The sequence below is a fragment of the Rhea pennata genome, chromosome 3, assembly GCF_028389875.1.
Source record: "Rhea pennata isolate bPtePen1 chromosome 3, bPtePen1.pri, whole genome shotgun sequence".
Taxonomy (NCBI): domain Eukaryota; kingdom Metazoa; phylum Chordata; class Aves; order Rheiformes; family Rheidae; genus Rhea; species Rhea pennata.
This window is the reverse complement of record NC_084665.1, coordinates 70,147,852-70,217,591: the sequence shown is the minus strand read 5'-3', so window position 1 is coordinate 70,217,591 and position 69,740 is coordinate 70,147,852. Positions and strand designations below refer to the sequence as shown.

Below are 69,740 nucleotides of genomic sequence, written 5' to 3'. Positions count from 1 at the left end.
GAAAAATCAAAAGGTGAGATCTGGTGAAAGTGTGACCAGTTCCTTCTCAGTTGGCTTTGGGCTGTGTTAGTGTTAAATTGCAGCATTCAGATGCTCGTTCTTTCCTTATTTATGCCTGAATTGATGATCCAAATATTTTAAATACTATTGTTCTTAAAACTTGTCAATTTTGTTTAGTTCTTAATGCCCTGGAGTTAGAATGAAAGTGCTTCTACAGCCATAACTTAGCAATCCTAATAGTAGTCCTACGTGTTTTGCACACACATGCACACCCACATACACACCCCTAGCTTATAAACAAACTCTTAGAATTAGTTTTGAAACTTAAAAAGGTAAACAGAAAAGGATTAATGAGGCTTTTCCTTTAAATCAACTAAGCCTTCTGTTTTTAAATCTTCAGGTGCCTACTTGCCCTCTATTCTGAACAAAGGCAGTTGCATGTGCTGTTACATTTTAAGATTTTATATTGCTGAGTTGTCCTTGGTTAGAGATGAGGGTTTAGTCTTCCAGCTGTATTCATTTTACATTATAACGTTTTCCTCTAAGTCATTAGGAATTGCTTAGGAATTTCTAGTAGGACTTCTACTCCTTCTTTATTCTTATATGCTACATTGTTGACTTGACCCGATAAGCAATCAAAGAACCCAAATTACTGGTTGAGCTATTGAGCACAGTTCAAAAATTGGCATTTTTTGTGCTTTCAGTGAACAAGTGAGAACTTTCATTCTACTTTTAGTTTACTAAGCTAGCTCATAGAACCAAATTTTGACTTGTTAAAATGAGTTGCATTTTTAGTCCCAGCAGTCTCTGAAATCTTAATTATGACAGACTACCTTGACTATGAAAAGAGTAGCCTTAGAAAGTTTATTCAGGAAGAAGAAGCCTTTTGTAAAAGTGTAGCATGGAAATAGAGATCTCTGTGGCTGTGCCTTTTTGCACAGCGGTATGTCATTATGGGAGCATTTGAAAATTCAGATTCTTTTTTCTCAGCCATGCATAGCACAAGTTAATCAATACATGGATTTTTCTTTCAGCTCTTCTGCTGTGAGATACAGATTGAGTTGTATTCTGGGATATTCTGAAATCTTAATAGCTTTTCTTCCATCCTTTTTTTCTAATAAGTTTTTGGTTATTAAAAAAAAAATAGGTTTTGTGTAAAATTCTGCTTAAAAAAAACAACCTCAGAAGTGTCAGGCTCCCAGACAGCAGTTTATTCAGAACATTGTTAGCGTGGGTCTCACAGATATATATGTGCTGTACAGCAGAAAGATAGTTATCAAGTGGTAATCATGTTTCTGCATCTGGCATGTTGATTTAAAAACAAATCTGTACAGGAGTTCTTAATCTCAGAGAAAGAAATTCAGATAAACTGAAATATAGGTGGACACAATTATGTACTACTTCAGAAAAAAATGTACACTGTAGTGCTTTTAGAAGAATGAGTTGGTAACAGATTGGATTAAGAGATGAGCATTAGTCTTCCAAGAGGAAATCATAGTGATCGATCAGAACAGCAAATAGAAATACATTTGAGTAAATAGCACTTAAATGTGTTGTTGCAAAGATAAATATAGATACTGAAATACAATCTTTTTTTTGAATCCTAGTATGTATTTATAAGATGTCTAAAGCAAGGGAGGCTTTTTCAGTAACACTTTTCCTTGAGATAACAAACTTAACTAGAAGTATAGTGCAACACTGGCACAAGTGGTCCTGGGATGCTGTGGAAACTCCATCCTTAGAGGCTTCAGAAAACTCCACTATAAAAACCTGTAGCGGATCTGATCTCATGTTTGTTGTGGTACCATGTACAGGAGGCGATTGGACTAGATGACCTTCAGAGGTCCCTTCCAGCCCACATTTCTGTGTTAAATTTGTGTGAGCTATTCTTAACTCTCGGTACAATGAAGACTAGCTTAACTGGGAGGTAATTTTGCCTCCCTCCAATGTTCCTTGGAGAAATTTAAAAAAATAATTCTAAAAGACACCTTTTTAGGCCCCAGCCCCCAAAGCCCTTCTTTTCTCTCATTTGGTATCTGCTGTTTGTTTTAGATTGTTAATAAATATAAACATGAAAGGAGAATTCTCACTGAATACACTGTGGAAGATTGCCATAGCTAAAATGTAGTTGAGTAGGCATTTCCATGTTCAGGCTAGAATATTTCAACCATTGAAATGCTACAAACTGCCAAAGGAGTACTGTTCTTCACTTTTTGTTCTGTTCTTATTATAGTCGATTACAAAAATAACCTTTAATGACAGAAATAAAACATGGCCAGAAAAGGTAGAAGGAATGCAGAAAAGGTAGGAGGAAAAACCAATCAAATAGCAGTTGTGTTAAAGTATTTTAATTTCTGTATTCTAATGCCCCTTTTGCTGGACTGGAAGAATTCCTTTTGAGGTGCATTCAGCTCTATCAGGGAATTCACCTGGAAAAAGAAATCTAGGATATCTTTTAAAAAAGCCACCTCAGTTTCCAAATCCAAGTCGTTCTACAGTTCTGGGGTGGTTCTGTGTCCAGTTTGAGGGATAGTATACTGTGCTGGACAGGGAGGAAGAAACAGAAGGTAGCCAAGCACATTCTGCACTATGGAAACCTGGTCTGAGACATAGTTTTAGCAGTACTGTAAACTGTGAAAAGAGATTTTGTTCAATGTTTGCAGGTAGATCCCCTCTTGATCATTTCAGCTGTAGAAGAGTAATAGATGCTTTAAATTCCTTGAGGAGGCTTCAGAGTAGCTGCCTGGCTGAAGCTATCATAGGACCTTTATGCTATGTGAATTTCATTAATCAGCACTACTTCTGAAAAAAATTCCAAAATCTGTTTTCTAACTTGGCATGGCAATGTCTTAAAAATGAAACAGAGATCGTTGACTAGCAAAAGAAAGTCTCCAGATACTCAATTTGATCTTTCAATTCTAGAAACACAATGCTAACCTGCCACTTTTTAAAAAAGTTGACCTTCATAAATGAAACCTTACCTTAATTTAAGGTAAGCATCTTATGTGAGTGGTGATGTCAGAGGTGAGGTATGGTACCAGTTTAGGTTGACACAGTAAACTGATTTAAATCTATTTTGATCCTCTGTAGGATGGCTGGCTGTGGTGAAGTAGATCATTCAATCAACATGCTTCCTACAAACAGGAAGACAAATGAGTCATGTGCTAATGCAACACCTTCCCTGACAGTTCCTGAATGTGCTATCTGTCTGCAAACATGTGTCCATCCAGTAAGTCTGCCTTGTAAGCACGTTTTCTGCTATCTGTGTGTGAAGGGAGCTTCTTGGCTTGGGAAACGATGTGCGCTCTGCCGGCAGGAGATTCCAGAGGATTTTCTTGACAAGCCAACCTTGCTGTCACCTGAAGAACTCAAAGCAGCAAGCAGAGGCAATGGAGAATATGCCTGGTACTATGAAGGTAGAAACGGTTGGTGGCAGTATGATGAACGTACCAGCAGAGAGCTGGAAGATGCCTTTTCCAAAGGTAAAAAGAGCACTGAAATGCTAATTGCTGGGTTTTTATATGTAGCAGATCTTGAAAATATGGTTCAGTATAGGAGAAACGAGCATGGACGTCGCAGGAAAATAAAACGGGACATAATAGATATACCAAAGAAGGGCGTGGCTGGGCTTAGGTTGGACTGTGACGCTAACACTGTCAACCTAGCAAGAGAGAGCTCTGCTGATGGTGCAGACAGTACACCGACTCCAGGGGCTGCAGCTGGACAGCCTCTAGCGTCTGTTTCTGCTAGGCCTCTACCTTCACTAGATGGTCAGCTGATGAGTCCTTCAACGCCATCACCTGATGCAAGCACTTCTTTAGAGAACTCCTTTGCCCAGTTACATATAAATGGAGACAGTATGGCTGAAAGGAGTCATAGGGGAGAAGGAGAGGAAGACCATGAATCATCATCTTCTGGTAGGGTGCCAGCCCCTGACACCTCTGTTGAGGAAACAGAATCGGATGCTAGTAGTGACAGCGAGGATGTGCCTGCTCACCTTCAGCATCGCCCGTCCTCTGCCCAGCAGAGACACTTGAATGCGAACGCAACCCAGTCAGGAGTGGATAGACCTGTAGCAGGGGGAGGGGTGATAAACACGAGTGTAAGATCTAGAAGGCCAGATGGACAGTGCACAGTTACTGAAGTTTAAATCTAGAGCCATGTGATTAAAAAACTCAGTCCTGTATCTGTAAATTTTCTGTCCACATTGGCATTGCACTCGAACCTAGCAGTGTATTTGGTGGGAGGGTGGGGTGAAGGGAAGAAACAGATTTGGCCTGTTTAAGTCTCTTTAACATGTCTCAGCTGGAAGATTCTAACTGTAAGAAACTGGGTTGTCTTGTTAATGGTTTGGAAGCTGCTTAGCAATACCCAGTTTTCTTGACAATGTCTTGTGTTTATTTTGTAGAATTTTCTCTTTGGAGGTATTTGATCCCTTTTTGGCCAATGTATACCTACTGTACAACTTGAATTGTCTTCATTATCTGACTGTTGCATTAAGTGTCTTACTACTTTCTGCATGGATTGATGTATGAAAAAACACTAAAGGAATGTGGGAGCAAACAAGATGTTGGGTGTGAGCAGGATGCTTAATTTAATGTGAGGAAAAATAGATGTGAGTTTGGAGTTAAAATGTTTTTACTAGACAAAGAGCTATCATTTACCTTCCTTCAATGGAAATGTAAAAATGCTGTTAACTTTTGTTGCAAATTTCCTAACTATAATACTCTTCATGGCATTTTCACTGGCTTTGCCATCTAGTCCTCGTAGTTTTGTTTTTGAGGTCTTTCTTGATCTGTCTTGTTTTTGTTACGGAATTTATAATTTAATAAAACTACATTTTATCAGTAATAATCCTGGATATGAGTTGAACTTCATGGGGGAACTTTAATCAAAACTGCCATAAACCAGCTTCCTGTGTTTGCTGAAAGGGAGGGTTATTTTTGCATGGTATCTTGAAATTCTGACATCCCTGTATCACAAACAATACCATAGGAATGTGTGTCTCTGTTGAAATGACATTAGTTGTGGGTTAATGCTTACCCTTTCTCAGCTCAAGAGCTGATCAGCTCACTTTGCACTTAGGGTGGGCAAAAATATCGCACAGAGCCTTAATTTTAACAGCAGAAACATGTTGAAATAAGAGGGTTAAATAATCAAATTTGACCTTATAATGAAAAACACATATATTAAGGACTGCACTACTGTTTATCTGTTCTTCAAAACCAGTGACAGCACAGAAAGGACTTTGTGCATATATTGGAGATGCAACTCCTGCAAAGTGACTTCTGTATATTACAGAATTTTAGAAACCAGTCCTTGAAAAGTACTGCTTGTTTTTTGCCTGTGACCAATTGTTCTACATTTTTCAGATCAAGAAATGGCATGAGTTGATTCCAGGCTTCATTTTTAAAATAAAGCTAATTCAACTGTGAATCTTAATGCACATGTCCCTGAATGAAGATCTGAAGCATTTACATATCTACTATTATCAATAGAAGGTGATAATAGTAGATATGTAAATGCTTTGGATCTTCAAACAAAAGGTGCCATAGATACACAACCATTTGAAGAGAATTAAATGGAGTAATAAATTTTTTTTTTAATTGTGGACTTACACTTCTAAATTTTAAGTCACAGACTTGTTCTTACCAAGATGAAAACTGACATGCCTGTTCTGGGCAGAGCTGTGCATGTTATTGCATTTCTGGTTTTTTCACCCACAGATGAGATAGAAGGAAAATTAGTGGATACAGAGTGGAAAAGAGTGGACAGAAGGAAAACAGCAGCAGAGAAGCTTTTTTTCTTTCTCAGCAAGGAATGGACTTTTGTGATCACATATTTATTATCACATTCCAATTCTGTAATAAGTCAGTAACGTGGATTTTAAAAGGAAAGAGAGAATTGGGAATGTTTTTTCTTCCAGCTATTAGCTTGCTTATTTCTTTCTCTGTTTTGAGTTAGCATGCAGTAGCTCTAATCAGAATCACTATGCTGTAAAAACATTCAGTAAGAACACTTCCTCTATTTACGTACATTTCTCTTAATGCTAAGGCATGTATTGTTAGAAACAAGGTGCCAAATACAAGACTGTGACTTGCCGTACAGATCTTTTCAGGACTTTCAGGCCAAATAATCTACAAGTAATTTCATTGATGATTATCCTTGGGGGGTTCTTGACCAAACTAGAGGGGCAGGCCTCTTTTCAGGTGAGCACCCATGATGCTGCCTTTGGCTCCCGCTAGCTGAATGCAGCTGTGAATTACTAAAATCAGTTAAGGCTTGTAAGAGCTTAATAGCCAGTCATCAGAGTGGCAGATGCATTCTACAGATGAGGTTAGGAAGAAAAATTAACCATTAATTCCTATGTTATATTTAAACCATTACCTTCCGTAGGAAACTTTTTTCCGGTCAAAAATTTTAACCAAGCTACAGCCACTCTGGAGCTGAATGTAAAGGGAAAAGGATGCTAAAATAGTATAAATTTGTACCACATCTCTTCAGTTTCAAAAGAAAGCCACAAACGTAGACATCCCATCTCATGGTAAATGATCATATTACAAACCCAGTGTTAGTAAGAATATCCAGTTGCCCATTTTGTAAGTAAGTATGCTTATGTTAAAGGATAGGCAACAGCAAGTATGATAAAGTATCCATATTGCTAAAAGTGATCCCTAGGGTGACAGTATCCAACATTTAAGTGTTTGGCTGAGCGGCTACAACCTGATTAAGCATGCAGGCTGTCCCAATACACAAAAGGAAGGGAACAAGGTAGGCATTTTGGAATATAATATTAAGCCTAGTTTGCTAAGGAGAGAGCTGTCAAACTATTCCTTAGGGCATGTGGAGACCAGCACTCAATTAGGAGTGCTTACCAATTTTGAACACAAGTTTCTAATTTCTTTTGTGCATTTGGTTCCCATTTGTCTGTTTTTTAGGTCATTTCCAAAAGAGGGAAAACGATACGACTCTTGTACTCATTTTTTAATAACGCTAAAATACCTGTCAGCTACAGGTTAGAGTTGTTTGTTGGTTTAAAATGATAAGCAACTGTTCCATTAAATGAAGAATTTAGGTTTGAAACAGAAAAAAAGAATTCCATTTTATGTGACTCAGTCTGAAGCCCTCATGTGTTAGCAATCATGATAACTTAGTTGGGCTGGTTTTCATACAAAAGGCTATACTTGTTTTTAAAACAGAAAAAAGAACATGCTATGCCTATGTGAACGGAACACCGCATTAAACTGCTCACAAAATCTTAGAACAACTATATTCCTCAGAATATAGTATAAGCTATGTTTCTGTGTATCTGTGGTTCCAACAGACTAGAGGGCGAAATGAATTTCTGTAGTTTTCTGAAAATGTCCTACACATTCCTAGCACTAAGTATTTGTGCTTTTCTTAGACTCAGACATTGGCCTTCGATGCAAGAGAGGATGGCTGGGTAAATACATTTGCTGAAATGAGAAGCAAGCTCATTGTCTATAAACCAAAATGGAAAGAGGTCCTCAATAGATTTATATACTGCATTTCACTTACTGTCAGCACAGGTCTAGCTCAAAAAGTTTAAGTACAACAGACTTTTTTCTCTTACAATTTAATTTCTTTCAAATTTGCATCACCCAGTGCACAGGATATCATAAATAGGTCATTTACTCTGATACCTGAAAAAAAATGATTTAAGGGTCTCACTCAGGTTCTAGGCAATCTTCACACCCATTTAAGAAATGCAATCACAATATCTGATGGCAAATTTATTCCTGTTAGTTAAGGTAACGCTTAACTAGTTGCAATTTAAAAACACAATTTTGGTGGCTAATGACAATGTGATGCGTTTATTGCTTCAAAAAGCTGAGTAGGGTTTGGACAAGCTGAGTAGGGTTTGAGTAAGTTTGGACTGCAGCAAAGAAGTTTCAACAACGTTGGCAGTCCAGAGTCCCTTGTGAATCTTTATGGTCTTCATGAAAAGTGAAACAGTTTCAATATAAACAGTCCAGTAAGCCCTACTATGTTAGATTAAAGGATCCTTACTTGGGAAATCTTGTGCTTGAAACTCTCTAGAGTACAGGAAAGAATCATCCAGCAGCAGAGGGAACTGAATGAGGTTTCCCAACAACTGAGCTATTGGATAAAAAAGGGCAAGGGGATACAAAACAGATCAGTACTCTCTCATCCTCCCATTTCTCTTCTTTAAATTGAAAATAAAAATTGACCTTTATTTTGGGGAGATATAAATCTGAAGTTTCCCTCTAGCAGCAAGTTCAAATGTGAAGGCAGAAACAAAACAGAACAGCACAATCTCCTTATCCTCAGTAAGGTGCCAGCTCAAAACACATCCCTCTTCAGTATTCTTTTGATTGGTTCTGGCTATACATACTCCCATTGTGAAAACCATATAGTGAAATACTCCCAGCAGAGCACAGCATCTGCTTTGAAACAAAAGAATCTAACAGACAATGCAGAACCTAAATCCCTTATTAATCTGGCACAAGATCCTCGAACATATGTATAGTTACCACGCTGTTTAAAGCTGAGGAATCCTGCCATACTGTAGAAACTATAATACAGATTTCCATCTAAGGAATCACCTCCCTTTTCTAAGGGATCTTGTACCCTGTAGCCTTCCCTACAGTTAGTTATGTCTGGTCAGAGCGTGAGAAAGCCTGTCAGCGCCAAATAGCGTAGTTCCCTAGTGAACACACTCCCTGGGGTACATGAGTCCTGGGCTCAGATCTCAAGCCCGTCTGATTTAGACACAATTGTTCTAAATCAACAGCACAGGAAACTCAGCCATGAATATGTCTATATATATATATATTTTTTGAATTACACACCACAGCCTTCTAAGATTTCAGCAAGATCCTGAGAAAAGAAATCAGGTCAGCACCTTTGCATCTGCCTAGCAGCACAGATCCAGATTATAGGAATACGCATATGTATATGGGGTTAGATTGCATCTGGTTCCTAGATCAACAAGTAGACATCTAAATACATTTAAGAATCTGGATCCAAATCAGTGAATGAAGGGTATAAAAGCCTCAATGCATTAGAGCTGCTTTTATAAAAATCAGCATTAAAATCAAAATCCTTAGTTACTTTATCAGCAATTACAGCAAGAATTGACTGAAGATGGAAAAAGTCAAAAGTAGCATCAGTTATTGTTCCATCAAAGCTGCTTTAAGACACTGGCCACATGTTGGAGAACTCTCATTTTGCAGCTTTAGATGCACCTGTTTTGCAAATAAAACTCTGCTCTCAAGCAATTCATTTCCACACCAATTACAAAAACAAAATTAACTCCAAAGAAAATAATCTTTGGCCTCATTCCAAAAGAATTATAGTTCCATTCTCAGCACAGTATTTACCTTTACATACTAATTTCACTAATCTCCATTCAATGAGTGATTAGAACACTAAAGAATCTGCTGAGGATTTCTTTGTGGTCGCACACCAAATACATCTGCCATATGCGAAACATGGGAATGTTATTACCAGTTTAAATGAACAAGTTCTTAAATGAATCAATTTAACATCTGTTTTAGTGAAAGCTTTGTGATCAAGAAAATTTCTTATACATTGACAATCACTTATGTTTTGGTCTTCGAACCAGTGCTTGCAAATTAGCAGGCCCACCCCATACAGTTCCAAAAACCTCCTTTTCTGTCCTTAAGGCAGCTTCTAGTGGTAGTTCTTTTGCTGCTCTAACCACCTTTTTCACAGCCTGAATCACACTGGCTGGACCCTCTGTGTATAGACTCAACCAGGCTTGGGCTTCTTCTAATGATTCAGTTTCATCTGAAGACACCAAAGTCTTCTCTGAAAGTCCAAGGTGCAATGCTCTTTCAGGGTCCACCTTGACGGCACCACTCAGTAGTTGGAGGGCAGCTCCACTGCCAACAATCTGCACTAGCCTGGTAGCTCCTCCCCAGCCTGGGACTAGACCCATTTGCTTATGGACAAATCGAATTTCACTTCCAGGAGTCATCAGCCTGTCAATGGAAAACAAACATTCAGAGGTCATTCTGTGCATCAACTTCAGTGCTCAGCTCTCCAACATTCGCTTTTCTGTTTACTCCTTCTCTGTCTCAAAAGGATACTAAAACTTGACAGCGTGCTGATTACAGCCAGAGCTTTCTAAACAATAGGTACCTGGAACAGCTTAGTTTTTACATTATCCAGTGACTTAAGCTGCAGCTCTCGGCCCTTCTCAAAATGAAGTAAATAGTAAAAGTACATTCAGTTCCCGTACTGATACCAGTAATCAGAAGCCAGCTCTAAAAACTGTTTGAAAAGAGGATGAAATTGCTAAGATGGAGGGCATATTACAGTTGTTCACTGTGCCAACACTGCCTTGCTAATTCATGCCTAAAACAACAAGGTTTTGGCTAAAAAAAACAAGCAAACTAAACTAAAGCACAAAATTGATATCTTGAGGATGGATCATGCGCTTAGTAGTGATCTGCAATGGGGAAGATTTGTCAGCACCCATCTGGTTGATTATAGCCTAGTTTCATAGTTGTTCCCTGTTTTAGAGAGTGCATCTGAGCTTGATTTCCTAACTATTCACTACAGTAAAGGAAGTCAGGATGGATGTTCTATTTATGCCTTCCAATGTATAATAGAATTGCTTTCTATTTATGCCTTACAATGTGTAATAGAATTGCTCCACTCCAGAAGGTAGAATCACATACTTATTTCCAAAGATTTCACATCTTTGCTTCATTTCTATAGTCTGTCACCTTCCTTATGTTAGAATTCACCCTTGGGTTGATTAAGCTGTCTCCCTGGAGGAGCTCTGCAGCAGCGGATTGTGCTCTCTCTGCATAGTGTTCACAGTGACACATACTAGCTTAGTAGAAAAAGCCTCTAACAAATACACTGAAAAGATGTATAGAAGCAGACAAGTTCTTGCTCTTTCTTAGTATGTTCTTTTGCAGAATGCTTTCTTGTTGCTACTTCTAAGACAAAAGATGTAAAATATCCTTGCAAAGTAGGAGATTAACTTCCACCCAATCACTAATTGGCTTTCTGAAGATAAATCATGTAATACTAAAATCTACATACAAGCCTGTTTCCTAACAATGCAGTTTTCCATAATGAAAATACTGATGTAAGTATCTGTAAAAGGGGAAACAAAGAAAAAAAAACTTTCAAAATGCAACTATTCCTAGGCATTCAGTTTCCAGATCTGCTTAGTATCAGTTTGTTTGATTGTTTTTTCCTTAAGCAAAGCACTATCAGCATTCACAACATTACAAAGCACCAATGCTGAAGAGCTTAAACTTTATCCCAGACCCAACACAATGTACAAAGGCAACAGCTGACAAGCCAGATTGCATGACAGCCATTTTGTAGAGATCAGTGGAGGAAGGTTGTGTGACAAAAGGAAAATAGAGTATTGCAGGGGAGGGAAGGCTTTTAGCTAACACAAGCAAATGCTCCTCAAACCCAGCAACTCCCAAGAAATTCAAGTCTGTTCTCTTCAAAAGGAAGATTTTGCAAGTATTCCAAAATTCCTTTGTTGGCTTAGCTTACTTTGCAATTTGCTGCACCTTAGATGAAAAAAAGGATAGGCTCATGATACAAATTTGGTTTTTCTTGAAGAAATTCCTATGATAACTCCCCTCCTATCCCTACAGCATCATCCATTTACATAATCATATGGTTCTTTAAACTTCCTTGGATTCTGCTGAAAGTCAGTTATGGCTCTAATCCTCCACAAACTGATGTTGTTCACTTTGGATTATCTCAACTACTACATTACAGGCACCCAATGTCCTACTGGGAAAGCAATAATGAAAACATTATTAAGGGTTTAATTCTAGCTATGCTGAGTAATGTGAAACATTAGAAGTGTTAAAGTGTTAATGTGAAACATTAGAAGTGTTAAAGTGCAGCAAACTAAGGCTTTTTTGATGATAGGCAATCTGCAGGCAGTTGCTTAATACAGCCACAATAGGTCAGTACGACTTGTTGTGCTTTTTGAATCTTAGCTTATCCCAGGCATTTAGATTCAGGCCTTAAAGACAGACCTTTCAGAGAATGTGTGTGGGCAGTATATGGACTCAGCTAGGAAGCTCTGTCAGCACACTCTGAAGTTCACACATGGAGTCAGATTTTACATTAGAAGCACAGCAAAACAATCAGAGTCAACAAGACAAAGCTTGAAAGAATTTAGTATGTGATGTTATCCTGCTCAGTCTTCACCTCCTGAAAAAAATGGAACCAAAAATCATTACAAGAAAATAAATAGCTGAACAGTTAAATCCATAGAGAGACAGTGAGGCTACAATTTTCAGCATCTCACCTCTTCCTACAAAGCACCTTTGAACCAGCTCCTCAGAAACCAGTATGATAAGCAAGTAGTAGTCAACAGAGGTGTAAAAGTAGTCTTTGACTGTCTTAAGACTTAACAAAGGTCTCTGTGTTTTTTCAGACTTTTCAGTTATGAATTCTGTCCTGAAGTTAAACTACCAAACTTTTGTGTTAGTTACAGCACTCAGTTCCTATGTCCAAGCTAGTGCATATACCACAGCTAAGCCCGCCTGGGGCCAGTCTCTCAGAACTTCACTAGCTGCAGCCCTGTACAAATATTTCCCTTCTATTTTCTGAAAAAAATTGAGTCTATTTTCTCAGACATGGTAGATCTAATTTGAATTTATGTAAGAAAAGTATATCAAGCATTACTCAACACAAAGATGCAGACTTCAAGAAGTCAAAAAAATGTAAGTACCATTCTATTCTTAAGCTGTTTGTTTATATCTTATACATCTAGTACTAGCCTTGCCAGAGACAGAAGACCAGATGAATACTAAATGAACCTCTGGTTTGACTCCATATGCCTGTTCCTGCCTTCCAGGTCAAGAAACTAAAATCTAGGTCTCCTATATCTCAGGGAAAGGTCATACCACTAGGCTCCTAGGCACAAGAAAAATTACTTATTGAACAGAACTCACAAGTTAAGGATCTTAAGACCTTACAGAGAAACATCCTTGAGAGACATGAAGTGTACCTAAATCCTTGCATCTTAAATTAGAAGCAAAAGTTAAGGTACATGTAAGCACAGAAGTGCAAACTTTCAGAACACTTTAATTCTTTGTTTAATTCTATGTTACACTTTATTCTATGTTATGCTACGTTTCAGAACACTTAATTCTATGGCAAGTAGAGCCAGTATGGGCTGCATACAATTTTGGGTTAGTCATCTAAAGCAAACAAGAGTCACAGCAAATGTTCCTGCTGTACTTTTAAAAATATTCTCAGATTCACTAAATGTTACAAGACCTTCACCTTTGATCAGAAGGTTCCTTCAAATACTCTGTGTCATTTTATCATGCCTACAAACTACTGACTGTCACATCTTATCACCAACAATGCTTGTGACAAGAAAACCTTGTTTGCCATTAACAATACATCCTAACAAATCCCATACTTAAATAGATACACACGCTTCTTCAAAGACTGCACTTTTTGTGAGTTAACAGCTATGACTTCCTGCGCTAAAGTACTCGCTTCATCTTTCAGATACCTGAAGCAGATACAATGAAGGCCAAAAAGGTAATGCTAACAAAAATGTATTTTCTTATTTTTTTCATATCTGTTTTTTATAGTGTTTGCGTTACTGAACTGTTCCAACATGTATAATCAACTCTTTAGGGAGAATTAAGACCATACTAACATCCGTGCCAGATCTTACTTCATCATTCCTAGACTTCTGAGGTATGAATTATATTCAGCATTCTGACAAGGCACTAATGAAGTTTATTAGAGACTTCTTCCATTTTATATATTTTTAAAGCTCCTACTGCTATGCTTCCGGAACCCATGACAGAAGAAGGATGCCTAAAACATTAAATGTGTCATCAGCAATCTGGATTTTGTTCCCATCCCTGTTTGACTTCCAGTGTCACGTAAGGACAGAGCTCCTTAGCTCCAACCTTGTCCTATTAGCAGGCATGATTCTGACGCATCTTGGAGTGAGGAGGCTAGCACCATGCAGTGCTGTACAACCTGGTTCTCATTTACGGTTATATTGAGTGAGGGCAGCCAAAATTGCAGTAGGTTATCTTAATCTCTCTCACAAATACCTTGGCCTCCTGTGGCTTCTTACCACTTGCTCTCAACCTACCAACCAACACAAATAAGCAAAGCTTATACCTTTGGGGTTGCAGTAAGTTCCCTCACCAAATCTAATATCTTGACCTGCATCCAAAGTTTTGATAACATCCATCTACCAGGTAACTGAACGAATACAAAACAAAAAACTCTCCAAAAGCAGACTCAAAGGTCATACAGTACAACTGAAACACATCCACAATTTTACCATGCTGTAGATCAAGAGTTTATATAAATAGAAATAATAACAAAATTTAAAATAGAACTATACATTTATGCAAATATAGATGGCAAGACATCCAGACATGTGAAAAGCAATGGTCATGGTCATTTTGGCCTACTGTCATTACTTAGTGAAATCAGCAGGAACATGGTATTGACATCAAAGGCTTTCAACAAACCATCCAAACCACATACACAACTATTTTAAGCACAAGAAAAGACAGACATTAAAGAGAAAAGAAAATCACAAAGAAAATGGTAACAGAAAGAAGGTTATTGGGGCCAAACATTTTTTTTAAGGAACAAACAATAGAAAAAACAAAGTTGATATATAATCTGGTCATAGACTTTCCACAGCTTGTATGTTTTTCTAACACACTCATCAATATGGCATCAGCTTAATTAACTCTTGTTAAATTAAGCAACAGCCATGCTATGCCTCAGTATACAGTATTTTAAAATAAACTCTCCCAGGAAGTGCAAATTCTAAAATTCATCAGAGATCAAATATTATTTTATCTGTGCATGATATTTATCATGCAAATGGAACTCATCTTGCCAGGTGGGCATGAAAATTTGATGACCTTGTCTGCAAGTGACAAAAGCTCAGATGTAACTAGTTTAGGATTTTGTAACTTCATTTGGTGAGTATAACTCAAACAGCGAACAATAGCAGCAGCTCTCAAATCCATGATGGATGATAACCGAGCACGCGTGTCTGTTATCCCCCTTTTTCCCTAGTCTCTTACTGCACCTGATCAACATTCAAAATGAAATCCCTATCCCATCATTTCACCTGCACATTGCACTTCATAGCCTCACTTCACCTTCCTGAAACCTTCCTCAGCATCTCAAGTGGCTTAGGAGATGTGAGGACTGGTGGGGGTTTCCTGCTGCAAGTGACTGTGACTGAGGCAGGAGATACAAAGAATTACACAGGTAATATCTGATCTTCTCCCCTCTGATCTTGCTGATGCACACAAAACCCACAGAACACTACAGCTATACAAAGTGCTACCAAATACATGCAATAGATGCGATATTTTTAGCCAGCTAAGGTGTTATTTGTACCAATAAGTTAAAGTAGGAGAGTTGTGGCTCTAGAACTTAAAGCATCATAGTAAAGAACTGAACTACCAGTTTTTTTATCTGTAAAGCAAAAGAACTGATCTCTGATTAAACAACAGTCCCTCCTTATTTCAGGTTGATCTAGTGCATCACATAAATCAAGATTTTCTACATGACGCACTGTATGTCTGGCCTTGCAAAGAAAATAGCTTCAAAGTGGATAGCTGAAAAAAAAAATCACTGTTCAGGTAAGGAAAGAGGTTGAAGCTAGATAAAATAATATTTCCTTAAAAGAGAGAAACTACCTTGTACCTTTATAGAGGCAGAGGGACTGCCATAGGTCACTGGAGGTCAGCATAAACTATAGAGTCTGAGGAGCCGGGATCCCCTGTACTGTTTATCACAGCACATCACACCAAGGTCTACCTGCACTATTGAGCACATATATGTCTGTAGGAGTATCTTCAGTCACTCAGTTATCCTTCACAGGATAAGGCTCTACATACAGCCAACAAAGGGCCAAGCAAACCCATGATGAGCAGTTGTAATGCCTGCCAGAGCAGGGATTCAAGAGCCCAGCTCTCCCACCTCCCTTCACTCCTTCCAAGTTGTGGTGGTCTCTCCAACACCTTGTGTCCCTTTGCTGTAAATATGGCCAGCCAATTCAGAAGCATTCAGTTCCTTGCCTTAGGCTGCAGTGCTCAGCAGGCTTGCTGCAGGCAGGCTGCAGCACTGCAAGCTGGACTCTGGAGAGCAATTAATTGGGAATATAGAGGCAGGTACCATGAAGCTTGGGCAAGGACTTTTCACACAAGTCAGTCAAGCTCTGCTATCACTGCACACTATCTTGAATGGTTTATGTAGCATATACTGCAGTGTGGAAAGCTGCAGACTAGCTGTCTTCCTCCCATTTTCCTTAGCATAGCAGATGAAAGTCTAACAGGTATCTAGTTTGGAATCCACCTGTGGTAACTGTGTTCCAAATGCTAAGAGTCTGACAGATGCACCAGATATCATGCATCTTTCCACTTAATATTTCTAAAACCAATGCTCCTCACTAAGCATGCACAGATGTTAACGCATGTAAGACACTTACACTTACTTAGCATTAAGACACTACAAATCCAAATTCCTGAGGCCTCATACATGAATACTCCTTGGCAATTTGCTGAAAAAAAATTCATCCCTACCTTCTCCAGAATCTTTCAACAACAGAAGTTAATTCTGAGTATAGCCTTGAAAACAAGACCTGAATATGAACCATTGTCTTGACATCATCACAAAGCCTCAAAAGGCCTGAAAAACAAAACAAAAAAAGAGTGCAGACTAGATAAGGCTGCAGTTCATGTTAACAGGGACCTAACTCAGAAACGTAAAGATCAATACTTAATTATATTAGAACACTGTGTTCTAATAATGTAAATTTGTCTTGTATGGGTATTTAATCTCTCAAAATATTTTTAGGGCAATAAATCTTATTAGAAAGGCTAGGAATTCTTTCATGATTATTTAAATTGCAGAGCATATGCAGATTTTATTTTTAATTAAAAACTAGTCCTTGCCTTGCTCACTGTTTCAACACACACCCTTTCCATGGTTATTACAGAATTTCACCTTAATAACAAATGCATTAATCAGTCATTTGCAATCAATGAATTTTGAAGCAGCAAGATATTGTGGTAAGAGTATTCTTCAGAAGAAATATGCAGTACTAAAATAATTTAGCTAGTCAGCAAAGCAGTTGATGAGCAGTTCCCAAACCTTACTTCAATTTTCATGACAGATCCTGTTAGGATTAGACCCTCAAGAATAAGGCAGTCTCCTCCAAAAAGCATACTGGGACTAATTAATCCATCTATCTCTACACAGTGCAGTGTTTCTTCAGTCTCTATCGCTATACCATCAATTAAATACCTAGGCACAATGTAAGGGGATTATCTAGACAAAACAGCTAAGATTTTTCTGAAATTCAGCTATCTTATTATACCTTCCTTTCACCAAGAAAAAACCCTTCTTCTCTGAAAATACTAATAAGTGGATTCATTCTGAGAAAAGTTGATTGTAATTTCACCTGCGTTTCAGTCTTAGTTGATTAATTAGATAGGCTTTAAAGGGATCAGAAAGCCCTGCTTATATACTTAATCAACAACTCCTTGCTAATTAGATTTAGCAGATTTTCAAACTATAACAGCTCAGTGCATGTCTCCCAGTCTTAACTTCTCTGTACTTTCCCACAAAAGCTCACCAGCATGAATACACCCCCCTATCTTCTGTCTGATGGAGTGCTGTTTCTTTTTCTGCCAAATAGAGAGAAGGAATAAGACAATAATGCATTACAGTAACTGCTGCTTCACCCCTGCAGCAAAATGAAGTGAGGCTTCCAAAGTGAAACTGGAAAAAATAAGGATTTCTTTTAATATGCTTTTGATGACAGTTCAAACAAAATCAAAGCAACAGTCTCAAGTTCCCCAAAATCTTAATTCTTTAGCAACAAAAATTCAATTAATGGATATCTAAATGGTAACCACTAAAGAATAATTAGGTGTGAAAATAAAGAGAAACCCATTTAAGAGAGTTTTGGGAACCTATGTCCCTTGTGCAGATCCTAGATACAACTGCAGTAAGCTGCTCTGTAACCCCAAATTTCAATAGCTTATGAGAAGACTGCACATATTCATGATCTCTCCTGTTCACAGCATACAAATCATGAAGGTGAAGAGCTTTAATCTGTAATCTTTACTTCAGAAATGCAATAGAAAGAAGTAGGTCCAGCTACTATTTTAAGAAACTCATTAGAAAGTCAGTCCTCTCAAATCCTTCCAGTGATTAAAAAAAAAATACTTCTTTACTTGAGATTTAAATAAATTAAAATTATATCAAAAAAAATCAAAATAAAAAAATCCTACCAAGTCCCTCAAGTACCGTGTGTTCTAGATACTTTCTAAAACTCAGTGTCAAAGGACCAAGTTTAATGCCAGCATAAGAAATCTCACTAACATGAGAGCTCACTTTTCTCACAGCTCTTTTCAAACTGCCTTACAAATTACATGGAATATTATTTACAGTTACAGAATTATTTTGTAATACTCTTAGTGCATCCATTCTCTCCCTTCCCCCTCTCCCCTAAACCTCCAACTAAAGCTCAGAATCAAAATTTACATGAAGTAGCCTAGGAGAAAATATCTCAAATCTCAGTAAACAAGCTTTGCCTTTAGCTTTCTTTGCTGTCCTCCAGTCAGTTTTTCTAATGCATTTTATGGAACTCCAAGAATCAGGGTCAAAACCAGCACCAAGAGATAGACACCTAACTACAGGTTTATTTTCTTGAACCAGAGATTAACATCGTTAACACGGGTGGGAGATCCCTCTCCACTTCCCATAGAGGAATAGAAGGACTAAACAAAAAGAGATGCATGCTTCAAGGAATGCCTTTAAATGACTATTTATAACATGACTCTTATGCTTTCTCGCATAACCCAGAGTCAAATGAAAGGCAGAGGAAGGAATGACAAGATCACGTTTTCATCTAAATGCACAAGACACTTGGTACATACTAAAATTTTGAGAGTGAAGTCATGGATCAAAAAAATGGGGAGCTGTAGTAATAATAATAATAAAAAAAGCTGCAGGTAACAAATTCAAGTAGAGCTGGAATAAAAAGCAGAAAATGTTAAATAGACATGAGCCATCTCAGAAGCAACTTAGTCTCTAAGCATAAACAGGGGTAGAAGTTGTGGATAATTCTACCATCTATTGCCCAAATTTTAAGATATCCTATGGAAAGTGAGCCTCCAAAAGGAACAGAATACTCAAAGGGGTTGTAAGATTACTCATTTCAAGCTGAACATTGATTGCATAACAGTGTTATGTGATAAGATGAAAAGAGTAGGTAGAAAAGAGCACACAGCAGAAATAAAAAAAAAAAACATAACTCCAGGGAAGAAGCACAAAAATAGTATTGTCAGTGGAAAAAGATCCACTGGACAAACAAGGGTTAAATTATGGTAGGCAGATAGAGAAATCTGCACGCCCAGAAAAACAGCTTATTATCAGAAGCAACGCCCGCACCGAGAAAAATTAAGATAATACTCAGCAGCAGCAAAAAGGGGTAGGTTAACACAACAGGGAACGCTTTGTGCAATCTGGCGAGAACCAGACTAATATTGGCCCAGAACATCATTGCATAAGAATGACCTGAGAACTAAAAAAAGATTTGTTTCTCAAGCACTTCCCTGACCAAAGGACAGTGGCTAAAAGGGGGCCAGAAAGACTGCTGACTTGAGAGAGAGATTCTAAAAGAAAAAAAAAAAGAAAACACCAGTAAAGAAACTGTTGCCAATACCCTGCAAGGGGAGAAAGGCAGCATCAAGCAGGAAAAGATAGGTAAGGCCCCCCAGAAAGTCTCCTACAGCTGATGTTTATCATAATACTGCCTGCATGCCAGAAAGATGGCTCTTCTAATATCTTTCTGTACCTGAATCTCCCCAAACTATGGATGAAGGTTCCACTGGCAGTTCTGGCTTAGGAAGATTTTAAATCTGATTCTTTACCTCTCAGGCTGACACTTCCTTGCCTGTGGCCTTACAGAAGCCAGTAAGAAAAAAAATACTATGAAAACTTGCATTTCTTTTAAAAAAAAAGGATAAATGCAGCTGAATATTGGAAATTACAGGAAGTCTTTCTCTGTAGCAGGAATGAAAAATTAAGTTACTTAACAGATCACAAGGTAAGAAACAGGCACCCAAAAAAACATGACTGATTAAAACTCCACAAGCAGTATTAGAGCGAGTACTATGAGCTTTTCTTATTAAAAAAAAAAAAAGTCAGAAAACCAAACTAAGAAAATCTGTTCCATTTCAGAGGCAGATGTTTCTTGAGGTCCACATGCGATTGCCATAGCCAGTTCCCACACGTAGCATAAGCAGTGGCATCTGGTCACCTGCATGCTGGCTTCCCTCCTCCTCTGGGCCACATGCAGCACAAGGCTGGGCTGGGCCAGGTGGCCACCCAGACACGGAGAGGCCTTGCCAGGATGCTCATTCTGCTGGCAGCAGCCTGGTAAAACAACCTCGCACCACCACACAACCCGCACACATCATGCGCCCTGCCCTTAGCAAACTGGGATATGCCATGAACGCTGTATGAGCCAGATGCTGCTCCCCCTATTTCTGTTCCTGGACTTTTAAGCTCAAGCATTCAGCTTAGTTGGGAAGATTAAGAAAACAGCAGAAAAATGAAATTCACAAATGGAGGAGTAAGACTTTTTGCAGTTCTGCCATTAGCCATAAACGCACCCTAGTTCCTGGCCGCTGCCTCCGACCTGCTTGGCAATTCACCTAGCGTGCAGGCAGGGAAGGAACAGACAATTTACAAGCTTACAGAACAGAGAGAATAAAATAGAAAGTACATGGGGGGGCTGTAACTCCACTGAAGTGTGCAATATAAACTGTGAAAGCATAACACAGATCACCAGAACCATAAAGGGGAAACTACAGTCTTTTCGTTCAAAATGTAGTGCCTGAATCCCTCTTTTTCTCCCTCTAGTCATACTACAGCCAATCCATGAGATACCACAGAATTTTTCCTCCCTTTCTAACAGCTGATACTTTTTTTTTTTTTTTTTTTTTTTTACCAGCACTCTCCTCCTAATTCCCAGATATAACTTTATTTATACTACCCTGGTGTCAGTGGGGCGCATACATAGATAAATTGCAACCCCATTACTGTACACTTATTCTCACAGAGTAGCTTTCATCTTGACTTTAGCACTCAGGTCTTTTCCATGAAGGTGGTTTTACCTATTCTTTACAGGCTGCCAAAACCCAAATACACAAGTGAGTGAAAGCCAAAGTAAGGCTCACACGAAAATTACTCATGCTGGAAATCTAAAATGTTACATGAGTCTTTCCTTCCAAAAAAGGAACTAGAGCTGTTTGGATTTCATTCAAGTAAATGTTTTCAACAACAGATATGCCTTTTAGACTTGAGCAAAAATTTCCATTAGAAAAGATCCAGTACTATTTTTCCAGATTCTTTGATGAATAAAGACCATTTGGAGGTAAAGGATTTTGATAATCTAATGTTTTAACTAAATCAGAATCCCAGTATCCATCTAGAAATTAAGTAGTACACTGGAGCTTCTCTCCAAATTGAAAGCTTGCCCTTTATTATTTTTAAGTGCATACTTCCTTGCAGCCCATTCACCCGCGTTTATAACCTGTTTCATAACTTTCAACTTCAATCTGGTCTAATCATCAAGACCAAAGAATTCACCTAGAACAAGTTCAGAAGTCTCTTAAAAGCAAGGACATTTCAGTCATATTCTTTGCTCATCACTGCTGCTGATATAGAAAAGGGAGGGGAAGCTCTCCAGTGATCTGGCTCAGAGACTGCCATCTAAAGTGTCAAAAATACAAAGATCATCTCATTTTCCTGGAACAAGCTGACCGGAAAGAAATAGGATTTTTTGACATCAGTCCTAAGAGTTACAAGGTCTGAGCTGCTCTGAAGGACATGGGGGACAACAAGTTGGACATGAGGCAGTATGTGCCCTTGTGGCCAAGGGCAGCCAATGGTATCCTGGGCTGCATTAGGAAGAGCACTGCAGCAGGTCGAGGGAGGTGGTCCTCTCCCCCTCTACTCAGCCTTGGTGAGGCCACACTTGGAGTACTGGCTCCAGCTCTGGGCTCCCCAACACAAGAGACACATAGAACTACTGAAGCAAGTTCACCAAAAGGCTCCTAAGATGATGAAAGGACTGGAGCACGAGGAAAGGCTCAGAGAGCTCAGCTTGTTCAGCCTGGAGAAGACAAGACTGGGGGGGGAGGGGGGGACACACCTTATCAACGCATCTAGGTATCTGAAGGGAGGGTGTTAAGAGGATGGGGCTAGACTCTAGTGGTGCCCAGCAATAGGATGAGAGGCAACAGGCACAAACTGAAACACAGGAAGGTCCATCTGAACATAAGTGAAAACTTCTTCACTGTGAGGGTGACTGAGCACTGCAGCAGGTTGCCCAGAGAGGCTGTGCAGTCTCCATCCTTGGAGACGGTCAAAGGCCGTCCGGACACAGTAGTGGGCAATATGCTCTAGGTGACCCTGTTTGATTGGGGGGCTCGATAAGATGATCTCTAGAGGTCCCTTCCAACCTCAACTATTCTGTGATATTTCATGATGTATTTGATATATCACATTTCTGCAACACGTAGCATTAAAGGATTTTAAAAGTGTCCCAACATCACTAATAAATCTTCACAAGACCTAAGTACACACTTTGAAATTCAGCAGTGTGCAATACTTCTTAGTGTGAATTTGCACATTATCCTATACAACAATTTCTGACTAAAGGAAAGAGATCATACTCTTATTTGAAATCACTAGGGATGAAACTATAATGATATGTTGGCATTTTGTCAGGATACTAGGTTAATAATTTCATTCAAAAATAAATGTTGCATTTTAAAATGATTACAGTGACTGTGACCTAAATTTTAAGTTTCTCAGACATGATTTTAAAGCCTACCTCAGCTATCTTTTCTCTCTCTTTTTTTCTGGGGGGAGGGGAGTGTGTGGAGGGGAAGGCATGGATGGATGGATAGATGGGGACAACTTGTATTCAAAAAGGCATAAATGTGAGGGAGGATTTAACATTAAAAGAACAACATTTCAAACTAACTTAACTTTTTCACCTCCTTGACAGTTTTGGATCACTGACTGATGTTATGTTCAAGATTAGCTGGCCAGAGATAGGCGCATTTTCAGCAAACTGTCATGGATCCTCCAAAAATATGACTAAAAATATGAACATCCTCTTATCACCAGGAGTAAGTTTCCCTGGTAGATCTTTTCTCCACCACACACACACAGACACACACACAGACACACACACAGACACACACACAGACACACACACAGACACACACACAGACACACACACAGACACACACACAGACACACACACAGACTCAGCAGAACGATTGTTTTTTTTCCCTTGGTCTAAATATTTGGGGTTTATTTCTGAATATGAACAACTCTGCATACAAAAGAACTTGTAAGTAAAACCTAATAGTTTTAATAATAAAACTATGGATACATTAAAATTTCTTAAACAAAAACATTTAATACAAGAATTTATAATTTTATTATTACTGTGACTGCTGAGTTACAGCAGTAAAAACTAATCTCTTACCAAGTATGACATCCAGGAAGAAGAAGAAAGCTGAAGCCATCAGCATTTATAGGTTCAAGTAGTTTGCAGTCTTGTTCTGCACAATTTTTGGATATGCCCTGAGGGAAAATGGCCCAGTCAGTAGGCCTCAATTTTCACTGAAATACTGAGCTGCTTGGGATTATAGGGGGGAGAGAAAAACATTACTAAGAGAAAGACTAGAAGTTACAATTGTGAAGGCAATGTGTATAATACAGATATATTGAGATCAGTATGTTAGTAACACCTGCTTAAATTTGCAAAAACTCAAGAAGATTTTGAAGCCTTTAGTGACTATTTGGTCATTTCAATAAGCAGTAATCAGATGTGGACAGTTACCCTTCAGATACCTACAGTGTTAACTATCCAGTGTTAGAGAACGGAAGAATACTTCTTAGTAGTCCTTCAATAGCAAGTAACTCCACAAAAATAAGAGGTTTGACAGCTTTAAGTAATCTGCAAAACATCCTATGGAACCTGACCCAGGGCAAAGTTAGGCACTTTTAAGCTGTGGCTTCAGAGGAAATTCAGGCAATTAAACACCTCCCTAGGGCCAAAATGTGATGGCTATATTCCCATCCCTCAGGTTCTTCATTCTCCTTTCCTGGCCACTATGTACCACCTTCACAGCGGCTCTAGCCATTACTACATCCTTTTTACAAACCACTCACTCAACACACACAAAAATACCTAGCCTTTTTGTTCTTTTAAGTGAGTTTACTTGACACACACAGGCATCTTCACTGGTGCTTAACAAACTACAGGTATGCAGTAACCTAGGAACAGGCAGCAGAGACACCCTCCTTCAACATCAACATGAGCTTTCAGGCAGTTTGTCCTTCTTGTGAAATCAATCTAATATAATCCCACCTCACTTATCAGCAGACTGGAAAATGAGTTTCTCTCAGGCTTCAGTTAACCAACATGTAGACTTACCTGACTGTATATAAAAAAAAAGTTTATTAGTTTTTCTAAGTTGGGGACTGGTCACTTCACAGATACAAAAGTAATGAACAATTCCAGTGCGTTCATACCTTTTCTAAACTCTCTCTTCTTGAACCTGAATGCTCCTGTACAATATATTGACAGCTTGGTGTCTCAGCACTAATCAGCATGGGTCCAGGAGAACTTTATAGTTTCAGCTCTGCATTCCCAAAAGTCTGTCTAATCTAGCTTTTCTATTATCTGAGATAGCTCTGTTTCTTATTACTACGCAGCAGAGAATCAGCCATACACAGGACTGTTCAACAGAGAAGACAAGCTTATGTGGTAGAAGTGGTCTAAAATACAGGTTATGCATTCATAAGAAAAAAAAAATCTCATTCAACAAGGACAAGAGGGTTTGGCCTCTCAGACAGAAACCTGCACTGAAGCAAATCCTTTATGAAAAGATAATCTCAGAGCAAAAAGTTCTTATTTTGTCATCGTTATTCACATTTTTAATAAAGTCAAAGACCGGTAAACTTTAACTGCAGACTCTGTGCATAAATCCTTTGCATGGAAGATGGTAAACATGTGAAATTCAAAGTCAAATGAATATTGGTAAACAAGAAAAAAGTCTACAGACATAAATACATGTCCACAAATATAAGTTCTCATGTCTCTTTCTAACGGTGCTGTGATTATTTAACCAGACTTCAGTCACACCATTTGAAAAAATAAGAACAGCCTTCTTAAAGGCAGACACTAAAACCATAATCCATGCTCTTTAAAAAACTGTCAGAAAGCTGTACTAACAAACCTCCCAGAGCTTTCAAAATGTGAAGTGATGCACTACTGTGCAATGAAATTCTAAAATTGCCTATTCACTTGAATAATCTTTTATAAATATATATACAAATAAGAAAGGGAAATTTTATCTAGTTAAAATAAACAAGGGATCCATGGAATATAGGAAGGACCTACAGTTGGTGAGAACCAAGACTTAGATTTTACTATTGATTCTTGACAATGTGGAATGGGAATGACTTTTTTTGAATGACGTATGTTTAAAAGTGCCTAGCCAAGACCAGACTTAACAAGACCTCATGAACACATGAATTCCCTCCCATTACAGTCATATCATGCTCCTTCCAATGATAAGAGCTATGCACTGAGTACCCTCTTAATTCAAACAGTAGCATCTTGTTTACCTAAAGGCTCCTTCTGATAAAAATAAAGGCTGAAATCCTTGTATACAGCAAAATATTTCCAAAGAAGCTAGTGTATTGTGTTCTGACATTTTGAAGCCTATTCTTGGAAAAGCTTGCTGTAGAATACTAATGCCTTCACAGCATTTTTTTCCTTAAGGAGCAGCAAGTTATCTGTAATCTAATATAAAGGAGTATGAGCGTCTACAACTGAAAAGTCACTTAAAATGTGCCTTTACCTACACAGTGGTTATATACTCTTCTGCTTCTGTCATTTTGTATAAATCACATTCCATGCGGTAAATGTACGTTTACAAAATTAAAGTCATCACAAGAACACACACAACATAAAAGCTGTTGTTTTACAGCAACATATTTCATTGCATCGCTTGCGTATTTTATGGAACATGCCTACCACCTTAAAGTGTAATCATAAGCCTCACTACACATTTCACAAAAATACAGAAAACAATCAAAATGAAGCAAGGCCAATTTGATATCAATAGAGTATTACCAGCAGAAACTTCCTCCCTTGTTAAAAGCCAGACTCTACCACTCCTACAAATAGAGAGCATAAAAGTGCTCAGAAAGCAAATGCCTCTTTAAAATGGTGGTTCTTATGAAGTAAGATATTGCTCAGCACAAGCAAGGGTAGCAAAACAGATTTCTCAAAAGCACCAGTATAAAAAAGAAGATAGTTTAGAAATCAGTTAGAGTTAGGTGTTCTGGCTACTGGCTGGTAGCCAACTGCAGCTACCACACTCAAAAGATCATAAACTACTAACTGCAGAAATAGATTCATTACCATAGATTCATTACCAAACTGTCTATGTCAGATATCTATTTAGTTTACTGCCCAACAATCCACTATAATCCAGTCCAAATACTTGAACCAACCCTGCAAACTCAGTTCTCTAACTTCATGCATTATGCAGACACAAAATATTGTGCAAGTTTTGCAAAAAAGAGCTCAGAGAAAATAATTCACTTTGCTTTTCTGCAAAATTGGTCACTGAATCAGGTGAAGGCCCCAACACCACAGTCCTCTGGGCACTTACTTCACTGAAATGGCTGCAGCATCAGATAGAATTAGTATGTACGCTGACATTTGGAAGCAGAACCCTCTAGCTGTCTTCGCAGGCTTGGAGGGAATGTATAGCAGTGGCACAATGAAAAAAGTTTTTTAAAGCTGTAGTAAAAATCGTCTTTGCCCAAATAAGATTTATACATACATATTTTCACATTATTCACTTCTACAAGAACAATAAAACAGAATTATTTTGTCTCAATTAAAGTGTGAGAAGCATTATCTTCCAAACTTTCATATTAGAAAAGCTCTGAAAAGTCTATTCCTGGTGAACAAGTTGACCACGAGAAAGTAATGTGCCCTTGTGGCCAAAGCTGCATTAGGAAGAGCACTGCCAGCAGGTAGAGGGAGGCAATCCTTCCCCTTTACTCAGCCCTGGTGAGGCCACATCTGGAATACTGGGTACAGCTCTGGGCTCCTCAATACAAGAGACACATGCAGCTACTGGATTAAGACCATCAAAGTGCTCCTAAGATGATGAAAGCCTGGAGCAGCCTGCTCTAGGTGACCCTGCTTGATCGGGGGGCTGGACAAGATGATTTCTAGAGGTCTCTTCCAACCTCAACCATTCTGTGATTCCGTGAAAGGATTTTAATTACCTTGCACTTGCCTAGACGATTTTTGCTCAATTGCATGTTTATGAACTTTTTAAGAAAAAGGATGTTGCTACTTACGGAGTCATGCTGCAACAATTCATAACGCAGCTACAAATTAAAAATGTTTTCAGAAGACATCCCCTTCTAGATCAAAGATGGTATGACCTAAGATGCTTTCACTTTTCATTATTGCCCTTGTATAAGCAATAAAAGTGCTAGAGTTTGTGCAAGATCTCCCTAATCTAATTAAAAATGAGCTAGTTGAAAACAGCTCAAAGGACATTTAGCCGTAAGAACTGCACTGGAAGAATACATCAGTAACATCTTAAACCATCACAGCAATTTAAAAAATAAATTTATCCACATCTCTACTTCAGTATAGATATGCCTTCTCTGTTGAATGTGCTTTGGAAGCATGATGCACATAAGCCATTCTATTACAAGTAAACTACTAGAACAGCATCAGTGCAGTTAATGGAATACAAACCAGCAAAGAGAAAAATAAGAGAATATTTCAAGTCAGTACCAAGCACACAGCTAGTTTATCCAGTAACTGTAAGTGTGTGAAAAACACAAGTGGATTAGAAACTTTATCTTTGGCTGCTTTTAGCATTAGATAGATATTTAAGAACATGATGAAACATTTTAGTCACGGAAGGACTTGGACAAAACTCCAACCTGTCTGTTCTCAAGTTCTCTTTTGTTATCTAGTGATTCAAGACAGAATTCCTATTCCACTATTAACTTCAAATAGTCTTCAAAAGAAACAGCATTTTATCTCCCAGTACCAAAACTTAGAATCATGGAATGCTCTTTAATTCAGGAGTAATAGCTGCATAGAATGTGTTTCCATATCTTGCTTTTGTTACTAATTATGTCCCATTTGATACTTCTGAATTGCTATTAGTAAATTGCACCGGATTAGTGTGCTAGAAAGCAATGGAAGATAGATCAACAGCTGTAGTTATGAAAATCATGGCAGCACATCAGAGGAACTGCAGCTGCTCACTTCATGCAAGTAAGAGCTACTTGACAATGATTATAATTATACAGTGTATTAAATAGCTAGCTGGAGTAAACGTAAGGAGTATATATTTTAAAAAGTGAAAAGATTCTCACTACGTTACGTTCACATTCCCTGAACTCCTAAACGAGGATAACAGGATCCAGTTTCTGCCAGTGGACCCAGAGAAACAGGAAGATCTACTAGGTCACTCAGATACATTCTCCTGTTAATGATTCAGCTGTTAGATGTGATGCTTCTTTGCAGGTTTACTAGCTGTTTGTAACAACAGCAGTACTCAGAGGCCAAGTTCTGGGTTCTCTGTACTCTGAGTCAGATTTGGGTTTCCAGTTAACTAAGTGCTATGTAGCTACAATCAAAGAGGCAGACCAATCTAGTTTCCTGTGGTTCAGACAATGTGGATATCATCTCTTCTATACAAAACCTTTGTTGATACCTGGAATAGCATTGTAAAATTCTAGTTTACTCAATATCACTTTTAAACACAAGTATTTTTGGCCTGTTCTAGGCAATTCCTTTCTCATTTCAGGCACAAAGGCCCCCTTAAGGACCATATTTCTTTCTCTTAGATAGAAATTCAGCTAAAAGCTCATTTTCAGAAAACCTGAGTGCATTGCTTATCCTATTACATCTATAGGTTATTTGCACATTAGAAACTGTTTAAATAAAGTGACATTTTATTGCTTTAGTTTCTTCCTGTTTCTGCTCTGCATTTAGCCTTTTTAATTAAAGCCATCTGTTTTTTGCAAGTTAGTTCATGCTGTCAAATTCCTGCACCTGCATGGAAAAAAATGGAACAAATCTTCATTTGCTTTTTTCTGCCTCTCAAACTCTTGTGCCAAAAACTGTACAGCATCTAGTCACAGGTTACAAATAATAAATCTGTAAGTCTAAATCTAAGACTAGAGTGGAGAGTTTAATTTATTTTTATGACAGCCACACAAAGGGACATACATTGATACAGTTTTGCAGTCCTCCTACCTATATTTCAGTGGCAAGGAACTGGAACCACTTTTTTTATGATGTAGAAAGATGCTTAAGATCATCACTGTTCTTGTTTTACACATTGATTCAAATTGTATAACCTGACAGTTAATCTTTTCTCTGTACTATCAGGAAACTCAGTCATTCTTCCTGTGAAATCTACTTACAAAGCAAAGAGGCCCAATTCCAAGTGCTTTGGAATTCAGGCACACAATTCCTAGTTAGAGTGACACCTTGAGCTTCCTCGATTTCATAGATATTGTCATTAAATCAACAACTCAACATTGAAGCGGCTAAAATTTTATTCTTACCTAAAATCACATGCTGTGGTAAGCTCTGCTCCTCCTCCGAGAGCTTTCCCTTGGACTAGTGCAACACTGATCAATGGCAACCTGCACAAAAGAGCAAAGTTCAAGCTTCTAACCTTTTATGAACAAAAAAGGATTCAAGTATAACACTTCTATACTAAAAGCTAAGTGTACAAAAAAGAACATACCATTTCAACTCATTCACAGTTATATGTTTGCTGTTAAGCAGCACAATGCTAACTCCACTGATGCAAAAATGACTATTCCATACTTAATATGTAATCTCATAATAAAATAAAGAGAGAGAAATATCTAATGAAACCCCAGTAAAGCAGGTCATGTATTAGGTTATGAGAAAGCGTGTTACAGATTATACCTAAAACCACCATCTCTGAGAAAGAATGGGAAGACAGCAAAAAGAGAATCTGCACTAAGCCTGTACACTCAAGAAAGAAGATTGAGCTGTGTAAGTGGACAATGAGAATTGGGATGACTGGCTGTGTAAATGAGAGGAAGAGCAGTGGATGTTGTCTATCTTGACTTCAGTAAGGCTTTCAACACTGCATCACGTAACATCCTCACAGGTAATCTCAGGAAGTGTGCGTTAGATGAGTGGACAGTGAAGTGGATTGAAAACTGGCAGAAAGGCAGAGCTCAGAGGGTTGCCATCAGTGGTGCAAAGTCTAGTTGGAGGCCTGTAGCTAGCGGTGTCACCAAGGCATCAATACTGGGTTTGATACTGTTCAATTTATTCATCACCAGCCTGGAGGAAGGGACAGAGAGTACCCTCAGCAAGTTTGCTGATGATTCAAAACTAGGAGGAGTGGCTGATCCACCAGAGGGTTGTGCTGCCATTCAGAGGAACCTCAACAGGCTGCAGAGATAGGCAGAGAGGAACAACATGAGGTTCAAAGGTAAGTGCAGAGTCCTGTCACTGGAGAGGAATAACTCCATGCACAAGTACAGGCTGGGGGCTGACCTGCTGGAAAGCAGCTCTGCAGAGAAGGACCTGGTCCTAGTGGACAAGCTGACCATGAGCCAGTATGTGCCCTTGTGGCCAAGGGCAGCCAGTGGTATCCTGGGCTGCATTAGGAAGAGCACTGCAGCAGGTCGAGGGAGGTGGTCCTCTCCCCCTCTACTCAGCCTTGGTGAGGCCACACTTGGAGTACTGGCTCCAGCTCTGGGCTCCCCAACACAAGAGACACATAGAACTACTGAAGCAAGTTCACCAAAAGGCTCCTAAGATGATGAAAGGACTGGAGCATCTCTCTCACGAGGAAAGGCTCAGAGAGCTCAGCTTGTTCAGCCTGGAGAAGACAAGACTGGGGGGGGAGGGGGGGACACACCTTATCAACGCATCTAGGTATCTGAAGGGAGGGTGTTAAGAGGATGGGGCTAGACTCTAGTGGTGCCCAGCAATAGGATGAGAGGCAACAGGCACAAACTGAAACACAGGAAGGTCCATCTGAACATAAGTGAAAACTTCTTCACTGTGAGGGTGACTGAGCACTGCAGCAGGTTGCCCAGAGAGGCTGTGCAGTCTCCATCCTTGGAGACGGTCAAAGGCCGTCCGGACACAGTAGTGGGCAATATGCTCTAGGTGACCCTGTTTGATCGGGGGGCTCGATAAGATGATCTCTAGAGGTCCCTCCCAACCTCAACTATTCTGTGATTCCCTACTGCCCTTGTGAAATGAATAATGACTGAATTGGATAAGCCAATTTCCCTAAGAAATGGAGACAACTCATTAAACCCAGCTTGCCTGTCAATACAGTTGTTTTTTCTCTTACTAACAAGATGCATTTAATTCACTGGGTTGATGGCCAGTTTCAAAGCTAGATTCAGAACCTACTTCATCAGAAGCATGAACAATTTCTTATGACCTAAATCCACTCACCAGTTGGAGAGCACTTCATACAATATGGGGCACAAGGGTCCACATCTCCTGTGTCAACACTCCCCACTATTTCTCATCCCCTTGAAGGACCTCTTCAGGACCACAGTTAGCCTCAGCTCCCTCAGAGGACAATCCACCTATGACAGACCTCCCCAGAGAGCAATACAGTCGTCTCTCTCAGTTATGACTGCAATATAGTGCTTATGTACTCTCAGTGAAGATACCTCAAGTAAGGGCTTAATCTTCATAGATCTTTCCTCTCTTTGCCTGCATGTGAATTTTGGTTATACAAGGGTCAACTTACACAAATGACTAATTCTGATCCTGAGGATTAGATTGTAAGGACTGTGAGGATACAATTGTAAGGACTTACTACTAAGTCACCAATCTCCTGGGCAGTTTTACAGAACAACGTTAACTCATAGCATTTTCTCATATACACCATTTGGAAATACAGAACATTTATCTTCAAAGAGCCCTAAACAGACAAAAGACAGAGCCTGTCACATGTGGATTTAATAGAAATGTCATTTCTTAAGGGAAGCTAAATATAAAGGAGAGGGAAAAACTGATTTTGAGATGTACCAGATGGTAAAACTGAATACATTCCTCTCATGAAGTGGGAAGATTAAATAAATATATTAAATAAACGTTACCTGCGTAGGCTGCATAAGCTGGCCCTGCTTTTTTTTTTTTTTTTGAGAGCTACTGACTTCCACTGAGTTACAAAAGTCAGCTTTACAACCTGTGAAGGCCTAGATTTTCTGAACTCTAGGTTTCTGCTGGCCCTCCACATATAAATCTGTAGATATTTTCTGTTCCAATCTCTGGAAAGCCTAATAATTATGAAATGTCAAAGCTTAATTTACATCCACAAATACTTACCTGACTAACATGTGCAAATACAAGGTCTAGTGTTGAAGTCTACATACTTAAACTGTATATTTAACTTTAAATATCTCCTTGAAGAGCTAGCCAAAGCATATTCCAAGCCTTATAATTATTTGATAAAGAAGAGGAAAGAAAAATGTATTACCTCATAAGTCTGGTTAAGGTATTCTGCATAAACATGCACATATTCATCCCATCCTATAAATGACAGAAAAATTCAAAAATGTTAAGTGATCCTAATGTGAAGCAATTCAATACAAAAACAGAGCACATAGGAATATTCATTATATTTACTCTAGCAGGATTTTTCCCCTGTTTGGCTAGCCTTTCCTGAAACTCAGCCCAACCTCAGTATACACCAATACAAAACCAGTATAAACCAGGCTAAAAATCAGAACACAATCCATATTTTAGAATTGTAGTTATAGTTAAGCCACTATGAACATAATTGCCAAAGTACTAAAAATCATTCAAAAAATACCAAATTTCCATGACATGAAATTGCATATCCTTTCCTCTTAATTTCCTTTTCTCTTTCCTCCCACACAAACACCCATAGAGCTCAAACTCTATAGTGGTTAATAAGATTGTATTTTGCTGCACACTTTTTACTGCTTAAAATGTATAAAACTAAAAAAATATATAAACTACTTTATTGTTTCACTAACAAGCATTTCAGCTAAGAGATTCTTTTTTTCTCTCCTTGTTTTCATTTTATATCAGCTTGCAATGTCCAGCTTGCAAACAACAGTGAATAGGAAACAATTGTCCCCTTCTTTTCCAGTACAAGAATTACAAAGCTTCAAATAAAATAAGTAGTTCCCAGGTTCAAAAGCAAATATATTTCTTCCCACAGCATGCATGAACTGTGGAACACTTTGCAGCACAGCACTGCAATCCCTTAAAGATTACATGGATTCAAGAACAATTAGATAAACTCACAACAGAAAAAAAAATTGTAACAGGTTATTAAATACAAGGTAACATCTTTAGCTGCAGAAGTCTGAGTCACAAATTGCTGGAGGCTAAGAGAATATTCTTAAGAAAAAAAAATCACTCTCTGCCTTACCTGTTCTTACATTCTTCCTCTGGCATCCAGCATTGATCAGGAACTGACACACCTGACTGGGCTAAATAATCCAGTATGGCCATGAACATACAAACATTTAACTGCATGTGTGTCATTTATTTCAGATTTTAAAAATTAATGATTGGACATAGTCGAAGTAAAATACCAGTGGGTAGCAATTTCAGTTCGTATTTCAAAAAAGTTATGGGGGGGAGTACAAACAAACATTTCTTTATCAATATTCATTGATTTTTAATAGAGAGTTTGGGGGGGGGGCAACAAGGTAATGAATTTGACTTAATTAAAAGCTTCCAAGTCATATCAGGGAATGAAGAAGTTTAATAAGCTTCTTCTGAGCTCTTTCAACAGTTAAGTCTTGAGTAGGTCTTGAAATAGGACCATGAAATAATACCAGGACATTTTCAGTGTCACTGTCAACTTATTCATGGTTCCCAAGACCTACTCTACACAAAGCCAAGCAGCATTATGGTATTTAGGGGTAGATCTCTGGTAGAAGTAAGCTGCCATGACAATATTATCACAAGCGTCAGTTAATTAATTCAATTTTATAACATTAAAGTACTGCTGGGAAATTCCAGTAATTATGATATGGTTTACAAAGAAAAGGTTTTATTTATCACTGTATCTACCCCTTACACCTATTAAAATCAGTAGAAATATCTCCATTCTAAGTTAAAGAAGGATCAAGTCCTCCATGATAACTGTCTTAATATTTCTAATCAGAAGAAAAACCCCACGGGAAAATAAAAAGTATTAGTGCTCTGGTATGGACTCGCACAGTTCTCACACTATAGTTATCAGGAGGCACACAAAGCCAAGCTCTCCTGATGAAGTTGATTTTCACTCCATCAGAGCAGAGTCTTTGCATTCAAAATTGCCATTTCAACTCATACTAAAATTCAAAAGGGTAATTACAGATTAATGCCAGAGCAGACCAGCTTGATAAATGCAGTTATGATTGAGCAGAGAGAAATAAAGGTCTTCATACTCTCAGGTGGTAGAGATTAGTGTACATCACAGAAAAATGACTGTGTAGAAAACAACTACCCAGAAAAAAAAAATCACAATTACTTGAGCCCAGCCATATACTTCAAGCCTTCCTGATAAGAAAAATAAGGCTATTAGAGTATTTTGTCTGAGTAAGAGGTGTTCACTGGAGTCTAGTAGAATAATCACATTTTCAGCTGTAATCTAAAGAGTTCTTAGAGTAAGAAGAAAACTAACAAGCAGAAAGTGAGGCAAAATACAGGTTTCCACACACACTACATACGGAAACCAGGATTAATAGCTTGGCTGGGTGCAGAGGCAGGGAAGAGGAAAGTCATTCTCACACAGAAGTAGAAAATAAAACCATGCCAGTGGCTGCTTTGCTGCAAAAGCTGAAGAATCCACTTTCACTGAGATAACAGCATCTCCACAGACCAGCTTCAGGTGCTCAAAGGTCTGCTGACGCTCACTGCTTGGGAACCGCTGTTGTATACTGTCTAGAGATCAAGAAAAGCAAAACATCTCCTTCGCTCCTCCTTCCTCTATGCTGTCCTTTCAAGACCTCCCCTCCCACACACACACTTTCTGGCTTTTCAAGTGTCACTCCAGAGTGAAGTTACTGCTCTTGGGAAGTAAAGTTGTAAGGACAGGTTTAATTATTTATGTTTAATTCCACTGTTAATTTGCCTCCTCCAAATTGGTCACCAAGACATTAGCAGTTGCCAAGGAAGAATAGGTAGGGTGCCTGGGTTTGTTCTCAGGTTAGAAACAACTCAACATCAGAGGAAGAGGAGGAAAAGGAGCCACTAGAGGGCATGAAAATCCTTTAGTATCCTTGGCCAATCTGCCTTTCCTGCCCAACAGGAAAAGGCAAATCATGTCGGAGATCACGCTCCCCCAACACACAAAAAACAATCAGATGGAAAAAACCCAAAGTTTTTACACAATCCTATTTTTTTCTGCCTTATGAATCCCTCTGCACTGAAAACCTAACCTGAAACCAGACAAAACTCACTCACCTGCAGTGAGTTATAGAGCAGAGTTTTGCAAGTCTAAAATAAAGTAAATTCTATTCCTTATTCTATTGAAGCTTTATTTAATAATAACTATTAAATCTGATCAAACGAATGATTTAGGGATTTGCCACTATTCAGAAACTCTCACTTTGGGATAAACAGTTTGAACTCTGCCAAGGAAACAAAGCAAACAGTTTTAATTCTTCTTGGACCATTTCTTGCAACTTTTACACTTGTGTTTCAGTACTAGCATGAGATCTAGATTCTTTGCAGAGAATTTTGAACAAAGTTATAATCAATACCTACACATTTCATTTTGCCCAGTACATCTGTTACGAGTCCTAATCCTTATATCAACCCCTCTCTCCCATTGTACTGCCACCAATAAATTTCTTTAAACATACAGACAGAATACTAGATGTAAAACAGCCTATATGGAAACAGAATTATTGAAAATTACTGAATGCAGAATTCTAAAGGAAATCTTAGACTGCAGGTCAGAAAATATTGGCCTACATCTGATATCAGCTTCTTTCTGTTATTATAATGCTAAACTAAGCTGGAAAGTTCAGACAATTTTTGAGGAGTTTTCACTTGGATATTTCAAGGGCACAGGTCATTTCTGAAATCCAGACATGTCTGTGATTAATTGATTTTCTTCTTCTTTATGTCTATAAAGCATGGTATCCCCATACTTAGAAAAGCACATCTCTCAAGATGCTCCACACAGGAAACAAAGGCTCCTGTAACTTTTGAGGACTGGACCATCCCATTTATCAAACCAAAATATTTAAGCCCTTGTATTTTAAGATTAAAGTTTCACCAACAGAGACAACTCACCAGTAAAGACAAATACCAGATTAATCAATTCTTAAGTTGGTGTTCTTGCTGAAATGCTCGATTAAAATTAATTTGTATTGTCAAAGCCTGGAAACTTGAAATGAGCACAAATAAGCACCAAGATGTCTGCTACCAGAACTGCAAATCAGGATGGAATAGCACCAGAAGATAACTCCCTCCCTGCCCCACAGCTGATAAGGTCCTATTTCACATATTGGCAAGAACCACACACTAACCCATAAAAAAAGGATGTGTAAAAGTTATCAAAACAAGGTGGTATCAGTTTAAAAAAAAAAAAAAAAAAACAACAAAAAAAACCACTGCCAAGTTGCTATTTTCTCATCTCTTTAACCTCTAAGTTGCACACACGACTCATCTGACATAAGATCAATCCAAAGCTCTGTCAGACAAAGTTGACCCAGCATTTTATTCAGGAACAAGTACAGTGCTGACAATTCTGAGTGACAGTTCTGTAATAGCAACCATGCTTCTTAAATTTATTTTTTACTTTAGAATACATGATGAATGATTTCTTGCAGCTAATTTTAAAGGTCAAACTATTGAAACACAGGCTATTTTACATGTAAATTCTCCATACAGTGCTCTGAGAAACTGAAATGACATTTTTAAAAGAGGCTAAAAAGAATTTATAGTGTACAAATTCAGAGTTACGAATCAAGTACAGTAACACTTAAGTCATCACTTAAAGGGGCTAAAGGGGCTGCCAGGATTTTTTGAACCATGAAAATCTCCATTCTGTGACTTGCATCTGCAAAATTACAGCAGAAGCATAAACACCCCTGTCTGGAAGAGACTTCAGAATACCAGAGCTTATTTTTCTCCAAAAATGTAGTTTGCATCACTACTTGCCTCAGAGGTGGACATTCCTTTGACAGCATTCAAATCAGATCCTGAACAAAAAGTGTTTCCTGCACCACAGATGATAAGGCCTTTACCGTTCTTCCAGCTTTCCAATTCAGTTACCCTTTCCTGGAGTTCTAGCATCATAGTGCCTGTCATAAAGGGGAGAAGCAAAATTTTTAAGAGGATGTGATTATCAGCATCGTATTTTACAATACATTTTCACTACCAAAAACAAGTTATCACTGATAAGTGATGAGCTTAAAAATACAAGACAGCACAAGAACTGGCATACATTTTTATCTTCAAAGATGCACTTCCTGGAATTCTGTAAAGTATTCTATAAAGTTTGTGCTACCCACAAAAAGCAAGCATGCAAGGAATCCAGCATAAACTCTAGCTGCTTTACTTTTGTTTGCAACTGCATGCATTCATGCCACATAAACTTATATGTACCCATTCATGGATAGGTCTATCCATCTTATGACAACCTTTATGTTATCTTCATTTCACCCTGCCCAAAGGGCTGGCAAAGCACAGAAAATAGTCATGTACCAGTTGGAGTCAAAGTACAACCAGTCAGCTTTAATAAAGATTCCTAAAAAAACAGCTGAAAAACAAACCCTGTTGGAGGCCAAAGACAAAAGTATCCATTCAAAAGAAAATACATTTGAAGGCAGGAGCAAAAATGCTTTATAGCTTTTAACAAAGCATCAACAACAACAAGCAACAACAACAAAAAAAATCTTTCAAAAACATCTTTTATTCCCTCCCTGGTACCTGTCTAGAAAGGCTCTCTTTACAGAGTACATACATCATAGCTTCCAAATGTATGGATTGTATAGTACTTGCTTTTCACTTCTGGCTTAAACATAATATTCTCATATGCTTGCACAAGAGTCTTCCGAGACTACAACTGTTGTAACTATAACTCCCAATGTTATAGAAAAGACTTCCCTGTACTCCTCCCTCTCCCCCAAAAAGTTTTTTAGGTTAATTAATTTCTGCCCTAAAGAAATTAGCAAAGAGGAGGATGAAAAGGAAGAAAATTATCAGTGCTATCAGACAGCTTGGTATAACTCTACCTTTAAAAGTGTCAAACGGAGACATTTGTGCAAGTCAAAGAACTAATTACGAATCGCAGAGGGTAGAATCCATTTTGTTCAGTCTAAGCACCGAAATTTTATACACCAACCAAAGGAACTGCCTGGACTCACCCTCACAGGATCTGCTTTCAGGGGCTTCTTGAGAGCACTTGCCTCTCCGTCAGCTATACTTGAAATTTCAAGCACTTACTGCAACAGTCCATGCCCACACAGCTGTTCTTATTTTTTTATGTTTTTATGTTTTACTGAGTAACAGGGAGGTGTAAATTAATACCTGACCTACCCCCTGACCTACCCCCTAAAACTCACTCCTCAGCAAGACAAACTTTTCCCTTCCAGTAGATCCTTGTTTTTAATCTACTTCACATTATTATGACCAACAACTAGTGACTGAGCACCTATGAGGACAACTTTCCCAGTCTCTATCACAAAGCTGGCTATACTTGTAGTTCTTCAGTGGTCTTCCTGACTACAACCAATAGTGTTTTCAGCCACAGCCACTACCCTTCCTGAAGCGGAACTCCATAAATCCCTCATTTCTGGAACTAGCCCTAGACTGTAGCATCCTTCATACCAACTTAGCTTACCCAACATTAAGTAAAAGCTCTTCAAGTGCATATGACTCACATTCAGACACTCTTAAGACAAAGCACTTACAGAAACGAGCTTAAAAACTGCGGCCTACATACAGACTGATCATGCTCTCAGCTCTACCTTTCTTTGACAAGAATTTGGATAGACAGGCCTACCTGCTTCCAACACAAATGTGTTTTAGATTAATACCCTCAATGACTCTTCGTTTTTCTGCCAAAATTCTTGCTTTTTGACCCTACTCCTGCACACACAGAACTATTCCTGCCCTAACCTGCCCTAAAATTGTCTCCTAGTAGCCATCCCCACCTATCTGGGTTTTCCTTCCTGCTTGTTTTTCTTTGCAGCCCTTTACGAAGCAAGCATCCCAGGTCACCATCTATAAAGTACTTGCACCTTAGTCTTGGCGTCAGTCACCAAAATAGCACTTTTTGACAACGTTCCTGAGGAGGACAAGAATGAAGTGGACATCACATACTATATAATCAGAATGACACTAGGCTTTTTGCACTGGCAGGTCCAGGCTATAAATTTCTAACAAATCTCAGCACTGTTACCATTTCCTTTCCATTTGTTATTTATAATTTAACCATGCTTCTTACATAGGGCATGTAACATCTGCTTTCATTGAAAATCACTTTGTTGATCTTGAGTTCTTTTAGCAGTTAATCAAGATCATTTTGAGTTCCATTCCTCTGCTCCAAAATACAACCTCCTTGCAAGTTCTTCCAATCAGCAGCTCACTTTCTATTCCATCTTCCAAACCATGAATGAAAATACTGAGCAGCACAAAGACTAGAAGAGACTTATTTAGGTCTTGCAATGCTTTTCCAGCTTGCAAGTATATTCAACAATTACTTTTTTGTGTATGTCATTCTTTAAATGTGTGTGGCTCAACCCACTCAACTCCACCCATTTCACTTTGCCCATGTTTTCTCATGAGAAAAGTACTTGGGCCAGTGCTGAAGCTGTGCCAGAGTCAAGATACAGCACAACCACTGTTTGCAATGCTCTTAATAATCAAAGCAGGGAGGTACTAAAGAGTCTCTCTGTAAGAGTATTGTAAGAGCCAAAAAATCTAGTTAACTGAATTGGAGTTTACAAAAAGGGACCATATGAGCCAGCTGCCTGCAAGGGCAAAGAACTAGAGTCTTGAAAAAGCCTGTCCCCTCCTCATAGGAGGGGATCCCTTCCATTTCTGACTACAGTGACAACACTGAGCTATCATTTTAACAACAGTCTGTGATGACTGATACAATGATCAGGACACACCACTAACGCAGATCCTCCTTCTGTCTGTCTCAGTCTTTCAGTATTTGATACCATTAAGTTAATGCTCTTCACAACACTAAATTTACCCATAATAATAATTTGTTTGCCTTTTCATTATAATTTAAGAATAAGTGTTTTAAAGTCAATTCTAGACAGTAGGATTATGACAACTGTCATTTAGTTCCTGCAAGCTGGTCCATTTTCTTTTAAATTAACTTTAGTTCAACAAGAGGTTAGGCTGATGAAAATGGTTCCATTATGCTAAAACTGACATTATTAGCATTTGTTTCCAAAGAGACCATTTCAAACAGGTGGCTATCAGATTCCAGTTAAGAGGAGAAAAAGGCACAACAACCTCCACACTGCCTATTACCAATTTGCTAACAATTTTATTCTGCTTTCAGTTCCATGAGTTGCTCAAGCTTAGAATAAACATAATTCCTTTGAGATAAAAAAATGCTGTGTAAAGTAAATGCCTGGTAAACAGGATTTCACTGAACAGTTTAATGATGTTTTAGAGCTTTCTAAAGGAAGCCTACATTTATATATAAATTCACATCAACCCCTATTCAGAAGCCCTGAGACACAGTATCAACAGAATTTCTTCGAGGTGGAGCATATTTATAGGTTCTGGCAGATGAAGACAACAGGTCCTGCTGGGACAAATTTGAGGTTGCACAGCCTATTCCTTTCCATCATTCTGCTGAAGAATACTGCTTCATATGGAGCAAGTGGAAAAGAAACAAGTACTTGATAGCTTCTCAGCAACTGTAGTTCACAGACAGGAATGATAAACCAAATGCAATCTGAATTAATATCCCATATTAATGGGATCCAACAGCAGTGGCTAAGGGACCAACATGGTTTTGTTTCTACCCTTCCCTGCCATAAACAGATATACAATAAAAAGAAGAGGTAACATCTTAGACGGTCACATAAAGATTTGCCCAGGAAATTTTCACAGCTACTATGTAGCCAGTGGAGTACTCTCTCCATAGGGCTCTGTACATGACCTTAAAACAGAAATGTCTGGGCCATGCCTCATTTGCTATATGCTAATCAGGTCTACAAAGACAGAAGTCTTGATTTTCTCTCTCTTTTTTTTTTGTACCCTGTTTGCTGTAAGAGCTTAAGTAATTCAAATACACTATTTATTTTCACAGCACTCCTATGAGAAGAGATTATTTTAAGACTACTAGCTGAGTCAAAAAAAATACTAATTTTGTGTGTCCAATTTGAGATGCATGATATGATTCCAGTACATTAACATTATACAGCACTTAATAGTGACCTACATATCAGCTGTGATTGCTCAGCACTTCTACAAATCAGTTCTGAGAGCTTCCTATTAAGCCTTCAGGAACTTACAACTATGTTCCTCACTTTTTCTATGAAAGTTTAGTTCAAACCTCCTGACTTATATCTGATCTCCGTAATAGACTAGGTTTTACCTGTCCTTTCTCTTTCTGCTATAACCTCTCATTTCTCACGGCCCTTTCAATTTCCACAACAAATAAGCCAAGAATGTATAGTCCATAGAAAGTCCCTTGCAAAGCTGTATTTTGAGTCAAAAACAGACCTGTAGAAAAAGAACATGCAACAATATCATTAAGATTGCATAGTAAAGTATATGCTGACAGGGATGCATTTTTAAAGACAGCCTTCCTCCTAACATCTTTTAGCTACAACTCTTCAAGTTCACAAGTTAATAATTTTGCAGATCAATTTTTAAAAAGGAAACAAAAGGGAAACTGTAAAGACATCTAAGTGAATTACCACAAATTCTGTTCTTCTGTTAGAATCTCTTCCTTTCAGCTATCATTAATAGAAGGAGCAGGCTTGACATTCTCCATGTAAACAGCTCTATGCTTTACTAGTGGGTTGTGGGTTGCATATATATTTGCTAACAGTAAAGGAGCAGTGAGAACTGGACGGGAAAACATAACGGGGGGGGGGGGGGGGAGTAACAAGATGACACAAATGTATCCATTTCAAAATATTAAGAGATAAGACATTCTTAGGGTAAGGGCTCATGAAAAGCTCAAGTCTGGGAGAGGCAAACCCTGAACCTTTGTCATTTATGTCTGCGGAGAATGGTTTAAATTGAAATATTTCAGACAGTTAGAGAAATAGCAGACATACCTATCTTGGAGATGAAAAACCTCTCATAATACAAGATTAATGAAAAGTGGCACTTGGTTTTGATAGTAATATATTTTTACACTGGGCAATATTTAGCTAAGAAGATTCCTGATCTGCAACAACTGAGAATGCCCAGCTCATCTAATCCTATTTTAACAGTCATTGGTATTTAAGATAAGACAGATAAAGGAAGAAATAGAAGCCATTTTGGGTGGTTAGAAAAGACTGAATTATTGAAGCTTACATTACAGGAAAGATATTAGGTAAAGAACAAAGAAATAAACTCATCCATTCTACACAACCTGCAAAGCTAAGATGATACCTACATATACTCCTAAAACTACTGTTTCCACAGCAGTGGAGACGAGAAGAAAGGAGAAATAAAAAAAGAGCACAGCAGCAGAACTGTGTAGTGACTGAAAAAAAGAGGACAAGCACATTCCGCCATAAAGTCCTTGTATCAATGAGAACTTATGATGTTTACTGCTAAACTACTGCCATGAGGAGCAGTGGACACTTACTGCACCTCTAATTAAAAAAACAAATGTTTCTCCTGTTAACTAAGGCACAAGGCACAGCTTTTAATTTTGCCTGGGAAAATGCTAAAATAGCTAACTGAAGAGGGAAGAAATTAAAAAAAAAGCACTAAAAAAAAATGTATCTCTAATAATACCTGTGAAGGCATTCATTAGCCTTGGGTTGTTCAAGGTCAGGATTCCAATGCCAGTTTCTTCTTTGGAAAGGTTGATGGATCCACCAACAAACTGCTGAAGTTTCTTCTTTATCAACTCTTCCCGATAGCCATGAGCACAGTCATACAGTGATGCCCTTCTCTGTTGTATTATCCTTTTTTTTGTAGTCTGAAGTAAGTTTTTCCACAGACAAGTTGCCATTTCTGGGGGAAAAAAATACCAAAAAAATAAAAGATTGATTTTCCTTTGAGATCCACCTTAGTCCTCTGATAAAGAGTAACAGGATAGCAGTATAACATTGAGGTGAAACAATCACAGCAATCTACAGAAACTTGCCCACCATAGTTAGTACTCCCACAAAGTTAAATAGGAGGAGTTTTTAAGCACTGATTTTAGCAGTTAACCCCAAAATTAACATATTTTAAAATCTTTTCTTGTAAAAATCATGCAAAAGTATTTGGGTACAAAACAAGAAAGAGGCTCAAAAATAGTAGTAAGGCAACAATGGTTTCCACTACACCAGCTTACTCTGCACTAATCTCCCACAAATAAATAAATAGAGAGAGTGAGAGAGAGAGAGAGAGAGAGAGACTGACTCATAGTTTTCATGGTCTCCTTTTTCATCAGTAAGTTATCACAGAAGACCTTCCTGAGAAAAATCCTTAAGAATACAGAAATTAAGAACCAAACATCATTTCCCAAAGATAATTTCTATATAGAGGTCAGTTCTGTGTCACATAATTTCACTAGCACATCTTAAAACTATTTAGATTATCTAGCCTCTGGTAGATACAACCCTTTCTCAATCATGCTTTTGCTCCACTTTGAATTCTTCCTACTTAAACATAGAACCAATATAGTGTTCCAAAGGAGGAAGTGTGTACAACATTATAATATGTTGAGCATTGTACTTACCTTTTATACAGCTACATAATATTGGTAGTCTGTTTCTATGTACCAGGGCAACCATGGCTTATTCCTCTACTACTCCCACCCTACAGAGTGTCCATGTATACCAGGAAGTGACAAGAAGTTATTGTCTAATGTTCATATAAAATATTATTTCTTGAACTATGGCTTTGCTTTGTTTCATTCACTGTGGAAAATGCTCCTAGAGAGAAAGTGGTTTACAGGAGATTTGAAGGAAATTGGGTAAATCTCTGAAGAGAAGACAGGAAGACAGGTGGTCTGAGAAAGAAGACATCTTAGAAGTCACTCAAAGTCAGAAGTAAAAGAACCTTCACAGATCATAGAAAAAGGTTTTAAGTTTAAATCTTGCAGTTTGCTAGGCTAGTCCTATCTTTGCCCCAGATCCTTTTATAATACGTATAGCTGTTCAGAAGACATAGCAGATGCTCTTTTTTTTTTTTTTTTTTTTTTTTTTTTTTTTTTTTGGGGGGGGGGGAGGAGGGGACAAAAAAAAAAAAAAAAGACCTTCTCTGGCTTTAGTCTTATTTTGGTAGGAACAAAATTTTTTCCCTAGACTGGCAAGAAGTTTCTGGAAAGCTTTCCTAAGGTGAACCCAGAACAAAAGGCATACTGATCTGAGACAGAATTTGTTGACAGCTAGATTTTAATGCTGTGTCCAGGGCTTCTTACAATAAATAGACTGAAATGTTGACAAATCTACACAATATATACATATGTATGAATAAGCAAACATGCATTAAAATATATACATAGATAAAGAGTTTAGAATGAAAGAGGTGAACAATCCTGAGGGGTACATTTATCTTGTAGCTAGCAGCACCATTCTATACTAAAGGCGAAAATGCTTTTGTTGGGGCAAGTATAATTCTCATCTAAATGGAGAAGGAATTTACACAGTATCCACATCAGATGATGCAGACACACGTGTCTTACCAGGAGATATTAAAGAGAGTCTCCTATGTCAATAAATTCCTATTTGTCCTGCTACAATATACCTACCAATACAGCATTGCCCCGCATGTTCAACACAAAGAAACTTGTCCAAATCTATGCATTATAATGTGGCAACATTGTAGTAGGTAGAGAGATCATTTTTTAAAACTTCTAATGAAAAATACTGAAGAGTCTTCCAAGCTCCTTTCAAAAATCAAAGTTTTAACCCATCATCATCAATTGCTTTCTAAATTCAAGTAAAAGGTAATAAAAATGATTAAAATGCAACCAAGTTAACATTTGATTGAATACAAGATTCTTGAATTCAAAAAATAACATCATCATGCTGCTTCTACACCTTAATACACTCTCTCTATGCACATTCTAATATTATCTGCAACATTTCAGCCATTACTTTGCAGAGCTTTTAAAACTACTTTTATTGATAAAATTTTAAGAGTGAAAACACATTTCCAAACCTGGTTTCCTAGCAAAATTCTTCTTCTTATATTCAGGATCTTTATTCCTGACATCACCTCATACAGCAGGGTGCCAGAACACTAAATAAATAAGGCGCATAACAAAACAAAGTGACAAATTTTGTTAATTCACTCATTCTTGATTTATGGCAATCTACATTCAGCAGTGAAAATAAGCTGCTGCTCTAGAACTTCACTAGTCATTCCCCAACATGCATTCATGCAATAACACCTTCTGCCCAGCTACTAGTTTTTGTTCAAGAAAAAATAAACATTAAAAACATGAATAGTGCAAGCTCTCATTGCAAAGCACAGCAGTAAAAAAACAGCTTACACAGGGCTCTCCTGTACTACATTTGATTTGATACAGAGCAATTAGTTCCCAATTTTTAATGGCTGCAAAACCTCCTCAATCCTCATAAGAAGGCAGACTAGACTTAATTGTCTACAAAACTACAATAATTGGCTTGAAAGCCAAAAATCTGTTAACCTGCGTCCCTGCCATATTATACTTGTTTGATCACATTTATACTACTTAGGATCTACATGTCAAAAAATGTACAGAGCAAAACAAACTTAAGCTATGGAAATTTTATTCCATATTTAAAAAAAAAAAAAAAAAAAAAAAAAAAGGGAGTCTGTCATTTTTAACTGCGTGGTTATATGCACTAACAACTCTTTAATATTATCACTATGGTAATAGAGAACATCAGCAAGTGAGGGATTAGAAAACAAATTGGACATCGTTGCCTGCTGATCATGAGTCATGATTAATGATTCATGCAAGGTATTATCATTGAATAATCTTTTCTAAAATCATCTCTTACAGTGCTGGTCAGTGCCAACTTTTTTTTTTTTTTTTTTTTTTTTTTAATAAATAAAAGATTATTTTAACAGCTCAGTCAGAGAAAGCTAACCATTCAGGAAAATGCATGATATTTAAGCTTCAGCTTTCCCAGACTAAAGGGATTTCTGCTGATCTATGACAAAATTTCAAAATCTCAATCAGTATGGAGTGCTTGCAATCCATTGCATGACAGAAATTGATTTTTTGGTACCATAAGTGAAAGCAATACAAGAAAGACGTTACAGTATCAGCATAAAGTTGTAGGATAAATCAAGATACATTTATCATAACAAAATTTTGGATTTTTCAGTTTAGCATAAAGCAATTACATCTGTTTAGATACATTTCCAGAAATGAAGCGTTAGTCTAGTTTTAAAACAACAGACATGCTATAGCCACTAATATCCCTTGTGCACATAATTTGATTTTTATAGCGATCACCAGCTCTGATCTTTCCTTTTCTAACTGAAGAGATTGCAAGGGAAACTATAAACCTCAACTCACACCCAAACATATTTTTTCTTGCCATACATGATCATTCTGTTACAGCCTCAAGTTTTGTCTTCTAACACACTATATCAAACAGCAACCTTAGGCAATATTGACAACTGCTGCAAAAACAGATAGCATAAAGATAGACGGTCAGCGCAATCAATAAGCTAAACATGTAGCAACCTCCTGAGTGGGTACAACCAACTAAGACAAACCAGAGAAAATATGCTGACGGCCCGGATGAGCACTTCAGGTGCACGCATGAACAGGAAAAATTGCATTGAAAAGCACCTACACAAAAATAATCAGCAAGGTCAAAGTATGCAAGCAGAGAAAATTCCAACTCAAAAATGGTGCCTGAGATATCAGCACAAGTCACTGGATAAAAAATGGGGAGAAGAGGTGTGGGGATGTGTTTCGACCCTGCTGAGTTTAAAATGATCACCCAGTCATCAGGGAAATAAGCATGCCCTTTAGTTTTGGGCAGGAAGTGTCACATGTGAAAGGCAAATACAGATCTGTTGAGTCATCTGCAAAGATACAGCAGCTGAAATTCTGGTTTTGGATAAAGATATTCTGAGATTAAGTGTAGCAGAAAAAATATTGCATACAAAATCCATAAACAAAACTTCAGGGAAATGAAAATATTCAAGTGACATTGCAAAAGAACCACCAGAAAGGTGACAGTACGACCAAGAGAAGGCATGTCACTTCTGTGACACTGCCAACAGTACCAAAGGCAGCTGACAGGTCATGAAACACAGAAGAACTTGACTAGATGACAACCTCCAGCAGAAACGATTTCAGTGACAAGTACAGAAGTGTGAAGGTGGGAAATTGAGAAAGGGATAGGAGATGTCAGCTGCAGATGATAAGATGATCAGGATTCATGGTTCAACTCCGTGTGTGCCTGCGCATGCATTACCGGCCACTGTGGAAGGCATTCGTTTGTACTAGAGAACAATGAGTGATTGTCAGGTGCTGCACTGTGTTCCACAGAGATGGACTAATGAATGGAAAGCAAGGGGTGACCCAAGGCAGAGAATTGGCACAACAGACCTTATGATGTGAAAGCAGACAAATGAGCAGAGCAGGAAGGAAAGAGATAGCTGAAGCATGAAAATAGTCCATCTGTAGAAAAAAAGGAAGGTTGAGAATGGGTGACAGTCATTAACACTAACTGGTTGAAACCTGGGACAACGGGCTTGTCAGTGACTGTGGGGAGTGGAGGAAAAAAAAAGAAAAAAAGAATTCTTGGACAGAGAGAAGGAAATCAGCAACAACAAACTCAAACAGGGAACAGCACCGGATGAAGTCCTAGTCAAGGGAACGGGCCTCATAGGGACCAGGAGTCAGAGACCATGACTTCAGACACAACAAAGTTGAGGGATGAAAATATCACCTACAGGGTTCCTCAGCAGCACTAGTTGAAGAGGCAACTGTTGCCATCTGCTTGTTACCACTCCCCACCTGAAGGTTACAGAGATACCCCCAACCTCACCTGCTTAGACATCCCTAATTCTTTCAATCAAAAATGGGTTAGATCAACTTAAACATGTTATGTAACTGGTCCTTCCAACTCTAACTACCAGCTGAGGCAATCACCTCACCAGCTGGCTTACATGCAGTCAGAAGAAAGCAGCGAGTAGACCTTTAAGCAGACTGAGGCATCTAGCTCATGCGTTTTTCAAGCAGTGGTGACTCCCAAACTTGCTGAACCCCATTCAGATTTTTAGTGTGTCATCTGTGGCACCCATAGCGTAAAAAACTGACAAATTAAGTTAGATCAATAATCTCTCTATTTCAATATGAAGATTCCTGAAGAGCTTTGCAATCCCTCTAAAAACAGGCTTTAGCAATAGGTAGTATTATAAAGGACCGTCTTTTAGTCATGACGTTAGAGAACAGACAGTTCTGCCTCCCAGTTTCCAGATGTCAGCATTAGAAACAATGTTTACTTGTCCAGAAGCTAAGAAAGCAAGAACTGATGTCCAAATTAAATAACTTAAATTGTTTCATATGAGGCATAGATGAAATAAAAATAAATGGTGGAAAAAAATCTTTTAACACTACAAGTTAAAAATAAATTGTGGTTTCAGCTGTTATTGCTTTCATCTGGTTTATCTTTACACCTCTTTCCTGCTTTCATCCCTATTTTCTTTCAGCAGACACCACTGTTTCTGAACAACTCAATATTTTTGGATGGCCAGCTAAGTGTTTTCTAATTTATTTGTTCTCTGTATACTGTGTATTTTTAAAATGCTCCCTGCAAGCTAAGGTTTAGACCTTTTTTCTCTCTGTTTCTAAGCAATTATAGTCTCCTTTAATCACAAATTATTATTATTCTCTTGTTCCTTTTAAGCTAATTTCTTTTCTCAGATATCTCAGAAGTGTTTCCTTTGCAGAAGTAATGCTGCACTCCAGACAATTATTAGAAAAGGGGCAGCATCACTTGCATCATTCCACTCCCAGGGCCTGGCTGCCTTGGTGCTAGAGAGAAACTGCAGGGGCTTAAGAGCGCCACACCTCACTCATTGAGATACAGGTCTGGAAAGCTGCAGCCAAAGTCTACAAGCACTAAATTCCTGCTGCAAATTCACTTATACAGGTGCCCAGAGTTCTCTTGTATTGTCACTGGCCATAAATTAAATTATACACAATAGTCTTTAGGCCAGAAGACAACAATTATGCTCTTGCCATAGAAAGGTCCGAACTTTGTACTGTTTTTAGATCAGTAAACAAATCACAAAAACATACTCATGGCCAGTAAAAACTGTGGCCTTCAAGGATGCAAAAGAGCCAACAGAACAGGTTTTTCCATAAACACACACGACACCATCAAATAACATTTTGGTTTGGTCACATGGAGAGTACAAATTTCACAGCAAAGCTCCTTGCAGAAAAAAATCTGTCACATTTAGGAAGAAGCAAGCAGTACCTTTATTTTTCAGTGCTTCGATCTAAAGAGGTCCAGTCTGCCTCTGCTAGTGAAGGCCCCTGCATAACAGTGACAGAAGATAGTTTTTAAGTTCACTTAAAACTCATTGTCCATTAGGTAGCATTGGACGCCTTTAAAATGAACAGATGCATTACTTCACAGGAACAAAAATGACCATGGCCAACTCACCATTTGTGGTCACCAAACAGTTAGTGATTAAAAGTACAAAAACACGTTGTCATCATAGCTGCAGCCTCAAATACTAATGCTTTCCCAAAGGTGAATTTTCCTCAATGTTTAAGAAGTTTCACAGTCAACCAGTGCTCTGAACTCCACTCAGTGCACTGCTCCTGTCACCATTAGCACTAAAAGCGAACAGCCCTGCTATCGGCAGCAGCACACCTGCACCCTGCCAGTGCTCAACGCCACCTCCTCTGCCCCGTGCTACCACACGTGGAACTAACAGCAGCGCAGCCTGCTGGTTTGTCTTCTGCCTCCTTGGCCCTGCATGGTAAATTCTAGAGGGCAGAAACATGCTGTGTGGCATTAACCTGGGCTGAAAGTGAATTCGGGGGGGGGGGGGGGGGAGGAGAACCTTTCCTCAGCTAGGGCTTCTTGTTGACTTTACAGTAGGCCAGGTACTGGTAAGAAAGCAGCTGCTACCAGCAGCCTCCGGAGAGCGGGTCTTGGGCTCCACAGGCCTCCTCGTCCTCCACCACCACCAATAACAACAACAACCCCCTTCCCCGCGGCCAGGCCCTGACCAGGCCGCGGGGCCACCCCGCGCCCGACGCGCGGCCTGGACCGGCGCCTCCCTCTTCCCAACCGCCGCCGGCACCCGCTAGGCCCCGACCCCCACCGCCGGGGCCAGGCCGGGGGGCGACGGAGTCTCGCTGCCAGCACTGACCTTCCCCGCGGCCCGGCACGGCCGCCCCAACGGCGAGGGGGCGGTGCGGCGGGGAAAGCGGCCCCGCCGGGAACCGCCGCCACGCCCCAACGGCCCGCGCCGCCGCCGCCGCCCTCCTCAGCGCTGCGCGCGCGCGCGGCCAGAGCGCGGCCCGGCAGCGCCTCAGCGCCACGTCACGGGCTCGTCCGCGTGGCGTCACACGTGGCGGCGCGGCCCCCGTCGGCGGGGAGGGGCGGGGTGGCGGCGGCAGCACCCGGAGGCCTCGCAGCAGCGCGCGCGCGGGCGGCGCCGACGCCGCTGGGGGCGTTCGGGCCTCCAGGCGGCGCCCGCCAACGGACAGCCGCGGCCACGGGAGCTCCAGCAGTGCGCCCGGGGCGGGTGTAACGGTTACTAAATACCTCAAGAGCAAATTACTGGTATTTTTTCCCCTCTACTTGTCTACTTTGCCAAAAATACAAAAAAAAAAAAAAAAAAATAACAAAATAAAAATCAAAGTGAACATACTGCCTCTTTCTGTCATTCTGGAGCAGTGTCTCACCTCATTTAGCTCCAGTTAGGACACGTGCCTCTGCCTGAAGCAGAATTCAACCCAGCGCGAAGCACCTGTTGGTGGAGGTTCGCAGCGCTGTTCCCCCGAGATGCCAGGCCCTGACTTTCTGTCAAGAGAGAGGGAATTAATGCCTTGCTCTCACCGGGCTGAGGAGCGACTCCAGTTCCCCACGCTCACTCTCGTGGCTGCTTTATGTGTGTGCAGATACCAGAAGGAGCGGCCTGCTGTCTCCCACCCGTCAGGTCCGGATGGCCGGCAGCAGCACTCCTACACAGGGACGATAACGCCAGCTCAAAGCTTCCCCTGCATGGAAAATGATTAATCTTTAAGCTGGTGTTTCGTATAAACATACGCCTGGCGTAAAATCAGCACTGTCTTTTGCTGTCCTGCCTTCTCTTTCCATCGGTTTCTAGCCCTGTGGCACCTCATGGAAGAATGTGTGCTACCATGCCAGGAATCAGATCAAGGGAAAATAAAAGTTTGTTTTAATGCACATTACTTTGGGTATTCAAAGCAATATGCAAATATGAACCAGTCTTCATTGCTATCTCTTTGTTAGTACACATATGTAAGATGACTCAGTGTTAAATATTTGTAGCATGGATGAAAGAGATTTGGATATACTTCTTCTCCACCTTTATTAAAGCCGTTTTTCAACCCAACTGTCAATACAGATCTCCTAAAGTTGTTCTAGTTGATTAAATATTATGATTGAAAATGCAAGGGATTTGGGTTAAATTATAAATTTAGAAAAAAGAAAAATCTTTGCACTCTGAACAGATATTTTTAATTTTATGTTTTAAGAAGACCTGTAAGAATATGGAATATTCTAGTCCTGGGTGACAATATCTTTATACAACGGAAGGATTCATTCACTTACTACAACTCTCCCAGTATAAACAGAAATATTACAGCAGGTTGGCCTAACTCTTATTTCAGTGTAAAGAGTTTTTTCTCTCCTGTTCACAGAGAAGAGATTTTTCTAATGGGAGTCAGTCCTATATTTGCTTCTATAAAACCTTAGTCCTAAGTTGAAATGGGTGATATGTGTGAGGGAAACACAGCTCTCAACAGGTCCTGCTCCAAAGAGATCACTTTCTATGTGGAACAGTACATAGACAAGTCCTGAGCGAAGGAGAATGATGGCAATTGAAAGCTCATGATTTTCTAGGTAACATATTGCCACCTAGCAGCATTTAACGAAAATAGCACAAACCTAACCTTACCTTCCACGAGCAATAGTTTGTCATGCTCTTCTGTTACTATGTTATATCACATGTGACATGATGATAAGAATAGGATATATTAAGACTGCAGGATGAAGACTGCAGGAAAATGAGCGGAGGGAGACTGGCAGGCTCCTCTTTTAAAGCTAACTGTAATGATCCCTGCCTCACTGAATGTCGCACAGACAGGATGGTGATATTAGTTCTTGCATATTTGCCTGTACAACAAGAGAAAAACTTTCTAAATAAGAGTGTGGACTTGATCCTGCAAGCAATTTCCCATTCTTACTCATGCAAGTAATCCTGCTGATTTCAATAACGCTTTCCCCTTGCATTGCATAGCCAGTATTGCCCTTGGGAAAGTCAGGACTATCACCTGAATTATTTAGTATCTTCCTGTTCTCCATCACTGACCCAGAAGCAACTCTATTATAGCTGATGACTGTGTACTAGCTAGAAGAACAAAGCTTTATTTTCAGATCCAAAGCTACCAGACTGAAGTTTTATTGAATTCCAATACATACAGAGCCCCATGATGCTATTTTTATTAACTACTTTCAGAGTCAATCAGCATTTCATGGAGCAAGCCAATGACAGATCGAGGCTTAAATCTCAGGAATTATTAGATTCTAACCACCACATAACCCCACAGTCAGTTCACAAAGGGTCCCTTGCCTGTAATTTTTAGGATGAAAATCATCAACTCAATTTGAAAACAAAACAGGCTAAAGTATATACAAACATATACTTTAAAGGCAAGATCCACCAAAATTAGTTAGATATTTGTATTTTGTCTATCTTCCCCTGTAGATACTCCAAGTCATAATATTCAGCTTCTCCTTACCAAGCAGCTGCGTAACCCTGGAGGCACTTAAATGCCATTGGTACCTGACAGCTCTGATTCATGAGAAGACACAATTCATATCAAGATAGCTAATAAGATTGCCAGCCCAGCTGTCTCTCCCATCCCCACTGCAGAGATATTTGAAATACCCCTGAGCTGCTGCAACTTTCCCAGCCCAACATGTGAAGCTGAACGTGTTTTGGCTTCGTTGGACAGGGACTGATCAGGGACAGCACTATTACTGTGCATACCTGAGGACTGTAGCCGTATTAGTCACTCTAATGCAAGGCTGCCCATCTTGCGATGTCTACTTGGTGCCTTCAGCACTCAGCACCAATGTTTTTTCTTCCCACAGAGATTTTGTCACTGGACATGTCCAAAACCAATTCAGCTTCCTGGTTATCTCCATATTCATCCCACCATGATATATTGACTCATGTTCTCTACCCACAGCACTTAAGGGTCTCGCTCCTGTAGGTCCTATCAGAACATACCTTGCTGACTGGGCTCTGCACAAGACATATCTGAAAGAAAAGGTAAAGAAACACCTGCCTTTTATATCACAATACAGAAACAGTTACCTAGGAGGGTTGAATGCCCTTCACTGCCCAAGAAAGCAAGCTCATTTCTCTCAGGAAAGTGCCGTGACTACCAGGCCATGCTATATTCTGGGGAAGCCTAGGGAGAGGATGCACTCCTTCATGCTGAAAGCTGTTTCATTGAATCATAATCAAATATTCATCAGGCCAGAGAGCAGGAGAGAGAGGCAGCACGGCCACAACTTGATGTTTGTTCCCTCTTTCAGCAACCCAGCAAATACTGACTTATTTAAACATTAATAGTTAATTTAGCTATTCCATGCTATATAGAGCAACTTAAACAGGTAGAGTTAAGAAAGTTCTCATTCTACAAAGTCCTCTGGCTGGTTATGGCTCACCTTTGGCAAAGTGGGTTCAGTGCAGCTGCTGCTGAAGGAGCCAGCAACCCCCTGCCACATCTTCCTACCTTTCACTTGACACAGCGCTGTCACTTATTTGATTAGACATTATTTTTCTGGGCAGGAAATGTATATCAAAAAAAAAAAAAAAAACTTTTGCATGCTTTAGCATCCTTCACCAGTTAAGAATGTTATTTCACAAGATACTCAATTTACTGTTCAGACTAATAGCTCATCTCTGTAGGAGGATGGTGGGCCTGCACTTCTTGCTCATCCTCCCCTTGAAGCAAGGCTGATGATCACAGCCCAGTGAGCCACATTAGTTCACCAAACTGGCAGAAAAATCAAACCTGAGCGCATCAGATAGATAGCTTTTGTTTTTCTTTCCGAGGCTAATGAGTTGGCCTACCTTACTGCTGGGTGAGTCTCAGGAGCACAAAAGGGATGAAAGAAGACCAAGAAATCAGAGCAGGAGGAAGGAAATCAGAGTCGTAGCAGGGAGCTGTTGGGTGGATTTGGCTGTGTTATTGCTCCTGGCTCTCCCAGTGGCAGTCAGGGTATCACCACTTCAAGGCACACAAGTGGGGCAGGAATACATGGCCCAGGGCAAGGCAGGGAGGTGGAGGAGCAGGTCCTTTCTCCTGAGGGGCAGCCAGTCACTGGGTCGAGTTCACTGTACTGAGATCTCTGAGGATCTAGATTACCTCCCTCTTCCTCCATTCCTTCTTGTTGCTACATTCTATAAAACTTTCAGAAAAATGGCATCCTACCTTTTCCTCCAAGAATGCTTGAATCACACACAAGTAGGCCAGGTGGTAATTGCAGAGCACATTGTAGCATGGCTTAAATGTCAGCTGTTAATTAAAAGCCTTGCCTGAAAATGGGACACTAATTAGGACAAACGCAGCCTTTCTTTATGGGTTTTGAGTAAGTCAAACCATTGTTTCAACATTGATATTAGAGTTGTTAATTTTTCTTTGTCTGGGTTTTTTTAGTCTTTAAAGGAAAACAACCAAAGAAAAAAGAATTTATTTTGTAACTCCCTGAACTTATTGTTTTTTCATTTAAAAAGAGTTTAAAATAAATTCTTTGGCATAAGAATATTTGCACACACACACACTGTAATAGAGAACATTTTAATATTAGGTCCAGATGTCTCTAGCAATTATATAACCTTGGTAGGAATGCTTAAATGTTGTAGATTTTAAAATACAGCTGACTTGCAAAACAGCCTATTGTGGTACTTCACTCATGTCTTTCTGTGCTTAAGAAAATGGCGCTATTTGCATAAATAATGTGACCCAGGCTCCAAAATGTTTGCAAAATCAGGGCGAGAGAGTAAGGCACGAGCTTCTTTTGCAACCTTTCTGAACCACAGAGAATTATTAGGGAGAATTGTAATATTGATAAAGGATATAAGTGCTCTAGACCAAAGATACAGATATCTGAGCCTTCCAACTTAACCATCTTAATTTTTTCTCTTTGGCCTGGGTTCAGCAAAGCAATTAAGCTCCTACATAGTCCCACTGATTTCAGTGCTTTGCTGAATCAGGAGCATTCTCCCTGCCAAACCACATTCTTTCATTCCTTGCAGTTTATTGAAGATTTTCAAAGAGCAGTTACAGTTGTTAGCTGTAGCATGCAATCATAGTAGATGTAGCAGTTTTATGCCTAGATCCTGCAGGAGGTCCATCTGTGAGAAACCATGTAGAGATTTGGATTCTTAGTTTAAGATTTCAGTTTCTGAAAGCAATGCTTTAGTATTCCCCTGAAGAACATTTAAGCACATCACAATCTATTTTATAATAAGATCTTTAATGAGATAATCTTTAATAAATATCTATAATAAGATCCTTATAATGACATTTATAATAAGTGGCCAAATCACTACTGCTAAAGCTAAGAAAAGCCCTCGATACTGGACTGATCTCCTGAAACGCAGCTGTTGAAGAAGCAGCCTCGGTACCCTCTGTGTCAGAGAAGCGTGGCTCTCTCAGCAGGTCTTGCCCTGCTGCAGGCACCTCGCGTTGCTGCACGCGGTCCCGTAGAGGCCAGAAGATGGCACATGGCTGTGAACTGCAGGGAGCAAATCTGGGGATGTGGCGGGCTGGCACGGGGGACTCAGGCCCTGCAGGGACGCCCAGCCGTAATGCACTGCCAGGCACCTCTGCCGCACCAGCTCGCTTGCTTGCTGCTCACAGGAACAGTAAATCAGTGCTGCTTTTGTGAAATAGATGGTTCCATGCTAAGAGACACTAAGCAGTTCCAGGTGAAAGGAAAAATGAAAGGAAAAACCCTGTGGTGTTAGGGTTGTTGCTAAATGAGCATAATTGGAAATTTCTTAAGGTAGCGTTATTCCTTGCTTTCATTTGCCTGTTCACTTTCTTCCTTCTTACCTGCTTATTACTATTTTTGCTTATAATATTTCTGTAGTTCATACTGCATAGAGAAAGAGGAAATTGTAACTGTGGGAGTTAAGCGACAGCAAGAGCTGCAGAGAGTTAGAAAGTGGTAACTTGGTCTGATGTATTTTGTAAGTGCTATATGCGTCACATCTCCAGCTGAAATATTTTAAAAGATGAGCACTGAGGTTTTAAGCCAGTGCAAGACAGAAACCCTCGCTTCTCTGGAACTACAGGACTGTACACTGAGAAGGTGACTGGCCTAGAGCTTTTCTAGTGATAGACTATAGTTCACAGAAACCCAATGTATTTAAAAATACTGTAATAGTAAAAGACATCATCAATGAAAAGTGTTCAGACTATCTCTAAAGATTTAATAGTATTAAATCTAATATTTTATAGTGTTGAGTACTTATTAATGCTTGTGATCATGTTTCTGAAAGAGCTCACTGAAAAATTAATTCATTTATATGTACATGTTAGTGTTTTCTTGCCTTGTAAAATGCTCATTTTGTATATATTTTTGTTTTTCATAGAAATAAAATTACTGTTTTTAAAGCCTTTAAAGATTAATCTACTCCTGCAATTCTTTTCTCACTTGATAGGCCTGTGTGTGTGTAATGTTCTAACCCATCACTCTTGTTACAATATCATAGCTTAGTGTTTTTGTGGTTTTAATTGGAAGGTAAAACCAAAAGCAAGGAGATTTGGAAGCAAATAATATCTCATCATTCCCATTGTGTGGCTGACACTTCTTGTGCTGGCCCATTTCTCTGTGTCAACAGATAACAGAATGGACAAACAACATACAAAATCTGAATTAACAGAATTTTTGGAAGTAGATATTTTAAACCTAAAATAGCACCTAACCTGAATAACACTAGAATATGAATATTTATGAGTTCTTATTTCATTCTTTCTTTCTTTGCTACCAGCTGTCCAAACAAATTTTACTTAAACTGACCTAGATAGGTGCATGTTGCCAGCTGGCCTAAAATAACAGGGGTGCAATTTCACCGGATTATCAGTGATGACTGGGACACTACCGGCTGAATCCAGCCTAAGCATAAATGTATATGGCCTGTGTCACTGAGGCAGGGCTGCTCCTGCTTGCAGTGGTTGCATGTAATCCGTATTCAGATGGCTTTGTTTCAGGATGCTGCAGGGGAATACATCTGAATATATGCCCAGTCTACCTTTAGCAGCCAAGAAGTGGCATAAAGAAATGAGAAGATCACCTCATCACCTCGCAAATATTGTGAATAAGTAGGATTTAAAACATTAATGGAACAAAAATCACCAATCCTCATTCTTTCTGGTACTTAAATAACTTTTGCTTTCCATTTCTATACCCAGAAAACAAATTTTGCAAGCTTTTAGCTGCCGAATTAAATAAATGAATCATGATTAATTGAGTTAATACAAACAAATTTATTTTTCTATCCCTACAAAGCTGGTGAGGAGGTACCATGTCATCATTTCAAAGGCCTTTGTGATGTTTATTATTTTTATCTTCACACTTTTCAGCCCACTGGTACGAGGAGGCTGGGATGGTCATTTCAGGTGGTCACCAGTTCGTGCAGCGTGCCTGCATGCAGGCTCATGCAGCACTGGGCGTAGCTCGCAGTGACGGGGTCTCGGCTGTGGCGGTTTCACGTGAAGCCAGTGGTTTTTGGCGAGCTGATGTAGGGGATGCTGTGCTCTGGGGGTGCTGTTAAGGTCTCCGCAGAGGACGAGCATCCATTCCCTGTTGGGGAACACAATCGGCCTTGGCAAGGGGAGTCTCGAGCCATTTGATTTACCTCTTTTGCCCCTCCTGTAGCACAATAAATGGACAGCTGGATAGACTTCCTTTATAGCGTGCTTTGTAAGACCAAATATTTGCATTATTCTTCATCTGTCAGGATTCTCCTTTCCAGTGCACGGAACAGTGTTACAGTCTGTCACTTGCTGGCTTACACAGAGAGGGCAGAGACCCTTGTAAGCAACGTGAATACACACAAGCATTTATCTGGCTTCTCCAGCATTTCAATCTCTTCCTCTGTTGCTTTACAGCGCATTACAACAGCCTGCAAACAGCTGCAACGGATACAGCTTTACCAAGCAGAAGAGAGACCAAAGTATTGCCTTAAATGCATGCTCCTTTATCGGAGAAGGATGGAAAAGGGGGATCTGATGCACCGGACAACACCACAGGTGTGTAGGATGCCTTCTCCAGTAGACACCAACATCTCTGCAAGAGCTGCAGGCCAGATTATATGATTTTTTCCCCAAAGTTTTGCATAAAAAAAATAATGGTGGCTGGCAGGTCCTGTCTTCCAGCAAGGTGCAGTGCAGCTGACTGCTGGGCCATGCAGCAACATGGCCCCACTCCTGCGTCCCAGACTCTGTCAGGACCCGGATCCAAGCCACCGCAGCTCACAGATTTCCCGTGCTCTGATATTCCTTCCTGGATCCAGTCGTTACAGTATGTGGAGCCACACATACCTTATAGTGGTTCGCATCAGACACACCAAATACTAGCACTGTTTCAGGGATATACAGGTTTTCTCTGACACTAAAGTTACACATAGAAGGCAGTAAATCATAGGGCTTCATTCATGTCTGTCAGCTACAAGCAGAAAAGGCTCAGAAGACAATTTTATTGCTCTAACATGCTTAACTGTCCAAGATGTTCAGGGCACTGACACTTTCCCAGATTTTATGACTCATGTGATGTGGGTAGTTAAAAGACTTTGAATGCCTTTTCTGACTCTCCCAGAAATGCAATGGCAATGCGGGGAGTGCAGTTCCACGCTATGGACTGCAACCCAGGAACAGTGAGGTTTTTGTCCCCTCATAGTAATAACATTTATTTCTTTTCAAGGGGGCTGCTTCTCTGTTCTTTCCATATAAAGTAAAAGCAAGGAGGAACAATGAGCAAGAAACATTAATAAAAATGGCAAGTTTATACAGAGAAGACAGAAGGTAAGTGTCAAAAGAGCAAAAAAAAAAAAAAAAAAAAAAAAAGGAGGAGAAGATTGATGAGCTGTTATGCACAGAGAGCTTGTAGAGCCTCACAAAGGCAGGAGGTTGTCAAATCCATGTGCAAAGATGGTATTGACACGTCAGTAGTTTTGACATGACAGCAAAAGGATTCCTTTTTGTGGCCATACCTTTTGAGCTTTGCAGTTGCAGAATTTGTGATGTGATAATAAGCAAACATCATTTTTGTCATATATTAATGCCCGGGTATCGTTCTGTCTGGGATGGCTGTATGACTCGAGTCATTATCCATTTACTGAAACCTGAGTGAAGAAACCAAGATGAATTTCTCTAGCATGTAGCACTTCTTGGTGACTTGCCAGGAGAAGAAAACAGGAATCAACCTTTGTAACATATATGTATATAAATATATATATATGTGTGTGTGTGTGTATATATATATATATATGCATACATACATACCTACCTATGTGTATGCAGGTGCACACGTATACAAATTATATCGGGCAATTTGACCTCACTATGCTCCTTGAGAGAGTGACACATTTTAATAGTCATGATGTTTCTACCCCTCATAGCCTGGCTTCAGCATAAAACAGAAACAGTAATTTTAGTAGCAAGACCACCTTAGTCTGAGTACACTCTTCTGACTTACGGGTGGATGCTGAGAGCAGACACAGGATTCTTGTTGAAGCATCTCCTTCAGTCCCAGGCTCAGGGGCCATATTAAGACTCTAAAAAAAAAGAAAAAAAAATGTGATGAGGGGCTCAGTTTATTCCCAGGGACTTGAAGGTAATATAACCAGGATGATTTATAGCAAAATGCATCGTACAGCCTGGTCTCAGATTCAGCCTACATCTGCCCTAGGGGACGACTGACCCCTTCGCTTTCCCGAGAGCAGCAGCCGCAGGTGTTGCAGCCCAGCAGGGATTGCTCAGGGCAGCTGCCTGCAGAGAGCAGAGAGTGCAACCCTCAGCGCTGCTGCTCTTGCCTTCCAGCCGGTGATAGCGATGAGGAGCTGTTCACCTCAAAAGAGATAATAAAGGAGTGGTTGGTTGTCGCAGCATTTCTTCCAGATTAACAGTAACAATGATTATTAATCAATTATAATACTAGTATGCAGTCCTGAAGCAGCTGAGGAATACTTTAACAAAATGAAATGGAAACACAGCTTTCCTGCAGTGACAAGCCAATTCTCATTCCCTGTATGGTTAGAGAGGAAAAAAAAAAACAAAAACAAAAACAACTCCCCCCCCCAAAAAAAAACAGTATCTACAGGACAGAGGAACATGGGAACACAGAACATTGTAGCTGTTACTTTGATGGTGCTGATGATATAACTTCAGTGAAGCCACTGCAGCAATCAATATGCACTTCCATTTGGTATTTGCAAGACTTCAGGAGTTACAGCTTTTTGATAGGAAAAAGCTTCATCTCCTCATTTATTGTTGTCTTCAGGACAATCTTCAGCACAGTGGGATGGCCAAATCTTCACAGCGTAGATGCCAGAGTACTTAAGAGGCAGGTCCTCGTGAACTTGCTACAAATACTCTTGAAAGTGAAGAGGTGAGACAGACAGTCTAATCCAGCATCACTGATACTCACTGGTGAACTGGTGAACTCATTACTGTGCTCTCACAAGGAGAAAGGTTATATATCAGGTTTTGAAGAGCTCCTCAAACTAGCAGAGAAAAATGACGAATTAATGCCAGATGAGAAATTTTTCACATTTTCAAGTGAGAAAATAGACACGCATTTTTCAGCACAGGATGGGGTAGGAGAATTAACCACTGTAACAAATACCAAGAGAACTAATGGATTTTTTAGCTCTTGGTGTGTTTTTGATTCAAATGTCTTTCAGTCTAATTCCCAAATAATTAAGTGCAATGCAAGATTAAATTGGTGAAATGCAATAGTCTTTTTTGTTCAGATAGTTAAATTAGATGGTTAATAGTGTATTCTGGCCTCAGAGTTTGTAAATCAGTGTCAAGTATCAAGTGCCATCTTGAGTACAGTATGCTACAGAAGACCATATGGTCCCCAGGGGAAAAAACAAGCATTTAAAAATACAGCAATGTGAATAAGGAATGTATTATGAGAAAACCTAAACTTCAGCCAATGATATTGCAAACTACAAAATGTTGTGACTGTGGTACAAAGCCTATTTACAGCTTTAGCTGCCAGAGTGGTAACTGCCAGGTGTTTCCCTGTCATATGAGAATAATAGTCTCTTGCAGTCTTCTCTCCAGCTGACCTGGCTCTGCTCTTGCAGTCACAGTTAAGCAGCAGAAGTTGAACCACTGCAATTATAAAATGGCCTGGATGTAGCCATCACACAGAGCTAGATATGTGTCCAACTTGCTGTGATGTAACCCAATATATGCTCAATTAAATGTGTTCTCAGTTGTATTTCAAAAGCCTGTTCCCCATCCCTACCATGCACAAGAAACCAGCTGCCTGACAGCCACAAGCTGTTTTGAGAACATGGTACATTGGAAAGGTGATGGGCTCTGATCAATAATACAGAGAAACTACTGTTACGTAACACTGCAGAAGTTGGCTTTTATTAGCCATTTGCGAAATGACTGGTTTGAACAGCAGGTTCTACCAAACTAGACTGAACTGTCTCAGACCTAGCTGTGGCTTCTTCCTTAGGGATCCAGCTACTCATGGTGCCAAATTGATTTGTCCAGAGAAGGTGAACAAAGAGCCAACTCTCTCCCATTTCATGCAGAATACATTTAGCTGTCATTTTAGGCTGAGATTTTTCAAGGCTTCTGTATTAGGACCAGATCCCAGTCCCTCTATGTCTATAGATATAGTCTGTTAATGAACCCAAGACTTCTACTAACACACAGTAGCTATCAAAGTGAGTTTCAGGTTTATGACCGCTGTATGCTGATGGTGTTACAAAACAGCTGCAGCAGACTGATGGATCTGACCAAAGCAGTAATCAAATATTCTGGAACCTGTGTGGGAACAAATGGGAGAGTGTAAAAACATTTAACTGTGGGCAGAGTTTTGTGGGAGAACTGAGGAAAAAATACCCTGTGGAGGCAAAGACTGATGATATTTTGAAATTGCTCATCATAAAGTTCAGCTATTGCTCTGCACATCTATGCTAGGGAATACTCTATTCCCCTCCATATAGTTACTAGGGAAATTAAATAGGAGGTTGCTACTATTCCAAGGCTCAGAATGAAATATAAAAGTGCTGATTTGGTGCAGCAGAGTGAAATTACAGGGAGTCTTTGGGCCAGGCTATTGGAACAGCTTGCAAAGTGCCCATAGGTCTTTATTTTTCTTGTTAATAAGTAGACTTAGGCTCTGATTCTCCAAGCAGGAAAAAATGAAGTGGGGGTGTATGTGACTTACCTTGCCTGCAGTGCTGAGTGAGAAATGTTAGATGTGCAGACACTATTCAATGAAGCACAGCTCTGACTTAGCTTAAAGGTGTTGCAAAGACTTTAATGGGAGAAGTGCTTTTTCTGCTGTTAAATTATTACTGCATCTAGTATATAACCCCTGGTAGTTATTCTGACAGCTGCACACTGATACGAGAAGGTCACAAAGAGACCTTGAATGCTGCTCATGGGGCTTGAAGAAGTATTGGGGCTGAGTAAGAACCAGAGCTTTGAGAAGGGATTTCTGCAGTGTGACACGAGAACATCCCCATCTCTCTCCAAGAAGTGAGCATTTTTCTTTTTCATCACATACCTAAGAAAACTCAAGTGTCTATAGATGCAGGGATCAGACATTAAACAGTGACGATAAATGTGGAGAAGCAAAGTTATTTGCTATACAGATTTATTATGTCAAGCCACTACAGGAAAAGCACTGGCAAGCAAAGCTCTCCCCTAAGTTATCCTTGGATGAATTCATAAAATTAGTGACATAGAATTGCAAACTGAAATTCATTTGCAGCCCTGCTGAAATCATGCTTGTCTTCCTGGGCTCTTTGCAGAGACGTATGAATAATGCATCCACTACCTTACTGCTCCAGGTAAGAAGAATGAAGAATCTCCTATGAGGAACTGTATCTTCATTTCATTGACAGTGTATCAAATACGAAGAGTCCTCAGTGAGCTGCACAGAACCCATTTAAATGAACAACAGGGTATGAAAAAGGACAGGATGTTAAATAGATACTGCTGAAGAGTGTTTCTCTGCTAGGGGGACTAGCTATATTAGCTACCTCCCATGATCACTGGGGCAAAGTGGAGTTAAATGGTTTTACTGGACGTATTTAAGTCTCCTGAACACAGACTTGCCTCTCAGCAGAGCCCAGCAGTGTCCCATCCTACAGGAGCAGTCAGACTGCGAACATCAGCCCTGCAGGAGCACTAGCCCATTTTACGGACATACCTTGAAATGCTGCACACTATACTCTGAACTGATGTCAAAAGCAACCTGAGGCATTTCCAAAGGCTGCTTCAGACCTTTTCTCTTCCTTCCCTCCCGGCATCTACAAACATCTCCGTTCTCCTCTCAGCGATATGCAAAAAACCCGAGAATTGTTGTGCAGTATGTAACACAAAGGTATGCGTCTGTAGGAACTGCAAAATATTTACTGCAAATAGCACAATTATGATCTTGCTAGAAAGGCCACCAGGGGGAAGAATCATATTATTTACAGGGTAACATTCGTATGAAGTAGTTGGTTCCTTCTATCAAATCAAAATGAGATTATTCTACATACCCTTGGTGGGTGAGGCTGAGGGAAAGAGGAGAAAGAATAGATCAGTCAAACAACCATCTAAGAGCTAAGGAAAGCTCAATCAAACTCTTCAAACAACACATATCCAGACTGAACAATCTGACAAGTTTTGCATTATATTGATTCAAAAGCATGAATTTTTCCAGCCCATGCAAAATCAATCCCTTTCAAAAATAGGCATAGTTTTGTTCTCAAGCAAACTACTTTCCTAAAATTGTCCTTAATCTCCTCAGTCAAAGGAAATTTTAGAGCTCAGTCTAACAATTTGTGCAGCTCTAGAACTGACAGTACTTCTCCCCTTTTTAATAGTATATTGTTGAAAATTGTCCCAATTGGCATTGACAAAGGCATCCAGTGGCAGCATGGCTGATCAAAGTGCCCGTAGGCTCACCGGATATGATTCCCATTTAAAGCAAGTTCTTCTGTCATTGCTCTAGCAATGACTACCTACCTCAGTGTAAAATGAAAATCACACCCACAAGTTTCAGGTTCAGTTTAGCATGCAAGTCTTTACGTTGCCCCTGCACTGAACTCCAGAGTACATCCATGTGATGACATGGTGCTGGTTTTTTTCAGAAAAGACATGGAAGCCAAAACAACCTAGTGCTTCAGATTAGAGCATCAGCCTTACAACCTATGACCTGCAATTACTATCAATGTATATATTTATGTCCTTGTTATGCTGGCCTACTGACATAAGAAAGACACACTGGCATTACATAGGCAGTTGGATGTGTTTGGATAATGGAATAGTTCAATCAGGCGGCATAAAGAAATACAGAGTATGAATTACTTTGAAATAAGCTTTGATGTTCCCAAACTCTTGCAAGAGTGATGTGAATATAAGAACAGAAAGAAGAAGAGCACTGAATTAGCATTCCTAGGAAATGAATAAGCTGTTACAACCCGACCAGGAAGTCAGACAGAATGTTTTCTTTTCTCAGGAAGTAAGGAAAGCTGAGTTAATACTGCAAAATATAACAAGGAGTGTTTGTCATATTTTAAAAATCAACAAACTCCAGCTGTTCTCATGGTCCTGTAAGGTTCATTTTCAATGAAGAACTGATTTCTTCTTCCGAGCACATTGCTGAAAAGAAATTTCATCCTCAGTGACTGTGTTGAAAGTCAAACTGGATGGGACATGTTTACATAATAGAGAGGCTCTCTGATGCCCCGTTAAAATCAGAAAAGAAACAGGCCAGATGAGGACTTGGGCTCATTTTCTACAATAGGAAGATCAGCAGAATACAACTTGCTTGTTCTTCTGAATAGAGGTTCAGCCTCTGTTTCAAAAGCCAACTCCTGGCTTGCTAAGGAGCACTTTCTATTCCCTAAAATTCAGGAGACAAACCAACTTCTGGCATAAACCAGACTAGCTTGGGGTATCTATCTGGTAAAACATGTGCTTATTTAAGCAAGGAAGTACCTTACTAACCAGAACAGATGACTCATGTGGCATCTGGTTTTTCCATCTTCCAGCCCAGATCCAACTCTTTCCTGTAACTCAATGAAGATTTCTGTTCAAGTGTTTTACATCTACTCAGGAATTAAAGATGCTTTTAGCCCCTTTTGAATTGAAGGAGTTACCTCAATGATAGAAAACGTGTTAAGAATCTTGATCTCCATGTCTGCTGTTATTATAGATTATTCTATATGGACATGGAAATAACCTATGTGATGGTGAGAAGAAATGTAAATTGAGCACCCAGTCAATAAATCTGACAAGACCCACTTTACCATTGGAAAAATGCCCCACATACAGTCTATTTGTGTGGAATTTCATAATTTCTGGAGTTCTTGATTCCTGTTTATCTCCATCTATCTCTTAACAGAAAAAAATCAAAGTCCTGGTGAGATTTTCAAGTCTGCTTCCACCTGAGTTAAAGCCAGCCAGCCATCAGAAGCCATCATGTCACTTCTGAGAGCAAACCCAGAAAGCAGTAGTGTCACTGTGAAAGGCTTCTGTGTCTAGTTCATGAGCTCTAGCAGTGCTAGAACATGAGGGAATTTAACCAAAAAATAAAGTGGAAGAAGCCCCTCCTCATACTTAGAGGCTTTCTTTAGGCAAATAAAGATCAAACTCCCAGAGCAGTTTAGTCACTAGCAATTGTTCACACATATCAAGTAAATAACTGCATTAACAAGAAAGAGAAGACAAGGGAAGTTATGGTTAAATCTTTGTTTCACATTCTTAAGAAATTTTTTAAAAAGTAGTTTCTTAGGGAAAGCAGGAATATGTGGAAACTGCTGAAATTTCCTTCTATTTAAAGTTTATTCAAAGGCTCCCCAGCTGAAAGCTGGAACAGTGACTTCTTAGGAGCACAAGGCCCATAACTAATTTAAATGAAATATTTCACATGTTTAGTCATTTTCTAATAGTGGTGCAACAAAAGGATTACATGGTCTCACCTGCAGAGCTGAATTTAGGTACGGGCTATCCATATTAAATGGTAAGTGCACTGATTTGCTTGGTAATCTTTAATTTACCACTATTAAAATAGTTTTCCTCAGGCTGCACTTCTCTTTTAAATCAAATGCTTACCATCAGTTGCTCTCATAAGCAGTGCTTGTCTGCAAATACATTTCTCTAATGTCATGGATTTCAATACAGAGGTCCTACTTTTGAATATGTTAGTATAAGTGAATTTAATTTACCTGAACCCTGGAAAAGAACATTTTAAAAATGGTAATCAGCTCTCTTTAAAGAAAAACAAACAAACAAACAAACAAACAAAACTCCCTCAATTCCCCCAAAACTGTGCAATCAGCAGATGTGCAAGATGTTCCATCAAATAATTTATTATTCTTAAAGGGGTTGAAATTGAAATTTTTCACATTTGGAATTAGATGCTAATGGAAATGTAGTACAACATAAATCTTTATCGCTTTCATCCATGAATCACAGAAGAGTAAGCTAAAAATTCAGTGGCCTTCTGCCACTATTTTTTGGTAACTCTTAGTATCCTAGAGAAAATCAACAATAGTCAGATCAGGATGTAAATATAAGATCATTGCTGCTAAAACTGGTGGCGGAGACAAGAGAAAAGAAGTAAATAAAGATCAGGCTAAGTCTGACAGATGATTTTGATCACTGGTTAAGTTGGACCTATTTAATGAAAATGGGTTTTAACACAAAGTTTCAAAGTTTCACATCAATAAAGAAGAAATAGAGGCTAAACTAATAGACTGAAAGATAACTAACCTAGGAAAAAGAGGAACAAAAAAAATGGCCTGAAGAATTTCATCTGCTTGCTTTAGCTTGAACAAAAAGGTGACATGATAATAGCACATTTTATGGGGAAATATATGGGGTTTAAAAATCTCTCTGATTTTATAGACTTGATGTTAGAAAACCTAACCTGCTGGAAAATGAAGCCAAACCAATTCATGTGAGAAATTAGATGTACATGCCTTTGTGTATGTGGATGCATTTACATATATAAAACCAGCAATCTGGAACATACTGAATGGTGTGATCTCTGTCATCATTAGTCTCTTTCACATCTCTGTCATCATTAATCCCTTTCCAGAAGACTTAGCTAAACATATTATTTTTTCAGTCAGAAATAAATTATTGCACTCAGTACAGGAATAACCTGATGAAATGTAATGGTCTGTTCTCTTTCAAGAAGTCGGATTAGATGACCTAATGGTTCCTTCAAAACAGTGAACCAACAAGGTAGACTTCAGCACCATTATCAAGAGTATTAGCGATAATTACTCAATAAGCCAGTTCCAGGCAAAATATTCAGTCAACACAATTGCTCATTTGGCAAGTATCGCTGTTGTGCCCTAAAATTACACTCTGGAAACACTATAATACGAGGGATACTAGCAACATGTTGAGACATGTTGCTCTTGGTTCCTCTGTGTACAATGTGGGATAACGCAGAGAACTGTTGTCCTTTTTTTTTTGGCTGTGAGTCATTTTTTACCATAACTTATTAAGTGGCTTTGGGAGGCAACGCAGCTGGCAGAGATTGCCAGCTACATGGTAGAAAGCTCCACGTAACTATTAAAAGTATTTGCTTCACACTGATTTTATACGTACATACTGATGCAATAAAAAGAAAGTTAGATGCAAAAACCAGATCCCCAAAGTATTACAGAGAATGTAAACAGGTTTCCCATTTAGATGGCTGAGGAGCAGAGACATGTGAAGAAAGACAAAAGATATACATTGAAAGAGAAAGACTAGTAAGCTGTATCATCTTCAGTATGTTCACAAAAACCTCTGCTGGACCTTTGTGGCCAGCACCTCCACAGCTTGCAATATCAACAGTATCCCTTAAGAATATAAAGCTTTATTATACCCAGCTAAGTGCTGAAAATACCCTGTTGTTTGATATTCATCTCTTATCCTGCACAATTCAGAAGCAAAATAATACAGTCTAGGCTGTGAGGTTAAACCTTTTTTGAATTGTTGACCCTTTATTTTTTGTATTTTTGAAGGATCTTTCCTGCCATTGTATTCAAACATACTGACTTACTTTCCTTAGTTCCTTTCCACAGATCTTTTAGAAGAAATCTATGAACTCAGACTAAAAACATCACTGCTTGAGGCATCATGAGTCAGGCAGCCTTTCATACTTTGAGTGACTAGGGCTAGATGACTTTTATCTTTGCAATATATAATGCCAATTACAGCACAGTACTGGCTCTTTCAGTAGAGGAAGGGGGCAGAGTCTGCCAGGTGACCGTATCCCTTAGTCGGGGCATGACACACAGAGATAACAGCCTCAAGAAGAGTTAAAGATAAGTGCTAGGAAATCTCAAGAGAAGAGACTAGAGTCTTTCTTCATCAGGGCAACACAATTACAAGTGTAGCAATCAGCATCATCTAGAAATCCAAGCCGAGGTGCACTTCAATACCTATTAGTGCTTCAAATACTGTCTTAACACCACTTTAGATTTTGGCAATGCTGGAGTGGTCTGGTTTGATGGGAATACACAGTGCATGGTATTAGCATACGAAAGAAGAGTTTAGCAGGTTAGAAAATGCATTAACAGCAAAAACATGGGGTTGCAGATGGATTCCGGAGGCAGACAGTAAAATGCAGCGTCCAGGAGACAGAGCAGAATTGGAGCCTGCTGATGGCATGCTGTTGTTTGCCTGGCTACTGCCTGGAACAGAAATGTTACAGAGGAAGCTAATCTAGCCATTAAAGGGAGAAAGGAGCAATTTGGGGTGTGATGAAATGCAGACAGGCAGTAAAGCTGTCAAAGTTCACTCAAACTATTCCACCTTAACCCTGTCACACCTAGTTCTATACTTTTACTCTGCAGAACACACAATTTCACTATCATTTTACATCCTGCACATATCAGGGGGCCTCTCTCCTTTGAGGTCATTTTGTTTAGACAATTTAAATGTCAGCTGCCAGTTGTAAGTATTATTATTTATATGGCACTGTCAAGAAGTGATGGG

At 39.2% G+C, this 69,740-nt stretch overlaps 2 protein-coding genes across 6 annotated transcripts in view; one reads left to right on the top strand and one right to left on the bottom strand.

Moving 5' to 3' along the window:
- Positions 1–4,854, top strand: part of RNF146 (ring finger protein 146) — a 10,303-nt gene extending 5,449 nt beyond the window's left edge. For all 4 annotated transcript variants that reach the window (XM_062572573.1, XM_062572572.1, XM_062572574.1 and 1 more), the window contains one exon: positions 3,091–4,854. In XM_062572573.1, the coding sequence (XP_062428557.1) occupies positions 3,092–4,150 (1,059 nt within the window). In that variant the 5' untranslated portion in view covers position 3,091 and the 3' untranslated portion in view covers positions 4,151–4,854. The remainder of the gene's footprint in view (positions 1–3,090) is intronic.
- Positions 4,855–9,521: 4,667 nt separating this feature from the next.
- Positions 9,522–50,757, bottom strand: ECHDC1 (ethylmalonyl-CoA decarboxylase 1). 2 transcript variants are annotated; one of them, XM_062572575.1, is made up of 7 exons: positions 50,651–50,757; positions 49,744–49,802; positions 43,106–43,327; positions 37,331–37,473; positions 32,673–32,725; positions 29,743–29,823; positions 9,522–9,989 (listed from the first exon to the last, which is right to left on the bottom strand). In XM_062572575.1, the coding sequence occupies exons 3-7, from the start codon at positions 43,323–43,325 to the stop codon at positions 9,584–9,586; spliced, it is 903 nt and encodes a 300-aa protein (XP_062428559.1). In that variant the 5' UTR covers positions 43,326–43,327; positions 49,744–49,802; positions 50,651–50,757; the 3' UTR covers positions 9,522–9,583. The 2 variants fall into 2 exon arrangements, with proteins under 2 accessions (XP_062428559.1, XP_062428560.1); XM_062572576.1 differs by lacking the exon at positions 49,744–49,802.
- Positions 50,758–69,740: the final 18,983 nt, after the last annotated feature.

Excerpts from the sequence above, each read along its gene's own strand:
- ECHDC1 (XM_062572575.1), bottom strand. The coding sequence starts at position 43,325 with ATGGCAACTTGTCTGTGGAAAAACTTACTTCAGACTACAAAAAAAAGG. Across the intron at positions 37,474-43,105 it reads GCTAATGAATGCCTTCACAG|GCACTATGATGCTAGAACTC; the intron begins GTATTATTAGAG and ends CCTTTATGACAG. Across the intron at positions 29,824-32,672 it reads ACCTTAACCAGACTTATGAG|GTTGCCATTGATCAGTGTTG; the intron begins GTAATACATTTT and ends TCTTTTGTGCAG.